We start from the raw sequence: 72,089 nt of genomic DNA on the forward strand, positions 1-72,089 counted from the left end.
GTGTGCTGCATGCTTCAGAACATGGCAGTTGAGAAGGCCGTGCCACTCATCCTGGATCCTGATGAGCTGGAACATCCACCCATCGAGGATGAAGGGCTTGGGCACGATGCAAGTGATGATGAGGAGGAGGAGGAGGATATCCGGAGTCAGCTCATACGCAACTTCTTCTCTTAATGGTGAGTCACTGGGTAGTCGTGTGCAAGCTTGTGGCATGGAGTGGCATGTTTTGTATACTGTGTGTCCAGCTGACTGTATGTGAATACACATTGATGTTTGTTGTGATGTGTCACACAAGTGTTGATGTACATTGATCTTTACAGAGAAGGCAAAAGCGCTGGAAGAAGAGCTCACAAATGCGGCGACCAACCTCACTATACATTCTTTGCCCCCGAACGATGACATCCAGTCATTAGAATGTACCAAGACAAAAAACGAGGCAAACTGGGACACATTCAAACTATACGACCAGTATAAGATCGCCAAAACGCTGTCGGAAATTAAACCTAACAACCACTACCAAGACCCTCTACCCGAAAAATGTTTAAGAGATATCAGCCACATTCTGGTTCCAATATGGACCAAAATAATAAATGCATCACTATCACAAGGGATCCTCCCTGACTGCCTGAAAACAGGTCAAGTGGTTCCCATAATCAAAAAACCTACAGCGGATGCAACAGATCCGAATAACTTTCGCCCAGTGACTAACATCCCTCCACTGGCCAAACTAATCGAGAAATGTGTGCAGGGTTAACTAAGCCAATACATCACCAAGTTCTCCTTACTAGATGACTGCCAATCAGGATTCAGAGCAGGACATAGCACGGAAACGGCTATACTACATATTGTGGACGACGCGCTACAAGCCCTAGACCAAAATCGAGCTTGCCTACTGATTCTCCTGGACCTGTCATCTGCATTTGACACGGTAAATCACAAAGCCTTACTGGCCAGACTTCGAGATAGGATGGCATTAACTGGAAATGTGCTGAAATGGTTTGACTCTTTCCTACGGAACAGGACACAAAGATTCCTGGTCAATCATTCTACCTCAACTCCATGTCCCAACTCAATAGTAGTCCCGCAAGGATCGACACTTTCTCCAGACCTGTTTAACTTGTATGTTGAACCACTTACAGAAATTCTCAGAGAATCACAGATATCCTACCACATGTATGCGGATAATACGCAAATTTACATAAAGGTCGCCTCCGTTGAAGACATTGATCAGATGAACGAGTCCTTAGGTAGGGCACTGCAATGGTTATCCACCAATCACTTGAAGCTAAATGCTCGCAAAACAGAGTTCCTACTAATTTCACCACCAAGGTGCCATTCAGAAATAAGGGAATGGACCAAACTAGTGACTGCACTAAACTGCACCCCAACACTAGTCGAATCAGCTAAATCGCTTTGAATCACCCTAGACGAGAACCTCAACATGAAAGCTCACATTAATGGAATGGCTAAAAGTGCCCGCTTCCACCTTAACTACTTAAGGAAAATGAAACCTTACATCTTTGAAGCTGATCTAAAATTAGCAATCCAATCTCTTGTTATCTCTAGGATCGAATACGGCTGCTCCACCTTAGCAGGTTTACCAAAAATGTCAACAGCTTCGCTAAAAGCCTGCCTCAACGCAGCGGCAAGACTTATCACAGGATCAAGGAAATTTGATCATATATCCCCTCACTTGAAAGCATTAAACTGGCTACCTTATGAAGCCAGAATCCAAATGAAGTTAGCATGTATCACCCATAAAGCGCTACACTTCAACACTCCTAGATATCTAGCCAAGAAAATTAAGATATCTGGAGGTGACAGACCAGCTCGGAGTGCCGTTGAACTGCTATTGCGGCCAGCCAGATTCCGAAAGAAAAAGACTTACGACAGAGCGTTCTCTGGAGCTGCCCCTAGAATCTGGGATTCTCTTCCTCCAAGCATTAGGAAGATTCGCAATATTGCATCATTTAAGCGGGAAGTGAAGAGCCACATGATGAGCAAATACCTTGCATAGATACGCTGTCCTGATCTAGGGCTGCTCTCAGAAGGAGAAGCTAAACTTGAATAATATGAGAGCTAATTGTTGACCCAAGACTGGTGCTTTATATAAGACGCAGATGTACCCTTACCAAATGCCCTGAAGGGCAATGTGATAATATATCTGTATCTCACAGCCTAAACCTTACCCTCTCCTACCTCACTCTTGTCGGGGTATATGGCATATGATATAAGCATAGCCTTACCCCACCTCTTAATGCGAATTGCATGGTGTCTGTGTTTCTCATATATACTGTCTCACACAATCATAGCCACACTATTATCTACCTCATAACAGTTTTGTTCTTAGAAAGGTTAACATTTTGTTAAGCCAAAACCTTACCATTGCCTACCTCACTTTGGCGGTGATATATGGCATATGATATAAGCTTAGCCTTACTCCACCTCTTAATGCGAATAGCACATGTGTTTTTGTTTGCATATATATTGTTCACACAATCATATTCATTCTATTATCTACCTCATATCTGTTTGTTTCTTGTAATGTCAACACTTGTGTTAGTTAACCTATTCCGATGATAAGCGCTCTGATACCCACGGGTCTTGTTCGCGCTATATAAAACTCTGCAATAAATAAATAAATAAATAAATGACACACGCATATGTGCAATGAGTGATTTTTTAATGTACATATGTACTACATTGTGAGGTATTTTCACATGACCATGTCTGTATGCAATTATTATTAATGTGTCCCCTTGTGTGCCTGTCTTTCCCAGGTCGCTCTGCCTGTTTCTGTTTGTGTCATCTTGGTACTCCTGCTAATGATCATGACGATTGCAATGTGTGTCGAATCACCTTTCCATGCACAGACCTGTAGAATGTTAGTTTTGGTAAGATATCTTAACTTTTTTGGGGGGGTTGGTATGCTGTAGGAATGTATGGGAGCAGTAACTGTGCTTGTTGTTGAAGCATCCATACATGTGTCATTAACATGGATCAATATGCCTGTTGCAACACTCCCATTACTGGACACCCACCCTTCTTCTCAGTCATCTGTTGTTGATTGATGACTCTGGGGAATGCTTCTATATTTTTAAACTATGGTCCTGAGACATTGCGGATGTGACCAGTTTATATTGTGTGTGACATCACAACCACAGGCTCTGTGTGGATTTGCAAACTCACTGTGTGCAGCAGGATGTGTTTGGCTCATCACATTGATGTTGTTGGCCAGTACAGTTAGGTTTACCTATTGGCATGTTGTAAAGGTGTGGACCACTGTAGGTCCCACATGCTCTGACAATTGTCCAGTGAGTGTGTTCGTATGGATACATTGCCCCCTGTGCCAGTATGTAATGTCACTGTCAGGTCGCAACATCTGTGTCGGTGGACACCACTGCTTTGCAAGCCTTTTGGTAACTTTATGTCAACTTTCTATTCCCATTATTCCAGGAATGTTGCACTGATGACGTAGGAACGTAGAGGTGTTGGTAATGTAAAAACCTCAGTTACACCAGTCGGTTGCCGTTAATTTCAGACAAGTCTAATGCCGTGCTACATATCACGGTCACTGTAGGGCTGGTTTACTGGGTTTGTTCCTCATTACTCTTTGTAGAGTTTGCTCACACCTGCTTGTCTTGTTTGGCATTGTAAGGCACAGTTTGATGAGCCAATGCTTGGCCCCTGCTAGGCTTCCTTGTAGTTAGATAATCCCCTTCCTCGTTGCGTCAGCTAAGTACGGCTCTAGCAGGTGATGTGCACACACGTACGCACTCTCGGGGTACGATGCGTTATACACAGTGCGTTTCACCCACTGGAGTCAAAGCAGGGGAAGTGTACATTGCACACGGTCAAGTATGGCTAGTGATACGAGGCGCACACATGGCAGGGATGTTGCATTACGGTCAACACAAGGATGTCTATCAAGTTCTTGTGATTGCATACTGACATGAGCTAGGCCCTAGGTGTGGCAGGCACTAATATAGCACAGCAAATCATTTCATGTTGCACAATTGATGTGCGATAACCTGGTGACACATGTGATGTGTGATGGGGCACTATGTGGGACACATCAACTTTCCACTTGTCCCCTGTGTATCATCATGCGCATGTTGTCATGCACATAAGCACTGGGATTGCACAGTCATCACTTCCGGAACGTGTCACATGATGGCCGGTACTGCGACAATTTCTCAGTTTTCATTTTGACTCTAATCACGTCCCTATGTAACAATGTACTGTGTGTGTAATTCTTAATGCAGATTTTTCAGTTTGGGGTCAGTATAATGCATCTGCTGCGGGTGCATCTGTAATGGGTCTGTGTTTTGACTGAAATAGTTTTGCATGTACGCACACCATGGCACATGTGCCTTTTCAAGGTCTTTTTGTGTGTGATGGCATCATACATCAATGATCCACATGCTTACATGTCTGCATCTTGACAATTGCTGTGGTCTTGCATTGTCAAATACACACCTCATTAGCAAGTTGTATGATATGTCCAATAGATATTCCATGTGACTTGCTTCTGTGCCTTGCTGTCAGCGGTCTGTATGGGATGACAAGCTCTAATGCAGGTCTAGTGATGTATGTCAATCCAGTGATATCTTGCTCTGATCACTCAGAGCAGCCCTGCACTTGTTTGTGTGCATGTAAAGTAAATTACTATTACTACAGATGTATCTTGGTAATTTCTAAAGTACAATGAAGCTGCCACATGTGTCCAGGATGTATTGCTTACACCAGACCCCATAGTACCTTGATGTGTAGTAGCAAGATTGCATGTGCTATGGACATTGGAATATTATTTGGATGACAGTTGTTCTGCATTCTTCTAAAATTTGTTTTGCAGGGCACAGCCTCTATCAAGGCCTTTTCCTGACTTGGAGAGCATGAGGAAACGTGATTGCATCAGATGATACAGTTTCACTTGAAATTTGATTCAGGACTTGACGGACAGGCTGGAACCACATCTCCAACCGGGCGACACAGGTATCCAACTGCGCTGACACCAAAGCTAAAGGTGATAGCAGCCCTACATTTTTTTGCCACAGGTACGTTTCAATTTACCATTGCAGATGTGGGGGGTATGCCCCAGACCATGTTCAGCCGTGTCCCACGTGATATCCTAGCTGCCATATTAGAGTACATTGATGAATTCATCAAATTTCCAAGCCCTGAAGAGTTGAGAGATGTCAAGGGTGAATTCTATGCCCTGGGAGGGATGCCACATGTAATTGGGTCCATTGATGGTACACATGTGGCTTTGGTGCCACCACAGGCTCAGGAGCAGGCTTACCACAATAGGAAGCATTAGCACTCAATAAATGCCCTTGTGGTGTGTCTTGCTAACATGCTGATTTCCCATGTTTGTGCACGTTTTCCAGGATTGTGCCATGATGCATTCATCATGAGGCGTTGCAGGTTACCACAGATAAAGCTGCAGCTGCGCAGCGATCGGGCATGTCTTGTTGGTGGGTATACTCTGTTTGTCCTGTATGTTTAACATTTTAAATTGCTCTGACAAAATTGCTTTACCCTACATTTCAACACGCTGTATATTTTTAGGAGATGCAGGATATCCCAACATGCCGTGGCTCATGACACCGCTCCGCAACCCAAGGACAGCTGCAGACCATCGGTACAACAATGCACACGGGCAGACCAGGCGTGTGATTGAGGGAACGTTTGGACTCCTGAAGAGCAGATTCCGGTGCCTTGATAAGACCGGCGGATCCCTCCCATACGCCCCGGTCAAGGTGTGTAACATCTTCATTGTGTGCTGCATGCTGCACAACATGGCAGTTGAGAAGGCTGTGCCACTCATCCTGGATCCTGATGAGCTGGAACATCCACCCGTTGAGGATGAAGGGCTTGGGCACGATGCAAGTGATGATGAGGAGGAGGAGGAGGATATCCGGAGTCAGCTCATACACAACTTCTACTCTTAATGGTGAGTCACTGGGTAGTCGTGTGCAAGCTTGTGGCATGGAGTGGCATGTTTTGCATACTGTGTGTCCAGCTGACTGTATGTGAATACACACTGATGTTTGTTGTGATGTGTCACACAAGTGATGATGTAATGACACACGCATATGTGCAATGAGTGATTTTGTAATGTACATATGTACTACATTGTGAGGTATTTTCACATGATTATGTCTGTATGCAATTATTATTAATGTGTCCCCTTGTGTGCCTGTCTTTCCCAGTTCGCTCTGCCTGTTGTCTGTTTGTGTCATCTTGGTACTCCTGCTAATGATCATGATGATTGCAGCGTGTGTCGAATCACCTTTCCATGCACAGACCTGTAGAAATGTCAGTTTTGGTAAGATATCTTAACATTTTTTGGGGGGTTGGTATGCTGTGGGAATGTATGGGAGCTGTTACTGTGCTTGTTGTTGAAGCATCCATACATGTGTCATTAACATGGATCAAGATGCCTGTTGCAACACTCCCATTACTGGACACTCACCCTTCTTCTCAGTCATCTGTTGTTGATTGATGACTCTGGGGAATGCATCTATTTTTTTAAACCATGGTCCTGAGACATTGCGGATGTGACCGGTTTATATTGTGTGTGACATCACAACCACAGGCTCTGTGTGGATTTGCAAACTCACTGTGTGCAGCAGGATGTGTTTGGCTCATCACATTGATATTGTTGGCCAGTACAGTTAGGTTTACCTATTGACATTTTGTAAAGGTGTGGACCACTGTAGGTGCCAGATGCTCTGACAATTGTCCAGTGAGTGTGTTCGTATGGATACATTGTCCCCTGTGTCAGTATGTAATGTCACTGTCAGGTCACAACATCTGTGTCGGTGGAGACCACTGCTTTGCAAGCCTTTTGGTAACTTTATGTCAACTTTCTATTCCCATTATTCCAGGAATGTTGCACTGATGACGTAGGAACGTAGAGGTGTTGGTAATGTAAACACTTCTGCTCCACCAGTCGGTTGCCGTTAATTGCAGACAAGTCTAATGCCGTGCTACATATCACGGTCACTGTAAGGCTGGTTTACTGGGTTTGTTCCTCATTACTCTCTGTAGAGTTTGCTCACACCTGCTTGTATTGTTTGGCATTGTAAGGCACAGTATGATGAGCCAATGCTTGGCCCCTGCTAGGCTTCCTTGTGTTTAGATAATCCCCTTCCTCGTTGTGTCTGCTAAGTACGGCTCTAGCAGGTGATGTGTATCTTACAATCATGAGCCTCACTGATTCCTAAGGCTGACTACAGTAATTTGATTTTTGTGAGTAGCACTGCTACACATTCAATTCACTCTATTACTGTGAGTAAGTTTGGAAGCTCCTGGTTCTAATTGCATTGAAGCAGCCTGGTGACCGTTAGACCCCCTTCATTTTGGAGACAAACTCTGCTACCTTTTATGTGTCCGTGTTAAAAACTGTGATGTACTATCATTTCTAAACATGCATAAACATTGGATACAGTGGCTGTGGTTAATGTACACAGGTGTAACAGTTACAGAATACATCATTAGTATAATGTGAATCAGTGCCAATAACAGTTGATTTGTAATGCTTGTTTACCTTTGGTTCATATCTCCCTCCCTGCTGTTCCCATCCTCTCCTTCCCTCGCCTGATCTCCTTTTTGAGTCTGTCCTTCATACTCAGACCAAGGGGCTATCTGAATATGGACCCCTTTGAGCATCAAACAAATCCGAGGATCAAAGGTACCGACAGTCCCTGGCAGTCGTGTGGAGATTGTTTCACCAGCATTACAGGTACCCTCATTGCATGACAGTTATCTTCCTCTGAGCAATGCCACGGGTCATGTACATTGCCTGAAGCAGCATGGCCTCACAACAAAATAGCACCATTTATGTATGAAATCTTTTCCAAAGTGTACATTGTGCCCCATTACTGTCACTGCAGATCTCTTGCCAGTCTGCATGCGTCATCTATGGTATACTTTACAATGATTATTCATAAGTGGTTATGTGTACGGGTTCAATATGTATGGTGTTTGTAATAGGTCATGGTCCATATTGTCATTGACATACATGGTTGTGTATGTATTGTTTGAGCTTAATACCCACAACGGACATGCAACACTTGCTGACGCTGTTTGTCCTGTGCCCCGCTCGGCCTTTTGGTGCCTGGTCCTGTGGCCGTCATATTTGGTGATTGTTTTCACAATTTCTAGCAGTGACCCATTACTAACCAGACACTCCTTCCTTTCCATACACATGTAACATGCTGCTATGCAAATATCCTTGTCTTTGTGTGCCACTTTTGCATGGTGTCTCACACCTTCAGCCATCATGTGTTCAGACATTCCTGATGCTGCATCCCCAGTGACACCGCAAAAGCCAGTTTCCAGATTTTGCGACACACATGCCTCCAATATGCTCCACCATCCATCAATCCATAATTAAGGCAGACAGCAGATTGTATGTGCCACAGTTGCACCACATGCATGACAAAGGGAGGCCCGTCGGCACCTGCAACGTGCACAGTGCAAGGCCCAATGGTCATTGATTGACACAGGTTACACTACCGACTCATGCTCCTGCCACCCTCCACATAGTGAACACCAGACAGTCATGCACCTGTATCAGGCAACCCCTAAGAGCACACATTACAGCTTCACAGGCTGTGTGTGCAACTCATACTGCCAACCCAGCACTGCCACACATAACAGTGCATGTCCGTACAAGCAGCTCATGTGCGTTGTTCTGCACACATGCTACTTACAGCAGCACAACATTGGACTCTGTCACCTCATCAACACAACAGCAGAACACAAAACCATCATTACTGTGACCTGGCTGTAAGTAAGACCCAAACACTACTTCTATATTGCCATCACAGATGGAAAGTAGACCACCCGCAAGGACGACACCAACTTTCCAGGAGTATGATTGATAAAATTTTGTGAGGTACACCCCCAGAGTGACATACTACACCAAGTACCAATTGTGGTGACGCTCAAAATGTGCAGCTCTGACTGAATTTTAGTTGATTAGATTCAGAAAATCCTCTGCATATGACATAATTTAGACTCTAGACACGTCAATCGATTCAGCCTGCGTGGTAATGGAAATATTGCCAAAGTATGCGTACTCTGTGCAGAGCCCTGCAGCATACCCCACTTGTGTGTTTTGACTAAGGAGTCGATGATGTAGGTGTGGACCTGATGTGTGCAGTCAGATAGTTATGACAATATGCAGTTCAGCACTGAGGAACACACACCTATGGTCTTCATGTGGGTCTGAAGATTGTGATGGTCTACGGTGTCAAATGCTGTAGACATGTCGGACAGCACCAACGCCGCCTTGGAAGCTCCATCTACCTCCCAGCGTATAGAGTCTGCCATTTGTATGAGGGCCACATGTGTAGTATAGGTGGGATGGAGGCTGGATAGTGAGTAATGAAGGAGGTTATTAGCTTCAAAAAAGGCTATCAAGAACATTTTACATAAATCTTTGCCAAGACTGATAGATAGATCTTGGTGTATGATTGGAAGTTTAAACAGGATCTGTGTTACCTTAAGTAAAGATATGCAGGATGAACGTGTGTCTCCACACATCTGGGTTGCAGACCAATCTGACCTAAGGATTCCACATGACGTTTCAGTGTTCATAGTGTATCTTAGCAAGGATGTTGTAGTGGTTAGTGGTCAGGGGGTCAGTAGGGGAATTGATTAACATATGCTAATTGAGCTGAGAGGCTTCAACATAAATTGAGTTCTAATCGTAAAACAACTGGGCAAGTCCCTACACATGCTGGAAATGATCTTCAGATAGATCCACTCCTAGTCAAGACAGACAGCAACCCAGGTCCACAACAGCATCCACCTAAGCTACATCAGCAACCTCTACACAGGAAGAAGAGCCAAACTCCAGGAGGACATTTGCAAACCACATGCACATGTGCACACCTCATCATCAACATCGCCTGCCACAGCTGCATGACCATCAAATGAGATACCTACTAGAGTCAAGAGTGACCCTTGACCCTGCTTGCAGGCCAGCTCATACCCCTGCCACCAAACAGCTTCACCTGTTCCCTGCCTGCTACAGCATGAAGCGTGACTTTGCAACTTCCGTGCCCAGGCTTCCACTGTGCACTTGCAGTTGCCTACTTCACTTTCAATAGTGATTTTTAACTTGTATTATCTTCCACCTCCGTGTACACTGTGCCCTGTGTTTCCATTGTAGCCGCTAAGGCGTGCTCATGCAATTTAAAATAGACACCGCACCCTTGCTTCTACGCACCCCTTCCCGCTGCTGCCCCTGCGGCAACGTCCCCTTGCCACCACGCTCTAGCCTCCCAGATGCACCTCTCTCCATGCTTTAAAATGTCAGACGCTGTGCGTCCACACAGTGGACGTACACAGTGGGTGCACCACTGGCGCGCTAAAGGTGCATCAATGGCCTTCTGTGCCCGTCCGCGCCTGGACCATGCCCAGTGCCAGAACCCCGGTACCCAAAGCCAAAACCAAACTGCTCTACTACTCCATCACCCTCCACGCATGCAACCCCGGACGCAATGACTCCTGCCACAGGGCTACCCCAAAAAACACCCAAGGGACCTTCACCTGCTGGAACTGCAGCATCTACTGCATCTGGCCCCCCCAAACCATTTAATAGACTACCCACCACCTGCAATGCATCCTCCTCAACATCCACTCTGCTCACAAGGATGCCATCGTACTCTTGGACCTCCTACACTCAACCACCCCTGACGTTGCCTGAAAGTCACCTCGGCACAAGACATCGCCATTGCCATCCAAGAGGGCTACCAAATCTCCCGCAGAGAGCCCACCAACAGAGTGGGAGGGGGAATCGTCATCATCCACAAGGACTCCCTCAGAGCCACAAACAACACCAACAACACCCTCAGCACCGCAAAGCATATGCACTTCCAGATCCACGCCGTCCCCAAAACCAGCCTCAGAATGACTCTCATATACAGACCACACAGATCCCCACCACACTTCAGCAACACCATCACCAACCTCATCAGCACACACACCCTCGCATCCACGGACTTCATCCTCCTCAGGGACCTGAACTTCCAACTCAAATACAACAACAACGCCAAATCCACCAGCCAGATCGACAACCTTAGCAACCTCAGACTGAAACAGCTTGTGACAACACCCACACACGCCACTGGACACACAGTGGACCCCATGTTGTCCGTAAGTCCACACGTCTCGGTCAACCACACTACCAAACATTAGTGGGTTGACCAAAAATGCATCCACTTCACCTTCAGGAAGCACACTAAATACCACACCACCCAACAGTATCCACGCCACTGCTGGGGCAAAGTCACCAAGGACCAAGGGACCACCACCCTTGCCCTGGGACCACCCACCGCCACCACCAACCCCAACACAACCACCATCAACATCATACAGTGGATCGACAACTGCGAACACACCCTTGTCCCACACAGGACCTCCACCACCAATCACAACAACAAGAAAGCCACTTGGTTCAACAAAGACCTCCAGCCCTCAAAACACACCTGTTGGAAACTGGAGGAAAATTGGCTCTGCAACTGAGCACCAGACAGCTACACAGCCCACAAGAATGCCACTGGCAAACAAAACCAACTGATCAGGACTACCAAGAGGCCCGCCTTAAAGGACCGCCTACACAACAACACACACAACACCAAAGAGGTCTTAAATATCAGAAAAGACCTCTACAACCCCAGCTCCGACACCAATGACATTCCACCATCACAAGACCAGTGAAAATCAGTGGCCACCTTCTTTCGCTGCAAGATAACCAACATACACAGCAGCTTCAACAACGATACCCCCTCATCCACCACAAAGCCCTCCACCCCTGCCACCCCCACACGCACCAGTCGCCTGACCGCCTGGTCCAACACCAGTTACAAACACACCATCAAGCCCATGAACTCCATCCACTCTGGATCCCCATCTGACCCATGCCCCCACCTTGTTTTAAACAAAGCAAGCACAGCCATCGCACACCATCTCCAAAAAACTATCAACATCTCCTTTACGGAGAGCTGTCAGCACACCGAGATCAACACCCTACTGAAGTAACACAAGGCAGACCTAAATGACTTAAATAACTTTCGGACCATCTCCTTGCTCACTTTCCCTGCAAAAGTCACGGCGAAGATTGTCAACAGACAGCTGACCCGTTAACTAGTAGACAACGACATCCTGGACCCATCACAGTCCGGCTTTTGCAGCAACCACAGCACGGAGACGGCCCTCATCACCACCACCAACGACATCTGGATCCTGATGGACAAAGGAGGACCAGCCGCACTCATCCTTCTGGACCTATCAGCAGCCTTCAACACGGTCTGCCTCTGCACCCTAACAGCCCGCCTCCGTGACGCTAGAATACAAGAGATGTACCTGGCCTGGACCACATCCTTCCTCTCCGGCAGTACCCTGAATGTGCGCCTCACACACTTCTGCTCCAAGACCACCAAGATATTCTGTGGCATCCCACAGGGATCATCCCTCAGCCCAGTACAGTTCTATATCTACATGGCACCACTCAGCCACGTTGCCCAACAACACAGCCTCAACATCATCTCCGCCAACAACACCCAAATGATCATATCACTCACCTGAGACACCCACACCACCAAAGCCAACCTCCAAAGGGAAATGAATGCCTTAGCAGAATGGATTATGGACAGCAGGCTGGAGCAGAATTCCGACAAGATGGAGCTCCTCATCAACACCCCATCAGCCTGGGACGACTTATGTTGGGCAACATCGCTAGGAACAGGCCCAGCACCCACCAACCACGCACACAACCTGGGGTTCATCCTCTCCATGGCCAAGCATGTCAATGCTGTCTCCACATCATGCTTCTACACCCTGCGATAGCTCCGCCAGATCTTCAAAAGTATCCCCTCCAACACAAGTAATACCGTCACCCAGACCCTCGTCACCAGCACACTGGACTGCGGGAACACCCTCTATGCAGGAACAACAACCAAGCTCTGCAGACAGCTGCAACACATCCTGAATGCCTCGGCACGACTGATCCTCAATGCCCCCCAACACAGTGACATCACACACCACCTGAGAGGCTCCCCGTCAGGAAGAGAATCACCTTCAAACTCCACATCCACGCCCAAAAAGCCCTACACAAAGCCGTACCAACATACCTCAATGACGGACTCAGCTTCTACACCCCTTCCCACAGCCTCTGGTCTGCTAACCTCGCCCTCGCCATTGTTGAACGCATCCTGAAATCCACCGCCAGAGGCTGATCTTCTCCCACCTCGCCACCAAGACCTAGAACACTCTCCCAAACAACCTACATCAGACCGAGGAGCTGTTGCCTTTCACGTGACTACTCAATACCTGGCTCTTCGATCAGTAGCAGCCCCCTCCCATCCACCCAGCGCCTTCAAACCATAACGGGTATGTAGCGCACTTTAGAAATATCCTGTTTGATTGATTGTTTGTTTCACAGTGCCACTGTCAACTACGGGCAGACCTTCATACTCCTCAGCCACACTCAGTAGGCACTTCACAACCACAACCAAAAATATACTAATATGGACGTCTCCCATCCAACACCACGTTGCTTGTAGTCCGTCCAGCCACCCTTGCCCTGGACAACATTCATCACTTCCACAGTACAACTTCATGAGGCTGATAGATTTCCTACATCAAGAAAAAGACCTGGTAGTCCCTCCCTGGACACCAACACGTTACCCATGACCTGTACACCTTCATGAGACTCTTATGTAACTGTCTGTCAGAGCAGTATGGAAACCTCCCCTCAGCAGATAGTAACCATCAGGTTGAGTATTTACTACAATGGATGTAGTTAATCATACATTGTGACCTATGTGTGTCCCCAACCAGACTCAGATCCCAGTGTTGTATGGCTTGTGTTTGTTCAACACTTTGGCATACTTTGACATATCCCAACACGTATGTTGTTGACTCTGGGGGGGAAATACTTCAACATCAATACCTATTGTGTTATAATTATTTTATTCTACATCTTGTGAGTGAAATGTGAGTAGGTGTTAGGTGTTGTACAAAAATGTGGGGAATCCAAAGTTCACAGAAGGAGATGTGATGCCTTGCAGTTTCAGTCAACAGAGTCCAGAACACAGTGTATGCCATTATTGGTGAGACTGCGACCAGCAGGTCCATGTTGGAGAGTGTGACAGTCAATATGGTGTTGCTGTTGCACAGAAAGGCAAGATGCCGGACCAGGTGACCTGGGAGATGTGCATGGCCCTCTGCCTCTCAACCTCGTTTCCATGGATGACCTGCCTTCTTTGGGGGACCCTGATATGCAGGCCTTGACGATGCGTGGGACTCTCCATCAGATGTATCCACCTCCTCCTCCCTCCCTGTGCCTGTTGCCAGTGTTTGCCTAGATGTTTGTGGCCTAGTGACAAAGGGAGGATGCTGCATGTTGTTTGCAATCCGACGGAGTGAATGGCTGATGTGCCTCTGCACCTCCAAGAGCTCATCCAGTCTTGCCTCCATCCGTCCTTGGTGTAGTAGTTGACTGGCGTGTTGCTCGGCCCGCTGGTTTTTCAAAGCAATGAGGGCCCCCACTCCCTGGCTGAACACCCTGGTATCCCACCGGTATCCCTGCATGATGTTTCTGAGTTCAGACATACCAGGCCCGTCAGCTTGCTGGTCAGGTTCTCGTCTCCGCCTTGAGCTACTCCCACCACCCCTGCCCACACAAGCCTGGCCTGCTGTTGTGAGCACATCAGGTCGATGGGACTCCTGAGGGTTGACAGTGGTGGTGTTGTCTGCCTGCTTCTGGGTGTCCGCCGAACCTTGACCCTCATTGTCAGACTGGCTCAGTTGTGGATTATTTGCAGGGGTCCGAGCTGTCTGCTGGGATGTGGCAGGAGTTGATGTGGTGGTTGGCGCAGATGCCCCTGATCCAGCTGCTGCATGGGTTTGGGATGCAGAGGTGCCAGGTTGGTCTGTGTCATCCATGGAGTGATGAGAGGCATCGCTGTTGGTGGGATCAGGGTCCTGTGGAGCCTGGGACTGTGATCCTTCTCCCCCCTGTTTGGGGGTAGATTGTGCACATTGCCCTGTGTGTGAGAGACAGAAGATGTTAATGGCATTCAATGCAAAAAAATATGTTTCATATACATTTTCGTTGTCACTGTTACGCCTGTTTTAGATTTTTCACACTGTTCAGTGGTGGTGTCAGATTGATCTGTGTTCAGGACATATTTTAATGTGAGGGTCTATTTAAATTGAATGGCACTGGCAGGCATTTCAGCAGTGATTTGAGAGCCATTGTGCACCACACCTATGCCAAAATGGATGCAACACTTTCACACTGTGAATTCCCATAGTGTGATAACAGTACATGTTTTTCCGGCATATGTGCCATGGAAGTGGCACATTGCTTGAGTTGTGTCGCTGGTGCAACGCTGATCCAGCAATGCTCTGTGCAGGCCTGTCTGCACAATGCTGTGTCAATCCTTACATCTGTTTCAGGCATGCACATGTTTTTGAGGCAGCATATGCATGAAAGTGGCTGAGTGAAATTGTTAATATTTAATTCAGTCACTTTTGTGAGGTGTTGCTGTGATGTGACAGGCAGACAATGCACACCATACCACATCACAACCACACCATATCCAGTCCAAATACTTCTGCCGCAGGGCTTTGGAACGTGACACATCTCCCATGTGCATAACCTCACCTTGTCAATACCCAACACCATTGCAGTAATATTTGTGCGTCCACTGCGTGAGTAACGTGTAGATATGGCATCGTGGTATAAGTGCAAGTGACTTGGGAATCAGGCCTGTGCATGTTTTGACTTAGATGCTTCATCAAATCTCTATTTGTGATGTTACATGAGGGTGGTCATAGTGGAACACTACATTGCCTGTCCCAGCTGGCTATGTTTATGTAAGGGCTGTGTGTGACAGGCTGTGCTGGTAGTTTGAGTGTGTGTTGGAACTGTGCCTCACTCATGGTGTGGCTGTCCCCCCTTGGACCATGGTGCCATGACTAAGTGTGAGCGCAAAATCCGTTCCGCTCGCGGATTTCGCGGATTTTCGGTAAATCCGCAATCCACCAACTCCCGCGAATTTACCGAAAATCCGCGAATCCACGAGCGGCGGATCCGGGCAAAAGTTCAAGCCTTCAAGCTTGAAGGTGATGTAACTATTTTAGGATGGCGCCGGCAAGCTGCCTGCGCCATCCTAAAATAGTTACTAAGTTAGCTTCAACAGGAAGCACTAATAGATAAAATAAAGCAGGTGCTCGAGCACCTGCTTTATTTTATCTATTAGTGCTTCCTGATGAAGCTAATTTGGTAACTATTTTAGGATGGCGCTGGCAGCTTGCCAGCGCCATCCTAAAATAGTTACAGGATGATGGATGGACAGCTCACTCAAGGGACCCCTGCGCACATCGGTGCGATTGCATAGTAACACACACATGGCCGCTGGAACTAGTTGATGCTCAAATTCAGTGACTCATTCATCAGCCCAAAAACAATCGTGAGCGTCGTCGAGGCTGGGCAGGTGTGCCTTCTTCCCAAATCTACTGTCGAAAATCAGCTGTGATGCTGGATAGAGGCCTTTGTATCCTTGACTTTCACGAGCGCAATCCTCGTGCTGTTCCTGTGACCAGGAGCTTCTTTCTCTTCATCTGCTGCTCTGATCGGTCTCTGACCATTTATACACACAAGAGGCACTTGAACTCGTACAGAAGACCCCTCCCCATTTTAAAAAAATCCGCAAAATCCGCGAATCCGCGGATTTTGCAGATCCGCGAATCTGCAAATCCGCAAATTCGCGGATCATGAATCCGCAAAATCCGCCCATGCTTAGCCATGACCATGTTTGTGAGTTCAGGTTTAAGATATCTGACCTTGTTGTCCTGATGTTACTGTTTGCACTGGTCACAGGATGACCTTTTGCAGCAAACACCATGGCCCAGTGTCAGATAGGTTGTCAGTACTTTCTCACTCCCTGTACATTGAGCATGGTCCATGGGTGTGTACCTGTTTTTTTCATCTCTGTATTCGATGACGCCAGACCCCGATCGCGGCAGTTTGTATTAAGGTGTCTACACTTCTATCAGAGTGTACACAGTGTCGTGTATCTGAGACACCGTAAAATATGTTAAGGGCTTAACGTAAGGACAAGACACGACGAGTCTCCGACAGTTACAATAAATAGAGCAATGGGTATCAAAGACACAATACAGTACGGCATCGGCTATATCCGACACGTTTCCGCAAAATTATCGCTAATTGTGACACCCACAGTATTAATAGTCCATTTCTGACTGACACCGAAATCCGTAACAAGACACCATATCAGTGTGCCATAATAATCACTGCTATCTACGAGGGATTTAGATTTCCTAAGCAGACAATAAGGAGGTCATTTGAGAAAAACGTAACCAGTATGAAATACATAGATTAGATCTTCAACCCTATATTATCAGAAAGGGATTTTTAGAAAATGTTGTTTTAATCGAATACAGAAACTCTGAAATAGGATTCAAGAACTGTTTTATACTCTCTGAGTATTAAAGTAGGGTGGTAACTTCCTGAGGAAGGCGGTTGATACGCCAAAACGCGCGTTGAAGAATAAATGATTCAATTACTACTTGATTGACAACCTTTGTAAAATTTTATAATTTCTAATTGTGTATTAAAATAGATTTGTATGTATGTAACCCTCTTTTGTTTGTGTAATGAGAAAAGTAATGTTTTGGAAAAACAAGGGGAACCCAGTAGGTAGCTATGGACCAAGGGTATCAACTAAGTTTAAGGAAAACAAAGGTCCTAAGCTTAAGTAAAATCCTGCAATAGTATTATATAGACCACAATAGGCTACTATATACTTCTCTCCCTTGTCCAGCCGGACAGGGAATTTATTAATCAAGTGAATTATTAAAGGTTTAGATACATTTGGCAACAAAACATTTCATTGCAGTAAGTATTTTTCACCCTTCAAGAGATGTCAGCCCATGCTCAGCTTTATACCGCAGATTACATTAAGCATTTATGCTCTGGGCCCTCTCTACTGTCTGATACTCCAGATGTCCCAACAGTGACTATCTCCTCTCTGCCGAACAACTTGAAAAACTTAAAAAGAAACAGGTTCGCCTACAGCTCATGGTGCTAATGCTAACCGATTATTTAAAAGCTGAGGTTATACCAGTTGGTCTCCAAGTCCGAAATATCCCTGGTATTTTTACGGACAACCCAAAGTACGTCTCTAATTTTAGTTACATTGGAACCACATGCTCAAGGCACTGGCTTGTGCTACGCATAGACATAGCCACAGAAACACTAAAATCCCTAGAAGCAGAAATTAATGACTTATTGGAGCAGATTAACGATTCAGATCCCACTGCAGAGTGTAAGAAGTTACTTGACCAAGTAGAAAAACACAGTGGCAGATTTCCATCGAATTGAACAAAATAAGAAATCAAACAAAGTCAAGAAAGATATCAAGACCTATAACATAGAGAACACCTACCCCTACCTACACAAAGACTTTTATACCAACAGGCCACACTTTAACCCTAACAGTAGACCCTGGGGTAGATACAACAAACGTCAAAATAAAGTAGGTTTCTCTGACACCTCAGAGGATTCCTCTGATAGCTCAGACCCAGGTGAAGGAGGCAGTAATCCAAGACGAGGAGGAGGGGCCCAGCCTAATTTTTTATCCAGAGTCCAACCCAGCACACCTCAAAGGGGACGGGTAAAAAAACCTCAACAATGGGTCAATGCCCCAGGCGAGCGCAATACCAAGAACAACTTTTACCAGTGGTAGACAATACTGCAGGTACTGACTCCCCATTTCCCGCCAAACAAACATCCCCTTTTGAAATAATACCCATTTTCAACTTATCCAAGCACATACTGCAGTACTCAGAAGTAGAACTTCTGAAAAAAGGCTTATCCTTTGTACCCACTGTCCGCCAGAACTACATGGAGTTGCAGACTGAACTACTGAGATTCTTCAGGCTAATCCGCCTCAAGGCTTTCTTTCAACTGCATCCGCCAACCTCGATTAATGCAAACACACCATTTCGCCCCCCGTCCACATTCCTCCCAACTGCCAGCATGATTCCATCAGAAATCACAACATTTGAAAAACTAGTCCAAAAAGATCTATGCGACCTAGAGAAGAAGAAACTATACATTCCATATAACATCTCACGTGATGAGAAAGATGCCATAAGCACGTTGAAAACAAACCCATCACTTGTAATAAAGAGTGCAGACAAGGGTGGTGGGATTGTTCTCCAGGATATTGATTCCTATAAAAAGTGTAATACAACACCAACTTGGGAACACAGACCATTACCAAAGATTACCCAGAAATCCAACTAAGGATATCAAAGATATCATACTTAAACTAACAACGGATGCTCGTGCCGAAGGCTACCTGAGCAAAAAGGAACACTGCTTCCTTAATGTAAAAAGCCCCCACCTACCAGTCATCTACACTCTCCCGAAGTTTCACAAGAATATTGACAAACCCCCGGGGAAACCCATAGTCTCTGCCTGCGGCTCAATTCTGGAACCACTAGGAGCTTATGTGGATTTCTTCATAAAAGACTTCGTACCATCTACAGCCTGCTACATAAGGGATAGTATGACGATGATTAACTTGGTAGAACACTATCCCCATGACCCAGCAGTTAATACACTCTGCACTATGGATGTAGAGTCGCACTACACAAACATCCCTCAGACAGCGGCTCTTCTGGTTATCCAGAAAACTCTTGACTCAGGTCCCCGCCCTCATAGGGTCCCCACACTTTTCATCCTTCAGCTGTTTGAGTTATGCCTATCTATAAACTTCTTCATTTTTGATAATGTATATTAAGAACAAATAAAGGGCACTTTCATGGGGGAAATTTTTGTCCCCAACCTGGCTATCCTGTTCATGGATGCACTTGAAACTGGCTCCATCCTGACGGATGGGAACCCATTCCGTTCAGGAATAGCACTCTGGCGTTGTTATATAGACGACATTTTCTTGATCTGGAACCTCGATATTGCTACACTGCATTTGTTTCTCCACTGGTTAAATAATAACTGTGCAGACCTCAACTTCACCCTTGCCCATGACAAAATACAAATAGCCTTCCTGGACTTGACAATCTATCATAATGAAGGCGAACTGTTAACACACTTGTATAGAAAGCCCACAGAACGAAACACTCTTCTAAGCTATGACAGCAACCACCCGAGGGCTTTGAAAGACTCACTGCCATATTCTCAATTTTTGAGGATAAGGCGTAATTGTTCATCCAAGGCAGACTACTTCAGGGAAGCTAACACTCTGGCCAATAAATTAAAAACACGTGGCTATCCTAGAAGACTAGTAAAAAATGCATCCAAAAGGGTGTGGTACTGCCCACGTGAGGTTCTCCTCACACCGAAGACACGTGACAAAACAGAGAGGATAGCCTGTGTAAATACCTTCTCCCCTGTTTCGAATAAAATTTTAAAATCTATCCTCAAGCATTGGCCAATGATAAATGCAGGCCCAATAAACTTAGAAAGACCGTTATTTGCTTTCCGGAAAAGCATGAACCTGAAGGACCACTGGCTCAGAGCAGCCCTACCGGCCCCCATCCCGAAGGTAACTATTGAATCCAACTGGGGACTACCACCACTCTTGGGTCACGTGAAGTGTGGATGCTGTAATGTATGTGATTTCACGATTGAGGCTCGCAATTTTTGTCACAATGGTATCACTGTTGAAATTAAAAGCTTTACTAACTGTAACAGCAGTAATATCATTTACGCAATACTTTGCCCTTGTCCTAAAATGTATGTGGGCCAAACCACTCAAAAAGTAAAGACCCGCATATGCCAACACAGGAGCCGCATCAGATGTGGGACTCCAAATGCTCCACTTGTTGAATATTTCTCAGAACGGAACCATACCGCTGATGACATCAAATGGACAATCCTAAAAGCGGTCACAAAGAGGAGGCAACTTGGGTCAACTCCTGAATCAAGAGGAATTGACAACCATAATCCAGTTCAACACCATCCACACAGGACTGAACAGAAGTGAGGACTGGACAACACTTCTATAGCAGGATACCTCTGAAAGACATTGGTTAATCTGAACTAACTCACAAAGGGTTATCCAGCCCCAGGAAAAGCACTACGATCAAATGTACTCAGAGTCATTATAACAACTGTAATGCTTCTAATTTAATCTCACATCTTCTCACCATGTCACCTGAGACGCCATCAGCACCCCCTTACAAGTCATGAGACCTGGTTTACCGCTCACACCATCAGGGAACCACATTGTCTCAACCCGATGCATAAGGTTTTAATTATCACAATGCACCTGTACCTAAATATCATCATTAGGTATTTTAATATCACAAACACTTGCGCTGTATGTTTATAATCACTATTATGTCACTTGGCCTCTCCACTCATGTACCTGCACGATAAGCGGCTTTCTCTTAATTGCCTCCACAATCTGCGCACCTCTTCAAGATGGCGGCCATATTTAACTGAAGTCACACTGGGCCCTATCGAGGCCCCTGTCACGTGACCTTTTGGTTCATTACCAAGATGTCTGCCATCCCCACTCAAGCGCGCAAGCGGACCAGCACAGCGGTCCGTTCGTATCTAGACATTGCTCTAATCCCCGGTAAGTCCCTAGCTCACTGGTTTGCCGTAGGGACGCCCCTCTATGCTCAATCTTAACCACCGTTCACCCTTTCTTTAGCGGATCCTTGAATTAATCGACCGCGGTTCAATGATGGTCATCTAGCCCACGTTGCTCCCATAACCGGCTCACTACGGATACCCCGATAGGCCTCAACTCTAACGAGCCAACGGTATGTCCCGCTCCTTTTAGCCATTCACTCCAACAAAGCTTCCCCGCACAGTAATTAACCCTTATTCCCTCCCTCACAGCATCTGCGAGTCCAACCCTGCGCCCAAAAGACTCGAGCCAGTAACCAGTATACAACGTACACACCAACAGGCACACAGCTTCTGCGTGTCCAACCCTGGGCCCCAGACACTCGAGCCTATAATCACTACACCACGGATACGCCGACAGGCTTCCACCTCACTGAGTCCACGGTATGTTCCGCGTCTCTAAGCTAACGATTACAATAGCTTCCCCGCACAAGAATTTTAACCCTTATTCCCTCCACAGCATCCGCGTGTCCAACCCTGTGCCCTAAAGAACCAAGCGAAGCTTACCATCTCAGCACCTAGCGCGTATCTATCAGTTACGCCCTACTACCCACGCCCTCAACCTCGGCGGAGGTAAGCTACCAAGCAGGCACACTGGCAATCCCACACCAGTCCCAAACTTGTGACCCAACGCCACCCCATGCACCCTAAACCCGTATTTTGAGCTGAATTGTTTTACACGCTATACTCCTTAGTCAAAATCCTAGTCCATTCCCAGTACAGGTGCACACTGGTCTCCTCGCCACAATCACGGAGGAGCCAGTTAGTCACTCAATTACCCTCAGTGCACCGAACACTAAATGTTTGTTTAATTGTTTTTATCTAATGACCATGCCCGTTGGCATTACCTTACCACTGCGGTTCCAAAGATTGTTTACATAATGTTGGAAAAACGGCTAAGCTGACGTCTCTTAAAATTATTTCTGGAATTGACGCAAATTCTGTTATTTCTTGTTTCTTTCTCCTGTTTCCTTCCCAACAGGCATATATATTATTCAAACCAGGCAAAATAATTCTCAAAGTCCTGAAGATGATCCCTTTATAACTTGAGCACAGGATCGAAACGTTGACTCCTTTGAGTAGACATACGTTTAACCAATGTACATTAATGTGTGTATGTGTTACTCCAGGAAACACTGATAATACCTATTCTGTAACGCCCTGAACGTCTCAGGATCGTTTAACAGACACGATAATGAGGACGCAACCACTTGTGAAGGGTTAGTTATTTTAATGAAGGCAAAAATAATACAAAGAGTAAACAAAAGTTATAGTCACTGGAATCCTCCAGGCTAAGTATGTTACCAGCCCACAGCACGGATGGTCCTAACCGTCCTCTGCATATACGCCGATCCCGGCGTATGCCAACAGAGGGCAGAAATGAAATGGCCGACAATGCCAATCGGCAGGCTGTGAGGGGCACGAAGAGTGTTGGGGAGAATCGAGGAGTCAGGGAAACACCCAGCCGGGGTCTCTACCTGACGGGAGCAGCCGCTCAACCTCCTCCTCAGACTGCACCGGGACGCGGAGTCACCTCCTGGTGATGCGTCACCGATACCCCAATCAAAAGCAAGAAGACTGAACCGAGAGCAGCCGCTCGATCGATCCTGTGGACTTCCGAGTCTGTAACGCGGCAAACACCTCCTGGTGTGCGTTACAGCTGGCAGTCCCTGTATCTCTGGTCGGGCTGGGAGTTACGACTCCAACCAGCATAAGCGCCACTGCGCTTTGACTCAGCCGAGTCAAAAAGCGAAGCTCAATGGTTGACCGGTAGAGCTTCCGGGTCCTTCACAGGTGACGATGGGGCAAGACACGGCCCAGGGAGTAACGACTCGACCTACCTCCGTTCTTGCCTTACTGGAGCACCACTCCGGAACGCTGCTCTTCACGAAGCAGGTACGTCGGTGTAAACACAATATCCGACAGCGTTGTACCTCCCGGTTCCTCCCTTTATAGGGGGTGTTTTCCTTGAGTTATGTAACAGCTCTCCTGTTTACATAAGGGCGTGTTTTCCTTGAGTTATGTAACAGCTCTCCTGTTTACATAAGGGCGTGTTTTCCTTGAGTTATGTAACAGCTCTCCAGTTTACATAAGGGCGTGTTTTCCTTGAGTTATGTAACAGCTCTCCTGTTTACATAACCTCTCAACCGCTAGGCATCCTGGGAGATGTAGTCCGTTTTCGCTGGTTATCGTTTTCCTCCCCTCGCATGACAGGAATTCTTGACAGTACATCCTCCCTCTCAGCGGCTCCCCACGGGGCCAGCGCTGGCAGGAAAACGCCGATGGAACAAGGAGACCAAGCGTGGAGCATGAACCCCTTCAGCCGGTTCCCATGATTGCTCCTCCGGGCCATAGCCTTTCCACGCAACCAGGTACCACAGCTTCCCCCTGCGCCATTTGGACGCCAGTATGCCCGACACTTCATACTCCACCTCCGACTCCACGCATACCGGCCTAGGTGTCCCAGACGGCTTGGAGGGTGCTGGTTTGAGCAATGATACATGAAAGACAGGGTGTATCCGCAATGACTGGGGCAAGCACACCTTCACGTTCACGGGACCCATACACTTGGTAATTCGATAGGGGCCCATGTACTTGGGATGGAACACACTGTTCTTTCGAAACCTCATGTTTCTTGTGGATATCCAGACGTAGTCTCCAGTGCGGTACAGTGGCCCGGGCCTTCTCTTCCTGTCTGCCGCAGCCTTGTATCTTCTCTTGGCCTCTATTAGGACAGCCCTTGAGCGCATCAACGTGTCTTTTATGTGTGCCACCCTGTCCGCTGTGGCGGGAATCCTGTCCTCTCTGAACGGATGTAGAAATGGCAAGAACCTGGGATGTTGGCCATAGTTGCTATAGAACGGAGATGACTGTGTGGAGCTGTGAGTGGCGTTGTTGTAGGCTATCTCTGCAACCCATAGCAAGTCGACCCATTCCTCCCTGCCCTGGTCCACAAAACATCGCAGATACTGTTTGAGCGTTTGGTTCAGGCGCTCGGTTTGGCCGTCCGTTTGAGGGTGGTAGCTGGTGGACAGGACGGTCTTAACATGCAGCGCAGTGCACCAAGTCTTCCAGAATTGCGCAGTAAACTGCGACCCCCGGTCCGACACGATCACCCCAGGTAATCCATGCAGTAGTACCACATTCTTTAGGAGTAGTGACGCCAATTCCCCGGCCGTAGGGACTCTCTTGCAGGGGATGAAGTGCCCTGAAAGGCTGCCGGGGCGTTGCACAGACCGAACGGCATGACGAGGTACTCAAAAAGGCCGAACCTGGTCTTAAAGGCGGTCTTCCACTCGTCTCCGTCCCTCATGCGTACCAGATGGTATGCCCCTTTCAAATCCAACTTGGTGTAGATACGAGCTTTCTTGACCTGTTCCAGAAGTACACTGATGAGAGGCAAGGGGTACCGATTTTTTATGGTTATCGCATTCAATGCCCTAAAGTCCACACAGGCTCTCAGCTCCCCATTAGCCTTCGGGATGAAGAAGAGTGGCGAGGCGGCCGGAGACTTGGACGGGCGGATGAATCCTAGCTTGAGGAGTTTATCAAGGTACCCCCGGAGATGCACGTTTTCAGGCTCCGTCAGGGCATACAGCCTGCCGCTGGGAACGCTGACCCCTGCCACTAGGTCGATCTGGCAGTCAAACGGTCTATGTGGTGGTAGCACTTCCGCCTTCACCTCATCAAATACATCCTCAAAACTGTGATAAGCCTGGGGGAGAGCCACATCTTTTTCTGCCGCTGTAGCCACCGTCTGACTCCCGCTCTCATCTGCGTCAAGGGATTCCGTTCGTATTCCACAATGCAGGGTGCAATGCGGTGACGTCATTCCGATGCGATGTGTTGGCCAATCCACAGAGGGGTTGTGTTTCTGTAGCCACGGCAATCCTAATATGACGTCATATTGGGGCGCTCGGATGATGTTAAAATCGATTTGTTCCAAATGGTTCCTCCCATATCTCATCGGAAGGACCCCCGTGTGCTGCCCGATGGGCCCCGTCACCAATCGCCTTCCGTCTACAGCATAGACGTCTTCGGGTACAGCTTTGGGAAGAAGCACTAGCCCTAGCCTGCATGCCTCGTTGTGGTCCATAAAATGCCAGTGGCCCCTGAATCCACCATGGCCACAACGGGTATCCACTGGTCATGCACTCCCACGTGCACCGTGAGAAACAGGTGTCGTTGTCCCTTAGTGACCGAGTTGGAAAGTGAAGGGATGGATGAGTGACTCCGAGATGCCCCTTCTTTGGTCTGGGAGTCCTCTAGTTTTCCGCGGTATGTCCACCACGGCTGTTACCGACCGGTTGGCCCAATAACGTCACGTCTTCGGTTTGGCAGGGCATTCACGTACGTAGTGGCCTTTTTTGCCACAATATAGGCACAATCCTTGTTTACGGCGTGACTCTTTCTCCGTGGCTGTGAGGCTCGCTCGTATTGCGCCGATGTCCATGGGTTCTCCCTTGGATGCGGTGGAAGTTTCAGGACTTCCCACTGTCACATAGGATGGAAGGGATTTTCCTTTTCTCCCATGATCCCCCTTTCTTTCACTTAGCCTATGTTCCAGCCGTAATACCAGGTTGATGAGGCCCTCACATGTCTTGGGTTGAGGGTCAATATGAGCCACGGCGTCCTTGAGCTCATCGCACAGCCCTTGATGGAAGAGCGCCGTCTGTTTAGCAACAGGCCACTTGGTTTCTGCAACCAGCCTTCGGAACGCGTTGAGATACTGCACCAGGTCGTTGGATCCCTGTCTCAACTCAAGCATTTCACGGTCCGCCGTGTACGAGTCAGCCCTTCTGTCGAATACCTTCAGGAATTCCTCACGAAAAGCACCCCAATCACATAAGATCGGGTCGTCCCTGCTCACCAGAGGTACGGCCCATTGTGCCGCGTTTCCAGCCAAATAGGAAATAAGGAAAGCCACACGAGCCTGACTCATGGGGAACGCCTTTGGTTTGCATGATAAATGTAGCGCCACTTGTGTGAGGAATACCTGCACTGTGTTAGGATCCCCACTGTACCTCTCTGGTGTTGCCAAGGGGATGGCTACCGGCATTTCCACTACGACCGCAGGGGTCTGGTTCGTGAGGGAGGTGCTGGGCGTGAGCGGGTCCAATTGGATAGCATCCAGTCTGGCTTTTACATCGGCTGTTTCTTGCCTAGAGGCAGCCAAATCAACTTGCACGGTCGCTAAAGCAGCCAACACATCATCAAGTGTTGCCATGTCTGTTATCGACCGGGAGACAGTTAGTGTTATCAGGGTCGGATATTTTGTAACGCCCTGAACGTCTCAGGATTGTTTAACAGACACGATAATGAGGACGCAACCACTTGTGAAGGGTTAGTTATTTTAATGAAGGCAAAAATAATACAAAGAGTAAACAAAAGTTATAGTCACTGGAATCCTCCAGGCTAAGTACGTTACCAGCCCACAGCACGGATGGTCCTAACCGTCCTCTGCATATACGCCGATCCCGGCGTATGCCAACAGAGGGCAGAAATGAAATGGCCGACAATGCCAATCGGTAGGCTGTGAGGGGCACGAAGAGTGTTGGGGAGAATCGAGGAGTCAGGGAAACACCCAGCCGGGGTCTCTACCTGAAGGGAGCAGCCGCTCAACCTCTTCCTCAGACTGCACCGGGACGCGGAGTCACCTCCTGGTGATGCGTCACCGATACCCCAATCAAAAGCAAGAAGACTGAACCGAGAGCAGCCGCTCGATCGATCCTGTGGACTTCCGAGTCTGTAACGCGGCAAACACCTCCTGGTGTGCGTTACAGCTGGCAGTCCCTGTATCTCTGGTCGGGCTGGGAGTTACGACTCCAACCAGCATAAGCGCCACTGCGCTTTGACTCAGCCGAGTCAAAAAGCGAAGCTCAATGGTTGACCGGTAGAGCTTCCGGGTCCTTCACAGGTGACGATGGGGCAAGACACGGCCCAGGGAGTAACGACTCGACCTACCTCCGTTCTTGCCTTACTGGAGCACCACTCCGGAACGCTGCTCTTCACGAAGCAGGTACGTCGGTGTAAACACAATATCCGACAGTGTTGTACCTCCCGGTTCCTCCCTTTATAGGGCGTGTTTTCCTTGAGTTATGTAACAGCTCTCCTGTTTACATAAGGGCGTGTTTTCCTTGAGTTATGTAACAGCTCTCCTGTTTACATAAGGGCTTGTTTTCCTTGAGTTATGTAACAGCTCTCCAGTTTACATAAGGGCGTGTTTTCTTTGAGTTATGTAACAGCTCTCCTGTTTACATAACCTCTCAACCGCTAAGCATCCTGGGAGATGTAGTCCGTTTTCGCTGGTTACCGTTTTCCTCCCCTCGCATGACAGGAATTCTTGACATATTCAAAACAGTGCCCTGATTGCTCACTCTCCTTGCCTGAAACACTTTTCTCTCTACTACCTTTTCTCCTATCGTTTTTCAGTACGGTACAGGACTGTGCCTTACTGCAATAAAATGTTTTGTTGCCAAATGTATCTAAACCTTTAATAATTCACTAGATTAATAAATTCCCTGTCCGGCTGGACAAGGGAGAGAAATATATAGTAGCCTATTGTGGTCTATATAATACTATTGCAGGATTTTACTTAAGCTTAGGACCTTTGTTTTCCTTAAACTTATGAGAAAAGTAATGACCACATATATTTGTTTTTAATTAGTCATGTATTTATGTATTGAATAAAAACCAAAACGTATATTTTAGCCTAATTTTTCTTTTGTAGTGTGTTTGTCATACCCTCCGCATATTAATATTTGTATGTACCTATGATTGCCTAGGAATAGTTTCTTCACATATGCTGTCCCCCCATGGACCATGGTGCCATGACCATGTTTGTGAGTTCAGGTTTAAGATAACTGACCATGTTGACGTGATGTTACTGTTTGCACTGGTCACAGGATGTCCTTTTGCAGCAAACACCATGGCCCAGTGTCAGCTATGTTGTCAGTACTTTCTCACTCCCTGTACATTGAGCATGGTCCATGGGTATGTACCTGGTCCATATGGGATGCTTGAAATTGGGCTTGTTCGTACACAGTAGTGGTGATAGGGTTGTCCTTAGTTTAAGCTTCTACACCATCCCCCTTGCAGCCTTCTGGCCCTGAGCCTTGCACCCACCCCCATGCTGTTGACCAAGTTCAAGTTCAAGTTCAAGTTTGGCATTTATATAGCGCACTACTCACCCATAGGGTCTCAAGGCGCTTGAGGGAGGGGGGAATTACTTATCAAATATCCAGGTTTTGAGTTGTTTTCTGAAGGAGAGGTGGTTTTGAGTAAGGCGAAGGTGGGTGGGGAGGGAGTTCCAGGTTTTGGCCGCTAGGTAGGAGAAGGATCTTCCCCCCATGGTGGACCTGTGGATGCGTGGTATTGCGGCGAGGGCTTGATTTGCCGATCGAAGTCCAGGACTCTTGGAACGCCTTCAGTAGCGGACCCGATCTCCAACTAACATTTATATCCTGCGGCAGATTAATTCCCGCCCCACCCGCTAAAGAATCTGTGAAGCCGTTCGCGCTTTCAGACGGCGTTCAGCACACTAAAAGGATGTGAGTGTTGCTACACTTTACAACAGCGTACCGCTGGGCGGACGCTCTCAACCTCTGACACTGACCAATTTGGCTCAGAGCCATTGTCCTGCTCTACAGTTTTTGCTGCCACCCGTGCAACCACCTGTGCTCACGGTGCAGTGAATACTCTACCCAGTCCCTGTCCTGAGGAGAACCTAGAACTTTGTTGGTTTGAAATGCGTAGACCCCCAGCCTATGACAAGAAAGAAGTGTGCGACTTGGGATCAATTTACCCCACTGATGTGGGCCTTAGTGTGTAACTAGACAGAACACGTAGTCACAGGTCTTGTGGATAGGCAGGCAGTTGTTTTCCACCTCGCTTTCCGCCTGTCCACCGGTATTGCAGTTAAAGGACTGGTCTTGTATTGATTCTTCATGTTATATGTTCTCGATTTTTCAATTGATTTGGATAGTATGTATGGAATTTGAAGCTGTTTCTTGGTGTCTATTTAATGTATAAAGATTTATTATTCATGTCTGTATATTTTGTATTCATGGTGTATACAATTGCTTGGTTTTGTTTTGTGACTAAACTGTTTTGATGGTGGGTTTTCCTTTGATGTCACGTTCTCATTAACTTTGAAGATTTGTTTTATAATTAAAAAGAAATGTTTTGCTAAAAAAAAGGGTTGATCATGCAGCACTCATTGGCTGTGTGGGTTCTGATTGTAATTCTAAGCAGTCTGGCCAGCCAAATGCTTTTCTGTTTTTGCAATTGTTGAGGTCCTGGCTGGTCAGGGTTTTGGACCCAAAACCTTCTAGTACGCACGGGAGTACTATCCAGCCACCCCTCCTATGTCTGGACACTGCTGGGAGTCCTACGCAACCCCCTTTCTATGTCTGGGCACTGCTGCGAGTCCTGTGCACACCCCCTCCTATGTCTGGGCAATGCTGGGAGTCCTGTGCACACCCCCTCCTATGTCTGGGCACTGCTGGGAGTCCTACACACACACCCTCCTTATTCTGGGCACTGCTGGGAGTCCTATGAACACCCCCTCCTATGTCTGGGCACTGCTGGGAGTCCGATCCAGCCACCCCTCCTATGTGTGGGCACTGCTGGGAGTCTTACGCACACCCCCTACAATGTCTGGGCACTGCTGGGAGTCCTACGCACCCCCCCTCCTATGGCTGGGAACTCCTGGGAGTCCTATGCACACCCCCTCCTATGTCTGGGCACTGCTAGGAGTCATATCTTCACCCCCCCTCCTATGTCTGGGCACTGCTGGGAGTCATATCCAGCCACCCCTGTCATGTCTGGGCACTGCTGGGAGTCCTACGCACACCTTCTTATGTCTGGGCACTGCTGGGAGTCCTATCTACACCCCCTCCTATGTCTGGGCACTGCTGTGAGTCCTACGCACACCCCCCTCATATGTCTGGGCACTGCTGGCAGTCCTGGGCAACCGCCTCCCTATGTCTGGGCACTGCTGGGAGTCCTGTGCACAATCCCCTCCTATGTCTGGGCACTGCTGGGAGTCCTACGCACACCCCCTCTTTTGTCTGGGCACTGCTGGGAGTCCTACACACAACCTCCTCCTATATCTGGGTACTGCTGGGAGCCCTATTCAGCCACCCCTCCTATGTCTGGGTACTGCTGGGAGTCCTACACACACCCCCCTCCTATGTCTTGGCACTGCTGGAAGTCCTATCCATCCACCCCTCCTATGTATGGGCACTGCTGGGAGTGCTACGCACACCCCCCTCCTATGTCTGGGCACTGCTGGGAGTTATATCCAGCCACACCTCTTGAGTCTGGCCTATGCTGGGTGTCCACCCATGTTACATGAGTTGTTTGTATACTCACCAGGCTCCACGACTCCTAGAATTCCATGTACTCCCACCGGTGGAAGCAGGGCCATGACCTTCCCCTCCCAGGGCTGGAACTGTACTGGTCTGCAGGGACCACCACCTCCTGTGTGAGGAGCGTTGGCGTAGTCCTCATCCATCTTGCGCTTGACCATCCTCCGCAGATTGTGCCACCTGGCCTGGCAACCCTTCCTGGTGTGCCTGATGAGTGCAACAGCATTCACCCTATCGATAATCCTCTCCCACATGCGTGTTTTCTACGCTATGCTGGTCTGTCTGACCAATGTACCAAACAGCTGTGGCTGAACTCTGATGACTTCATCTGCAAGGATCTCCAGCTCCTGGTTAGTGAACTTTGGATTCTTTGGTGTAGTCATGTTGTGGGGCAAATGTGGTGGGGGGGGTGACTGTGTGTATGGATGGGGGTGTGGGTCAGAATGTGAAGGGAGTGTGTGGGTCTGAATATGATTGTGGGTATGTGTGAAGGTGGATGTGTGCATTTGTTGGTGTTTTGTCCGTCTCTGTCAGAAAATGGTTATGTTGCAAAGGCAGATGGTTTGTGGGTGTGGGCACTTTTTATTGGTCCATTTGTGGGTGTGGCTTATTTTGAGATTGTTGTAAGGGGTGGGTCTGAGTTAGGCCCTCTGTTTGCCATTTTTGATCTGGCCAGGACATTGCTTTGTACACAGGAGGTATGTTTAGTGGTGTTGTGTGACTCTTTTGAACACTCCTTGTGCTTTTTTTGGGGTACTTGTCTGTTTTTTTTTGAGGGGGGGTTTGATTTGTGCTTTATTGTGTAGTTCTCTCATACTCGACGTATTGATGGGGTACGCGTGCGCTTCTTTGAGGTGGGTTTAGAATCGTACTTTATTGTGTAACTCTCATACGCAATGTATTTATGGGGTATGCGTGCGCTTCGTTGAGGGGGGGTTCGATTCGCACTGTATTGTGTGTCTCTCTCTTATACATGACGTATTGGAGAGTACGCGCTCGCTTCGTTGAGGGGGGTTCAATTCTTACTTTATTGTGTGGCTCTCTCATACGCGACGTATTGGCGGGGTACGCGTGTGCTTCGTTGGGGGGTTTGATTCTTACTTTATTGTGTGGCTCTCTCATACGCGACGTATTGGGGGGTTACGCGTGTGCTTCGTTGATGGGGGTTAACTTTCTATTTGATTGTGCGGCTCGCTCATACACAATGTTTTCCGTACAAATCGCAGCTCATATGTGACGACGTTTTCCCGTACGGATTGCAGTTAAGGTCTCCAGTCAGGATCGAACTTGGCGGGTCGTACGCCTGATTACAAATCGTACGGTTCACTAGCCGAGTCCGTATCATACGGTTCTTTGCTACTTTTTCATATGGTTCGTAAACATTCAGACGGAATCTTTGTAAACGGATCGTACTACGCAATTCGGACGGCATTGTACGAACCCTACGGAAACGGCTACAAATACGTATTGTAGGACGGTTTCCTTTCCCGAATCGGAATCGACCCCTATATGTTCGTAGTGTTTTTTTATTGTGAATTGTAAATATATTTATTTTATGTTATGAGTGATGTTTATTTTTTGTATTAATGTAATTTATTGTGGTTTTAAATAGCGGTGGGTGTACTATGCGTAGTGGGGCTACGCGAAGCTACGCAAAGTGGGCGAGAAACTACGCCCACCTACGCACTTCGCCTAGCCCCACTATGCGCTGCCTGCCCCCCTTCCCTACATACCTAATTTAAAAAGCGCTTACCTTGTCCGCTGCGTCCCGGGGCTCCCGCTTCTCGTTCACGCCGCCGTCTTGGATACCAATGCGCATGCGCGGTCGCCCGCGCATGCGCATTTCTCCCACTAATGATGGAAATATGGAAAATATTCATTGAGAACTTAACGTGGTATCGATAAGTAATGATACCTTATAAGTAATCCAAATATACTGTACAGTAGTACAATAACAAACAGACCATAAACTGCAGGTCATAATCTTCACCGGATGAAATTAAATGGAACCCCCCCATTATTGTAACCCCTGATTTTCTCAGTCAAAAAGTATATATTTGATTTAATATGCTTGGTCCATTCTTTTCAGAATACAGGCCTTAATACCAACTGACAAACTATAATCTAATTATCTATAAACATGTGTTTCTCGATGGATTGAGGATTTAATAAAAGCTAATTGGAGTTTGTACAGCCACATGGGACATGTCGAAGATGTGGGGATATGTCCTCTGTGTCACTTTCAGGGGAGAGAAATATCTTGATTGGACAGGACAGGAAAAAAAGGCAGTGGTGAGGTTTTTAGGTCAGCTGCGCATGTGTTATATTACAATGTTGGAGGGTGCCGGAAGAAGATCCAATATACTCCGTGTGTTTTAGCAGCCAAACAAAGTAGACAATAATGCTCAAAAGCATTGTATTGTGTCCAAGTGGTAGCTAAAAAGAGGTGTTTTATGAAGGCATTTTAATGCTCTTCTTTAAAGCCAGGCATTTGACTACTGTGAGCAAAGGGGAACTAGGTGTGCAGTGGTACATTCATGTAAAAGACATAGGGATATCTGCCACAGAAGCTGAATTAAAATCCTGTGCAAACTTTATTGCTAAATTTCAAGCAAGCGATATGGCAACTTATAAACACATAATATTTTCTGTACATACGTCTGCAGCCGCGACCCGCGCAGGTAAGAGCAGTCGGGCGATGGGGCTGGGTTGCATGTTGGAGGGGAATTTGACAGTCGACCAGAAGGGAAAATTAAATACATAATTAATTTCCCCTCATCAGTCAAAATCCCCCTCACCCAGCCCCACTGCTCTTACCTGCAAGGGCATTGGCTGTAAGTGGGGCAATACATTTCTTTTAAGCTTACTGTTGTCGATTGTTATCTGAAAGCAATTCCCTTGCCTATATTATGATGTAGGCCTTGAAGTCTTGTATACATTATGTAGAATGCAGTATGAGTAAGTTGGAGAACATTTGGTAGAGGAGAGCTGGTGTTTTGAGACGTGCTGTACCATGTTGGATGCAATGAAGGAAACTGAGCATTTCTACTGCTTAAGTGTTCTTTTAACATTGGCAACGAGTTGAGGCGTCCACTTAAGAAGAACTCAGCATGTGAAGTTGTTCTTCCTTGGATTTTAAAAGAACTTTGGGGCATATTATCAAGGACAGGCGATACATTATCGCCGCTTTTATCGGCAGGAAACTGCTGATAAAGCAGCGAAAATGGCCTTGATAATATTCTCTATGAATTCCAATCGAAGCCCATGTTAGATGTGAACACATCTAACATGGGCTTCGATTGGAATTCATAGAGCATATTATCAAGGCCATTTTCTCTATGAATTCCAATCGAAGCCCATGTTAGATGTGAACACATCTAACATGGGCTTCGATTGGAATTCATAGAGCATATTATCAAGGCCATTTTCGCTGCTTTATCAGCAGTTTCCTGCCGATAAAAGCGGCGATAATGTATCGCCTGTCCTTGATAATATGCCCCAAAGTTCTTTTAAAATCCAAGGAAGAACAACTTCACATGCTGAGTTCTTCTTAAGTGGACGCCTCAACTCGTTGCCAATGTTAAAAGAACACTTAAGCAGTAGAAATGCTCAGTTTCCTTCATTGCATCCAACATGGTACAGCACGTCTCAAAACACCAGCTCTCCTCTACCAAATGTTCTCCAACTTACTCATACTGCATTCTACATAATGTATACAAGACTTCAAGGCCTACATCATAATATAGGCAAGGGAATTGCTTTCAGATAACAATCGACAACAGTAAGCTTAAAAGAAATGTATTGCCCCACTTACAGCCAATGCCCTTGCAGGTAAGAGCAGTGGGGCTGGGTGAGGGGGATTTTGACTGATGAGGGGAAATTAATTATGTATTTAATTTTCCCTTCTGGTCGACTGTCAAATTCCCCTCCAACATGCAACCCAGCCCCATCGCCCGACTGCTCTTACCTGCGCGGGTCGCGGCTGCAGACGTATGTACAGAAAATATTATGTGTTTATAAGTTGCCATATCGCTTGCTTGAAATTTAGCAATAAAGTTTGCACAGGATTTTAATTCAGCTTCTGTGGCAGATATCCCTATGTCTTTTACATGAATGTACCACTGCACACCTAGTTCCCCTTTGCTCACAGTAGTCAAATGCCTGGCTTTAAAGAAGAGCATTAAAATGCCTTCATAAAACACCTCTTTTTAGCTACCACTTGGACACAATACAATGCTTTTGAGCATTATTGTCTACTTTGTTTGGCTGCTAAAACACACGGAGTATATTGGATCTTCTTCCGGCACCCTCCAACATTGTAATATATGTGAACACATCTAACATGGGCTTCGATTGGAATTCATAGAGCATATTATCAAGGCCATTATCGACACTTTAGCGGCAGTTTCCTGCCGATAAGAGCGGCGATAATGTATCGCCTGTCCTTGACAATATGCCCAAAAATTTTAATATTGGCTGTGAGCTGGTTCCAGTGACTTTGATTTAGTCATGGCTGTTGGACAATCAGCAGCCAACGGTGCCTTTGTGTTGTGTGCTAGGAAAATTTGGAACATTTTATTTTATTTATAAACGGGTGCCTTTAGCCTTTTTCATTATCCGATGAGGAGACCCAGTATTTGAAACTAAGAGTGTGTGAGCCCCTGAGGTTGCTAAGGAACTTTTACTGTAGCCGGTGTTAGCAGTAGCTATGAGTGTGTAGAGCGTGCTGAGATTGACACGTGTTCCCTGCACAAGTGATTGCCAGAGTCGTCATTGGTGCTGTGTGAGCCCAGGTTGAAAAATGCGTTCAGTGTGACCAGCTGCGCAAAGCTGGTTTCGGCGTGTCTCCCGCGTTCTCGTCAGAAAGAAAGTCAGCTCATTTGTCAGCTAATGAATATGACCAGGAAGTATTTGACTGGCACATAAAAGTTATAAAACAATGGTTTGCTAACCAGTGTTGTCATTAATTTTGGACAGGTGCACATGAGAACAGTGTTTCCCCTTTTTACCAAGCAACAGAGAGGAGATGATAATATCTCTTTCACCTCCCATAGAAAAACTGATACACCTACATCAGTAAGGTTTTAGTGTTTTTATTTCTTTCATTGTGCTTTTTACTTCCTTCTCTCATTCTTTTCATTTACTGTTGATGCACAACAACATTTGAAGACTTTCTGTTCACCTTTCTCTTTCATGCAGGCAATTGCAACAGAAAGTATGGCTCTGCCTCTGCAATTTCCCTCAAAAGCAGGTGATCCAATCCTACTGTGGCAAAAATGGAAAAACTAGTTGACCATTATTTAATTGCAATAGTAGGAGACAATTCTCAGCAGCAAGAAAACAAGGAGTTTTATTGAGTAATCTAGGTATTGAGGGGTGTAACGTTTATAAACGTTTGGGAGAGATCACCATAGGAAATGCTGAAGGGAAACCTGGTGATATTTGTATGATGTCTATGATGATGTTGGAGAAACACTTTGGTCCCAGGATCAATGTAGTTATGGAGAGACACAAATTATTTACGAGAGTGTAGAACAAGACAGAGAAAGTGGGCAATTATATAGCGTCACTCAAGAGTTTAGCACACACTTGTGAGTTTGATGATTTAATAGAGTCATTAATTAGAGATCAATTGGTACGCTGTACTAATAGCCTCAGGGTGCAGGACAAATTGCTCATGAAAAAACCTTTTCTAAGAGATGCAGTGGGTATAGTAAAAAAGTCAGGATCTCACGACGTGGTGGATCATGGAGATGCAGAATAGATCTACCTCTTCTGATGAGAGTGTAGTTCTCCTCACATTAAGTACTGATGAAGATGACGAATGTCATGTTATGGTACATAAAGTGAGAACTACCAGTATCAGGGGTAATAGTTCTGACGCTAAAGGCAAAGTTAATGCCATTAAGGATGTGAAAACAAATTAAATGAAAATAATTAAATGTTTTAGGTTTGGTCTCAAACATTTATCTAACAGCCCCAATTGCTACGCCAGAAATGTATCTCACAGGACGTGTTGCAAAAGAGGACACCTGGCAGTACTGTATCAAAATACTAAAGTGGAAAGTAGGAGTCCGTGCATGCTTATTATAAAAGGTTGCTCTTGGCTTGTAAACAGTATAGTGGATACAAGAATTTGAGTGAAAAGGATATGAGTCATTTTGTGTATCGATTTGTGTGGTTTGAAACCGGAGATAAGTGAAATGATTAAGCAGCATATGTTATGTTGGCACACTTGTTCAATAGATGAGGTACTACGGTTTGCAAAATATTGCAACAATGATGTTGAGGCCAGACAGCGTAAACTCAAGGAAAAGGCAATGTGGGCACAGGTAAAAGTTGCAGAACAACAAGAAGCCCAGATGACAAATCAATCTAGTGGTGCAGGACAGACCAAGTTCAAACCTAATATTGGTAAGGGAAAAGGTCAGATGAATATGGAAGAAGCTAAAAGGAAATGGCCATGTCATAATTGCGGAAAATTAGGGCACTGGAGGAATGAGTGTAAATTACCTCTGAAAGTTAACGCAGAAAATCAACTATTGAATCCACAGGTGCAGAATGAGGTGAGTTATCAACAGCCGCGACAGTAGCAGGTAGTTACTCAGCAGTGTCAGGTGCCGAAACCACCTCTCCCAAAGAGTGTAAATCCTCAAAGATACAGTACAGTGGCAGTATTCTACGGAGAAGAGCATTTAACGAAGTTGCAGTGCACAGCTGCTGTTTCACAATATTGGTAGAGTAGGGGATATATGTCTCAGTCCTTGCTGGAGGGGAGGTGATGCCTAGATTCTCGTGATGCATTCCGGTTGCGAAGTGACAAGGTGGCACCTCGATGTGACGCGACGATCCGGTGCAATGAGATAAGATGGCACCCTTGATGCAATGACGTGAAGACTATACGTGCATGCCCGGTGGCCGTGCAGCGACCTCTGTAGCTTTGGAGCTGCGACAGGCCCTGCGACATGCTACTCCGGTGATGGGACGCAACCTTGAGACAGCGACACGTTTCTCTGGTGATGCGTTGGGTAACAGCTTTGAAGAAGGCACGCTTCTCTGGTGATGCGGCGGCAACCTCTGCATCAGGGTGGCGGGCATAGAGGGCTCTGCCCTCTCCTGTCTCAAATCCTTCCTGTGTGATAGGGCACAGGCTGTCCATCTCGCTGGTTTTGCTGCCTCTTCACGAAAGGTGGAGTGCGGCGTCCCTCAGGGCTCTTTTTTATCCCCTCTTTTGTTCAATTTATACATCTATCCCCTCATTTTTATGTTGCAGCAGCTCGAGGTCACGGTGTTTAATTACGCCGATGACCCCCAGCTTATTTTTAATCTCTCTCACTCCCCCTCTTCTGTTCAGAACTTCCAAACTGTTATGTTATTCATCCAAGATTGGATGAACTGCAACCACCTCAAACTCAACCCTGACAAGACAGAGTTGGTCTTGACAGGAGGTGGTTGCAGTCCCTGGTCCCCCTCGTTTTGGCCCCTTTCACTTGGTGTCCCCCCCCTCCCGGTCCCTAAAGTTAAAACCCTCGGGATTTTCCTTAACTCCCAACTCTCTGTAAACCCCCAGGTCAGTTCGGTGGTTTCTTCTTGTTTTTTCTCCCTCCGGACAATTAGGAAGATATCCCGCTTCTTCTCCCTTCCGGCACTGAAATTAATTGTGATGGCAATGGTGCTCTCGCGTCTCGATTATGGGAACATAATCTATAACGGCGCACCGGCCTATGCCATACACCGCTTGCAGCTAGTGCAAAATCAGGCTGCCCACTTGATCCATGGGTTGCCCAAATTCTATCGAGTCACCCCATTGCTGAAATCATTGCACTGGCTGCCTGTGAGGGAGCGGGCCTTATTTAAATTAGGCTACCCCACCTTCCAGGCCCGGATGGGCACTGCCCCTGAGTTCATATGCTCAGCCATCAAACCTTACCTGCCGGGCAGAGAACTCCGCTCTACCCACATGGCACTCCTGGCCACACCCCGCTTTAAGAAAAAGAAAGCAGGCGGGGTGAAATTTGCGGCCCTTGCACCTGTCTTCTGGAACTCCCTCACTATGACACTTAGATCCTCAACCTCCTATTTGGAGTTCCGGAAGAACCTAAAAACCTTCCTTTTTTCCAGAGCTTTTGCCGCCTAGCCTGTCTTTTTTGTTGCTGCTGCTGGTCCCAGTCCTCAAAGCGCCATGAAACCACTGGGTATAAGCGCGCACAATAAATGTTTTTAAATTTAAATTCTCCGGCGATGCGACGACAACAGCTGCAACTGCGACACGCTTCTTCTGATGTGTCACGCTTCCAGCTCCCAGCGACACGCAGGCTTCTGCCGACAGAATTCCCAGCAAGGAAATTCAGAGGGGAGCTGGTGGTGAAGTCTTTTGTCCCTGAGACTTCAGCAGGAGGCAAGCATAAGTTCAAGCCCTTGGAGTAATATTATGCAAGATGATGAAAGTTCTTTGAAAGGTCCTCCTCCTTTCCTTGGGAATAAAGAAACCACTGCAGGCCAACCCAGCAGCACAGCACACTGGCAGGGAGGCAGTCCAAACTACTGCAGCTTCCTTGGTTCTTCTCCTTGGCAAAGGTTTGTCTTGTTGTTCCACAAGTGATCTAAAGTCTTGGGGTCTGGGTCCCCATATTTATACTCATATTCTCTTTGTTCTCTGAAGGTAGAGAGGCCTTTGCCTAGTCCAAACCAATTCTGGTCAGTCCTGGAGCACATGACTCCTTCTTTCCTTTCCCAGTGTATGCCAGGGACATCAGACACACCACAGGAGCTGGAACCAGCATTGTGGAGGGAAGGCACAGCCCTATTCAGGTCCCAGGTGTAACTCCTCACACCCATCTACATGCAGTTATCTCTATCCAGCCCTGACTCACCCTGTCTCCTGGAATCCCCCAGGCCCTGTCACTCAAACTCCAGACAAGGAATACACAACCTAGCAGAGGCAGGCTTTAATAGTTAGGGAAGAAAATACCTACTTCTAAAAGTGGATTTTTCAAACACAGAATGTTCAAACCAACTACACTAAAAGATGTATTAAATCATTCTGAGTTCAGACATACTAAACTCGAATTTCTTCCTAGTTCCCTGAGTCAGTTAGGATTATAAGATGTTATAATCAAACTGCCCATTCTGGCCTATGGAGAACAGGTAGCCTTGCAATAGTGAAAAACAAAAATGGCTGTAATTTACTATTAGGACATGCTACACACATCAGGGCATGTCCTACTTTATACTTACAATGCACACTGCCCTTGGGCCTACATTAGGGGTGTCTGATATGAAAAAAGGGAAGATTTAGGGACTGGCAAAGGGGTGCACTTACCAAGTCGATATGGCAGGCCTGAGACACTTTACAATTTTCTTCTGTGGGTGGCACAACCAGTGCTGCAAGCCCTCTAGCAGCATTTGATCTACAAGCCCTGGGCACACATGGTGCACTGTACTAGGGTCTGACAAGTACATCAATTAACTCAATCATGGAGTCATTAATCAATACATCAATTTAACATAGGGAGCACTTGAACTGTGGCACATAATAGCAGTGGCACAGTGCCCAGGGCATCTAACCAGCAAAAAAGATCAAAAACAGTGGAGGCAATCAGTAAAAAAAGGAAGGGAGACTCACCTCAATGATCCCAGTCTATCAGGTAGGTGTTGAACCTATTGATCTCGTTCACTTGTCTGAAGTCAATGCAAAAGTGTAGGCTGCCGTCTGGTTTGGGTACAATCACCACAGGGTAACACAAATTACCCTGGGAGGGTTCTATTATTTGGGAGTGTAGCTTGGCAGTCACTTCTCTCTCTAATCCTTCTATTCGTGTGGCCGAAATACGGTAAGGTTTTAATTTCACTATCTTGTTGTCTAAGGACACTATATCATGCTGTACTAGGGAGGTCAACCCTGGGGTGGTGGAAACTGTATATGCAGGTCTCCGCTCATCTTCCTTTCTTCTGGGGTGTTCAGCTCTCTCTCTCTTCTTCAAACGATCTCTCTCACTCTCTGACACATTCTCTTCTCCAGACGCCCTCGTCTCCTTGTCCGCTTCTTCTGGGCTGGTCTCCGACAGAGACATCATAGCGTCCTCCCTGGCTTTCCACGCCAATACTAGACCACTGGGCATTTCCGGTTCGCACAGTGTGTCAGCATCGCCTGCAATAAGCTTCCGGTGCACCTCATCCTCTTCACATGGTTTTGAAAGCCAAGCCGGTGTGGATGTAAACTGCACACACTGGTCTTGCAATGGAAGCCTTGAGACAGGTTTGAAAGACTACTTGCGGGGGTGGCACAATAAGTGCTGCAGGCCCACTAGTAGCATTTAGGTTACAGGCCCTGGGTATATGGTATACCATTCTACAATGGTCTTACAAGTAAACTAAAGATGTCAATTGTGTGTACACCAATGTCACCGTGTTTAGGGTAGAAGCACATGCACTTTAGCACTGGTCAGAGGTGGAAAAGTGCTTAGAGTCCCAAGGCAAACAAAAAGATGCACACAAAGTAAAGAGGTAAGAAGGCAAAACGTTTGGGGTAAGACTAAGGATTACAGGTCTAACAGAGCTATACCTTCTCTTCAATCATAAGTCGCTTCTCCAAAGATAGGTCACGTTATGTTATTTCTGGTGTCCTCATCCTCTTTTACTCCCTGCCCATTGGATCATACTATTTGCATCCCTCCTAACACATGCACATGTGGATCTGATCTGATTACCTGGATTACAGCTCCGCTTTCTCTCAGTAATAACATCAAGTGGTAAACATCAGTCATATGAGTGAGTGAGTGAGTGAGTGAGTACAGCAAACATGTTGGAGCAAATATAATGCTTCACTAGTGTTAACTGTCCCTAGTTTGTTAAATTCAGACACATTACAACATTTACAGGAATATATATTTGTACGGAGATGCAATCGGAAAAAAGTGGGCGCATCCTTTTTAAGTAGGCATCAAAATCATTTGGCAGGTAGGTGCACAAGCCATATTACTTTTAATCTGACCTTTCACCTAACAGAGGCAGAGGTTGCCATATTCACACCTTATTATCAGTAATTAATAGCACAGCCAACCAGATAAAATATGTATAACTTAATTTTAATTTTTAAAGCATTGAAATTGTAGTTAAACTGTTTATCAAAACATATGAAATCAAATTTGAAACAATCTTGATGGTTTTGTTTTTCTATCTCAAATATCTTCAGTTCTGGTGCAGAGCTGCAGTCTGTGACTCACATGAACAAAGGTCTCTACCTTTCAAAGATTTTGCTTTGAAAAGGTTACAAAGACATGACACATTTTGGAAGCTACTATATTGTTTTCAGTACAACATTTCAGTCTGAGAGAAAAGAACAAACTTCTAACACGTCTCTAATGTCAAAAACATGGCAACTGTCTAGCAATATCCACCAGATTTCCACTGGAACAATAATAGTTTTTTTTTCAAATTAAGAAGAGCTAAAGTTATGAACTTGGATGACAGAAGGCTTTGATGAGGGACGCCTAATTCACAAATGTTTTGTGCAGGTGTCACTCATATGCACACTTTTTCAGTTTTTTATCAGAATACAGAAATAATTCATCCCAAAATCAGGACTTCCAGAGTCTTCCGGTAGAAAAAATCCTATATAAGTATTTCTGAAGATACACATATATAACATATTTTATAAGTCATATGTATCAGGTAAAGTGTGTGGCATGGGTGACCATGGGGTCAATTAGGGTTAGACAATGTTAGCAGCTACCACACCTATTCACAGCCTTTATGAATATTATGGGAATTACAGAAAGTAAACAGGCCCGAATACACTGCTTAATTTTTGTGATATTTACAACAAGGGGTGGTGAGGGACAGAGTCTCTGAATTAAGCAGAAAGCTCTCACCCAGTCAAGAGATCAGGGCTAGATCCAACACCGTTTTTTAGCTCACTGCACCATCCCAGTTTCAGAACCTGGCTGTATGCAAATTAGTATGTTCCTGTCCCAGTGCATGATGGGAACAGGGCAAACCAAACTACAAAAGCCAATTCTTACACTGGGAAGGAAACAAGCTCCCGGGGACCGGTTTCTGGCATTACAGCCGTCTTCGGCCCGGTTTGCTTGAATCCTGATGGTGCAATGAGCAAGGGTCTCACATCTGAGAATACCCTTCCACGCTTAGGGTGGACAAAAATATTTACAACAAGGGGTGGTGAGGGACAGAGTCTCTGAATTAAGCAGAAAGCTCTCACCCAGTCAAGAGATCAGGGCTAGATCCAACACCGTTTTTTAGCTCACTGCACCATCCCAGTTTCAGAACCTGGCTGTATGCAAATTAGTCTGTTCCTGTCCCAGTGCATGATGGGAACAGGGCAAACCAAACTACAAAAGCCAATTCTTACACTGGGAAGGAAACAAGCTCCCGGGGACCGGTTTCTGGCATTACAGCCGTCTTCGGCCCGGTTTGCTTGAATCCTGATGGTGCAATGAGCAAGGGTCTCACATCTGAGAATACCCTTCCACGCTTAGGGTGGACAAAAATATTTACAACAAGGGGTGGTGAGGGACAGAGTCTCTGAATTAAGCAGAAAGCTCTCACCCAGTCAAGAGATCAGGGCTAGATCCAACACCGTTTTTTAGCTCACTGCACCATCCCAGTTTCAGAACCTGGCTGTATGCAAATTAGTCTGTTCCTGTCCCAGTGCATGATGGGAACAGGGCAAACCAAACTACAAAAGCCAATTCTTACACTGGGAAGGAAACAAGCTCCCGGGGACCGGTTTCTGGCATTACAGCCGTCTTCGGCCCGGTTTGCTTGAATCCTGATGGTGCAATGAGCAAGGGTCTCACATCTGAGAATACCCTTCCACGCTTAGGGTGGACAAAAATATTTACAACAAGGGGTGGTGAGGGACAGAGTCTCTGAATTAAGCAGAAAGCTCTCACCCAGTCAAGAGATCAGGGCTAGATCCAACACCGTTTTTTAGCTCACTGCACCATCCCAGTTTCAGAACCTGGCTGTATGCAAATTAGTCTGTTCCTGTCCCAGTGCATGATGGGAACAGGGCAAACCAAACTACAAAAGCCAATTCTTACACTGGGAAGGAAACAAGCTCCCGGGGACCGGTTTCTGGCATTACAGCCGTCTTCGGACCGGTTTGCTTGAATCCTGATGGTGCAATGAGCAAGGGTCTCACATCTGAGAATACCCTTCCACGCTTAGGGTGGAAAAAAATATTTACAACAAGGGGTGGTGAGGGACAGAGTCTCTGAAATAAGCAGAAAGCTCTCACCCAGTCAAGAGATCAGGGCTAGATCCAACACCGTTTTTTAGCTCACTGCACCATCCCAGTTTCAGAACCTGGCTGTATGCAAATTAGTCTGTTCCTGTCCCAGTGCATGATGGGAACAGGGCAAACCAAACTACAAAAGCCAATTCTTACACTGGGAAGGAAACAAGCTCCCGGGGACCGGTTTCTGGCATTACAGCCGTCTTCGGCCCGGTTTGCTTGAATCCTGATGGTGCAATGAGCAAGGGTCTCACATCTGAGAATACCCTTCCACGCTTAGGGTGGACAAAAATATTTACAACAAGGGGTGGTGAGGGACAGAGTCTCTGAATTAAGCAGAAAGCTCTCACCCAGTCAAGAGATCAGGGCTAGATCCAACACCGTTTTTTAGCTCACTGCACCATCCCAGTTTCAGAACCTGGCTGTATGCAAATTAGTCTGTTCCTGTCCCAGTGCATGATGGGAACAGGGCAAACCAAACTACAAAAGCCAATTCTTACACTGGGAAGGAAACAAGCTCCCGGGGACCGGTTTCTGGCATTACAGCCGTCTTCGGCCCGGTTTGCTTGAATCCTGATGGTGCAATGAGCAAGGGTCTCACATCTGAGAATACCCTTCCACGCTTAGGGTGGACAAAAATATTTACAACAAGGGGTGGTGAGGGACAGAGTCTCTGAATTAAGCAGAAAGCTCTCACCCAGTCAAGAGATCAGGGCTAGATCCAACACCGTTTTTTAGCTCACTGCACCATCCCAGTTTCAGAACCTGGCTGTATGCAAATTAGTCTGTTCCTGTCCCAGTGCATGATGGGAACAGGGCAAACCAAACTACAAAAGCCAATTCTTACACTGGGAAGGAAACAAGCTCCCGGGGACCGGTTTCTGGCATTACAGCCGTCTTCGGCCCGGTTTGCTTGAATCCTGATGGTGCAATGAGCTAGGGTCTCACATCTGAGAATACCCTTCCACGCTTAGGGTGGACAAAAATATTTACAACAAGGGGTGGTGAGGGACAGAGTCTCTGAATTAAGCAGAAAGCTCTCACCCAGTCAAGAGATCAGGGCTAGATCCAACACCGTTTTTTAGCTCACTGCACCATCCCAGTTTCAGAACCTGGCTGTATGCAAATTAGTCTGTTCCTGTCCCAGTGCATGATGGGAACAGGGCAAACCAAACTACAAAAGCCAATTCTTACACTGGGAAGGAAACAAGCTCCCGGGGACCGGTTTCTGGCATTACAGCCGTCTTCGGCCCGGTTTGCTTGAATCCTGATGGTGCAATGAGCAAGGGTCTCACATCTGAGAATACCCTTCCACGCTTAGGGTGGACAAAAATATTTACAACAAGGGGTGGTGAGGGACAGAGTCTCTGAATTAAGCAGAAAGCTCTCACCCAGTAAAGAGATCAGGGCTAGATCCAACACCGTTTTTTAGCTCACTCCACCATCCCAGTTTCAGAACCTGGCTGTATGCAAATTAGTCTGTTCCTGTCCCAGTGCATGATGGGAACAGGGCAAACCAAACTACAAAAGCCAATTCTTACACTGGGAAGGAAACAAGCTCCCGGGGACCGGTTTCTGGCATTACAGCCGTCTTCGGCCCGGTTTGCTTGAATCCTGATGGTGCAATGAGCAAGGGTCTCACATCTGAGAATACCCTTCCACGCTTAGGGTGGACAAAAATATTTACAACAAGGGGTGGTGAGGGACAGAGTCTCTGAATTAAGCAGAAAGCTCTCACCCAGTCAAGAGATCAGGGCTAGATCCAACACCGTTTTTTAGCTCACTGCACCATCCCAGTTTCAGAACCTGGCTGTATGCAAATTAGTCTGTTCCTGTCCCAGTGCATGATGGGAACAGGGCAAACCAAACTACAAAAGCCAATTCTTACACTGGGAAGGAAACAAGCTCCCGGGGACCGGTTTCTGGCATTACAGCCGTCTTCGGCCCGGTTTGCTTGAATCCTGATGGTGCAATGAGCAAGGGTCTCACATCTGAGAATACCCTTCCACGCGTAGGGTGGACAAAAATATTTACAACAAGGGGTGGTGAGGGACAGAGTCTCTGAATTAAGCAGAAAGCTCTCACCCAGTCAAGAGATCAGGGCTAGATCCAACACCGTTTTTTAGCTCACTGCACCATCCCAGTTTCAGAACCTGGCTGTATGCAAATTAGTCTGTTCCTGTCCCAGTGCATGATGGGAACAGGGCAAACCAAACTACAAAAGCCAATTCTTACACTGGGAAGGAAACAAGCTCCCGGGGACCGGTTTCTGGCATTACAGCCGTCTTCGGCCCGGTTTGCTTGAATCCTGATGGTGCAATGAGCAAGGGTCTCACATCTGAGAATACCCTTCCACGCTTAGGGTGGACAAAAATATTTACAACAAGGGGTGGTGAGGGACAGAGTCTCTGAATTAAGCAGAAAGCTCTCACCCAGTCAAGAGATCAGGGCTAGATCCAACACCGTTTTTTAGCTCACTGCACCATCCCAGTTTCAGAACCTGGCTGTATGCAAATTAGTCTGTTCCTGTCCCAGTGCATGATGGGAACAGGGCAAACCAAACTACAAAAGCCAATTCTTACACTGGGAAGGAAACAAGCTCCCGGGGACCGGTTTCTGGCATTACAGCCGTCTTCGGCCCGGTTTGCTTGAATCCTGATGGTGCAATGAGCAAGGGTCTCACATCTGAGAATACCCTTCCACGCTTAGGGTGGACAAAAATATTTACAACAAGGGGTGGTGAGGGACAGAGTCTCTGAATTAAGCAGAAAGCTCTCACCCAGTCAAGAGATCAGGGCTAGATCCAACACCGTTTTTTAGCTCACTGCACCATCCCAGTTTCAGAACCTGGCTGTATGCAAATTAGTCTGTTCCTGTTCCAGTGCATGATGGGAACAGGGCAAACCAAACTACAAAAGCCAATTCTTACACTGGGAAGGAAACAAGCTCCCGGGGACCGGTTTCTGGCATTACAGCCATCTTCGGCCCGGTTTGCTTGAATCCTGATGGTGCAATGAGCAAGGGTCTCACATCTGAGAATACCCTTCCACGCTTAGGGTGGACAAAAATATTTACAACAAGGGGTGGTGAGGGACAGAGTCTCTGAATTAAGCAGAAAGCTCTCACCCAGTCAAGAGATCAGGGCTAGATCCAACACCGTTTTTTAGCTCACTGCACCATCCCAGTTTCAGAACCTGGCTGTATGCAAATTAGTCTGTTCCTGTCCCAGTGCATGATGGGAACAGGGCAAACCAAACTACAAAAGCCAATTCTTACACTGGGAAGGAAACAAGCTCCCGGGGACCGGTTTCTGGCATTACAGCCATCTTCGGCCCGGTTTGCTTGAATCCTGATGGTGCAATGAGCAAGGGTCTCACATCTGAGAATACCCTTCCACGCTTAGGGTGGACAAAAATATTTACAACAAGGGGTGGTGAGGGACAGAGTCTCTGAATTAAGCAGAAAGCTCTCACCCAGTCAAGAGATCAGGGCTAGATCCAACACCGTTTTTTAGCTCACTGCACCATCCCAGTTTCAGAACCTGGCTGTATGCAAATTAGTCTGTTCCTGTCCCAGTGCATGATGGGAACAGGGCAAACCAAACTACAAAAGCCAATTCTTACACTGGGAAGGAAACAAGCTCCCGGGGACCGGTTTCTGGCATTACAGCCGTCTTCGGCCCGGTGGCAGGGTATACTCAGACATGAGTCCCTTTCTCACTGCTCCATCAGGATTCAAGCAAGCCGGGCCGAAGAAGGCTGAAATGCCAGAAACCGGTCCCCGGTAGCTTGTCTCCTTTCTGGTGAAGAATTGGCTTGGTAGTTTAGTCTGCCCTGTTCCCATGATGCACTGGGCCAGGGACAGACTGATTTGCATATAGCCAGGTTCTGAGCTGGGATGGGGCAGTGAGATAAATAACGGTGATGGATCGAGCCCTGATCTTTGGACTGGGTAAGAGTGGTCTGTTTAACTCAGACACTCTGTTCATCACCACCCCCTTTTTGTAAATCGTTTTTGGCCACTATAGGTGTGGCAGGGTATACTCAGACATGAGTCCCTTTCTCACTGCTCCATCAGGATTCAAGCAAGCCGGGCCGAAGAAGGCTGAAATGCCAGAAACCGGTCCCCGGTAGCTTGTCTCCTTTCTGGTGAAGAATTGGCTTGGTAGTTTAGTCTGCCCTGTTCCCATGATGCACTGGGCCAGGGACAGACTGATTTGCATATAGCCAGGTTCTGAGCTGGGATGGGGCAGTGAGATAAATAACGGTGATGGATCGAGCCCTGATCTTTGGACTGGGTAAGAGTGGTCTGTTTAACTCAGACACTCTGTTCATCACCACCCCCTTTTTGTAAATCGTTTTTGGCCACTATAGGTGTGGCAGGGTATACTCAGACATGAGTCCCTTTCTCACTGCTCCATCAGGATTCAAGCAAGCCGGGCCGAAGAAGGCTGAAATGCCAGAAACCGGTCCCCGGTAGCTTGTCTCCTTTCTGGTGAAGAATTGGCTTGGTAGTTTAGTCTGCCCTGTTCCCATGATGCACTGGGCCAGGGACAGACTGATTTGCATATAGCCAGGTTCTGAGCTGGGATGGGGCAGTGAGATAAATAACGGTGATGGATCGAGCCCTGATCTTTGGACTGGGTAAGAGTGGTCTGTTTAACTCAGACACTCTGTTCATCACCTCCCCCTTTTTGTAAATCGTTTTTGGCCACTATAGGTGTGGCAGGGTATACTCAGACATGAGTCCCTTTCTCACTGCTCCATCAGGATTCAAGCAAGCCGGGCCGAAGAAGGCTGAAATGCCAGAAACCGGTCCCCGGTAGCTTGTCTCCTTTCTGGTGAAGAATTGGCTTGGTAGTTTAGTCTGCCCTGTTCCCATGATGCACTGGGCCAGGGACAGACTGATTTGCATATAGCCAGGTTCTGAGCTGGGATGGGGCAGTGAGATAAATAACGGTGATGGATCGAGCCCTGATCTTTGGACTGGGTAAGAGTGGTCTGTTTAACTCAGACACTCTGTTCATCACCACCCCCTTTTTGTAAATCGTTTTTGGCCACTATAGGTGTGGCAGGGTATACTCAGACATGAGTCCCTTTCTCACTGCTCCATCAGGATTCAAGCAAGCCGGGCCGAAGAAGGCTGAAATGCCAGAAACCGGTCCCCGGTAGCTTGTCTCCTTTCTGGTGAAGAATTGGCTTGGTAGTTTAGTCTGCCCTGTTCCCATGATGCACTGGGCCAGGGACAGACTGATTTGCATATAGCCAGGTTCTGAGCTGGGATGGGGCAGTGAGATAAATAACGGTGATGGATCGAGCCCTGATCTTTGGACTGGGTAAGAGTGGTCTGTTTAACTCAGACACTCTGTTCATCACCACCCCCCACCCCCTTTTTGTAAATCATAATTTTTGTGATATGCACTGTCTGACCATCCCATATTCCTTCAAAACAAATAAAAGGCTGTTGAAAGGCTAAGAACTCTGCCATTTCCAATCGCAAGCCCAGCTGTGAAAGGAGGAAGGTTATGCGTGGGGTTAGCTACCCCGCCATTTAAATAAATCCTTGCTATAGAAGTATCAACCAAAAGACATCCAGGCTTTGGTGGGAAAATAATCTTCTTAACAGAGAGCTATGATTGCTTGTGGTGAAAGCCAGAGGTCCCTAGAAGCATATCCACCTGACACCTTCATTTGACTAAGATCATCACCACTGGGAGAGGGAATGTGAGGACCATATAAGAGACAGTCAAGACAGCCCAAGGGATATGTTGTGGAATCATGCATGTCTTTACCACGCTTGCCTCTACCACATGTTCTTTAACAAGCTTATGCCTTTACCACGCATCCCTCTGAACAAAAATGTAAGTATATAGTGGGTAAAAAAAACTAAAACTTAAAGCCCTTAGATATATATGCATTTGAGCAAGACCGCAAGTTGGTAGAAATGCATCATAGAGATGTTGAAGTAAATCCTTTCTTGAACTATACTGTGTCCTGAGTGAGCATCTGTATCTGTGGTTTATATTGACTGGTTGGTATGCTACACTGGTATCACGCTCCACTGCTCATGGGTCTGGGGATCCAGGAGGAGCTTTCTCTCCTTTGGAGATAAATAAATATATATATAACACATACATACATACATACATACATACATACATACATATATATATATATATATATATATATATATTACCTACTGGCGGTCGCCAGTAGGTAGTAATAGTTAAGACCTATTTTCCATAGGAAATCCGCAACATTCTATTTGGAATAACTTTAGCACTGGTTAACGAATCTTTGCGAAATTTTCAAAACTGTTGGGACTCTCCGTTCCGCTCCTATCCTTGAAGTATCGGGGTGATTCGTCACGCGGGGGCCGAGAAAAGAGGGGTTCCCAAAACGTATTTTCCCCATGCAATTTCCCATAGGAACCTTTAGTCGCAGCTACAGCCCGAGCTGCTGAATGGAAGTACACCAAAGTTGGCAAAGAGTTAGACCTTGGTTCAGAGTCATGTCTTTTGGTTAAATGGTGTAAATCGGTTCTGTAGTTGCTGAGAAAATCAAAAGTAAATTCACAAATATATCTATGGCCGCAGTGGATCTACGCATCCTGAGCACACCCTGAGCGCACCCCTACGATCACAAGCTGCATGCTAATTGGCTGTCAAATGTCTGTCAACACTCCATACCAGGAAATGTTGGCAGCCATTTTGTGCCTCGGTAGAAGCGAGGCTGTAGAAATGAGTGGAACAAGTGTGCAAAACGTATAAAGGGGGCAGGGTAGAAATACCCTGACAACTAGACCTGCTTAGGGAGTCCCACAAGGACCATCAGGGCCGAAAAATGTATTATTATTTTTTTTAACTGCAAAATATGTGCAGGGTGCGTGGATCCTGCCGTAAAAAATAAATAAAACGAAGCACGGTCCCCCGCGCTTCTTTAATAATTAGCCCACAGGGGGGCTAAATCCCGGGGGCAAAAATATTTAATTTAATGGGGGGCCCAGAGTGGGACCCCAGCCCCAAGGATATAAAAATAAATGGTTGGGGAGGCTCAATCACCACCTCCCCAGCAAAATACATAGGTGGGGGGATCAAAGGCCCCAGCGACCGCTACCCCCGGGGCTTTGTAAAAAATGGTTGGGGGGCTCAGAGGCCCTCCAAGCCCCAGTATTTTGTGGAGGGGGGGCGTATGGCCCCCCTCCTGTAGCCGTCAATGGCCCTGGGGACTGCCACCCCCCAGGGCTGACACCTGCAGTGTCCCAGGATGCCCACCCTGAGACACTGCTGTTGGGTATAGCACGGCGGGAGCCGAGGCTCTCATCCTGTTATAGCACACTTGATTTAAATTTTGAAAGAGAGAGCAGGGAAACCTGCTCTCTCTTTCAAAATGCAAACCATATTGCTTTTCCACACGGGGACCTGCATGTTAGCAGCTCCCCATGTGGAAAAGCAATGCCAGCTCCTGAAGGATACGGGGAGCTGGCTGGGAACGTGGGGGCATTGGGGTTCCCACCACGGTCTCTAACATTGCATATAGGCCCCGGGGGATGGGGTCCCCGGGGAGAATAGAAAATATTCATAGGTGCTATTTTTTTTTACAGTAAAATTAAGAGTGGCGCACCCAACGCGGCGCTCTGCGCGACCCCCTGGTGTGCATGCGTTGGGTGCACGACTCCTAACGTGTAGGGTACCCGAATCCAGCGCGTTGGGTGCACGACTTCTATGCGTTGGGTGCACAACTATAACTCGTTGGGTGCGAATTATGAGGTCAGGGTGTTGGAGATGCAAAAAGGATTTAACCAAAGGCATCAATTTGTGCCACTTTAACCCTCTCTGTCCAATCCATTTAATGTCTACATTTGGCAAAGCTAGCTCTTTGTCAATGTAATGTAATGTAATTTGATTTTTGTAAAGCGCGACTTACACTCCACAGAGCATCTTGGCGCTGACCACTCATGTCTAGAGGTGTTTGACCAGGGAGCTAGTGGGGCAGTGGTAGGACGATATCTGGTGTCTCTGGGGATTAGTTTTAGACTAAGGCTAAACAGGCTGTGTCAGTGAGTTTAAAAATCCATATCTTTAGAGCCTTTCAGAAAAGGGTCTCTGACGGGATCTGGCGCAGTTGGAATGGTAGTTTATTCTAGGCCCTAGCTCCCAGTACTCCAAGGAATTTTCCTCCTTTCGTAGCCAGTCTAAATTTGGGAGTCACCAGCAAGTTCAGGTTGGCGGGAGGGCACATATCTTCCAAACCTTTTTGACAGGTAGGTAGGACCCAGCTGGTGGTAGGACCTAAAGGTGATTACTAGGATTTTGAATAGCACCCTTTTGTGGATGGGCAGCCAGTGCAGGATCTTAAGTGCTGCTGATGCTGACGACTTCCTGGGCCATCTCAGCACGAGGCCTCAATTTTCTGCATATCTTTGGCTCCAGAAAATATAGCTGTGTCCCACAATCCACACTCTTAGCATCTTGAAGGGAGGTCTGGATGCACTCGGAAGGTGTCTTTATGTGAAATGGCAGTTTGAGAAGTAAGATTGTTCTAAAATGGTGGATAAGACACAGTTTTTAAAAAAGAAAAGAAATGATTGGCTGTTTAACAACATTATAGACTGAAGAGTAGGCTGCATGTTTCTGTTTTTTAAAAGCATGTTTTTTATTGGTTAACAAAAAGTGTTGAAAGGAACATTAAATAGGATAAGGTGATATTCTGAAAAGTCAAACACACTTGCTGATTGGATAAGCAAAATTGTGTGCTGAATTTGTGACCTGTATGCTCAGTTGAGTGTTCCGTGAACTGTTCCTATGGTAACAGGCAGTGAGCAGATTGGGGGTAGGGTTCAAACCTATGTCAATTAGAAAGGGTTGAAATGTGTAACCAATAGAAATGTGTATTAGCTTTTGAATAATGTGGGAAGCAATGTGATTTGATATTTACATGTATATGTGTGCCGAATGAGAGGGAAACTTTGCCATTTTTTTGTTTTGATAAGAGCAGTGCAGTACAGAGATTCTGAATAAAAAAATCTGGTGTGTTACTGACATACATCTTAATCTACAAATCAATTTGAAAGGTGAGTTATTAATTTGTGTGGGGTTGTATGCGGTGTTTGATTTTAATAAGAATAATGTGTATCTCCTGGTAAAGTCCAGAGAGTAGTCTTGCTTGTCTAGAATCACACTGTGAGAGTGTGTTAATTTGGGAACCATTGTGAGAGAAGCTTTTGGTAACTTCATGTGTTTGTTGACAGATAACTGTTTTAAACTGTGTAATGATGTACAGTTTTAGTACATTAGAAGTCAGTCATTGTTTATGTATTTGAAAAATGAGTAAGGCTTCCACACTAAACTGCAGTTCCAAAATATGAGGAATGTGTTCATGCACTTTACCTCTTCCAGATTAGTAAACGTGTTTTGATCAATTCCAAGGGATAGTTTGGCTTGTCCTGAATCACACAGTGAGTCTGTGTGCATTTGGGAATCATTGTGAGATAAGCATTTGGGTAGCTCATGTGTTTGCAGACACATAACTGCTTAAATATCTATCCTGTTGACAAGTTTTGGTAGAATTAGAAACCAGTCACTGCTTATGTATTTGCAAAATGAGTCAGGTTTCCACAGTAAAGTGCAGTTATAAAACGTGTGGAATGTGTTTAGTTATCTTACCTCTTTTAAGCTGGTAAATGTTTTTCGGGAAAGTCCAAGGGATACTGTTGATTGTCTAGAATCACACTGGGAGGCTGTGTACATTGTGAAATCATTGTGACAAAAAATATCTGGGATTTTGAAGACATATAACTGCTTAAAAAGCTATCTTGTTTTCAAGTTTTGGTAGAAATAGAAAACAGTCATTGCTTATGCATTTGCAAAATGAGTCAGGCTTCCACAGTAAGTGCAGTTCTAAAATATGTGGAATGTGTGCAGTCATCTTATCTCTTCCAGACCAGTAAATGTTTTTTGGTAAATTCCAAGGGATACTGTTGATTGCCTAGAATCACACTGTGAGTATGTGTGCATTTGGGAACCATTGTGAGAGAAGCATGTGGGTACTTCATGTGTTTGCAGACACATAACTGTTTCAAAACCTATCCTGTTTTCAAGTTTTGGTAGAATTAGAAAGTAATCATTGCTTATGTATTTGCGAAATGAGTCAGGCTTCCACACTAAAATGCAGTACTGAAATATGTGGAATGTGTGCAGTCACCTTACGTCTTCCACACTAGTAAATGTGTTTTGATAAACTCCAAGGGACAGTTTTGCTTGTCTAGAATCACACTGTGAGCCTGTGTGCATTTGGGAACCATTGTGAAAGAAGCACTTGGGTACTTCATGTGGTTGCAGATACTTAACTGCTTAAAAACATGTGCCTGTTCTCAAGTTTTGCTAGAATTAGAAACCAGTCATTGCTTTTGTATTTGAAAATGTGACAGGATTCTACTCTAAAATGCGGTAATGAAATATGTGGAATGTGTGCAGTCAACTTACCTCTTCTAGACTAGTGAATAGTGTTACTTGTGTAGAATCACATTGTGCATTTGTTTGCATTTGGGAACCGTTGTGAGAGAAGTTTTTGGTAACTTCATGAGTCTTTGTAATACTCTAATAATTTAGTCAGTATCCAAGTACTCATGCAGTAATTCAGAGCCTAAGAACATGGACTGCTTCAAACACCTATGCACTATGCATGTAATCTACTAACCACCTACACACTTGTGTTTCAGACCTACAATTCACCAGTCATTATCCATACACTCCTACTAACACAGTGTTTCAGCTCTTGCACTCCTTTAGGGATCAATTCAGCACCATGTACTAACCCATTTACTGAAGCAAAACTCAACCAATTATAAATTTACTCAGTGTCTCTTCTTTTACTAATGTAATCATTCAGTCAGTATCCATGTACTCATGCAGTGAGCCAGGCTTTAGGACATGGACTGCCTCAAACTCCTATGCACCATGCATGTAGTGATCTAACCACCTTTACACATGTGTTTCAGGCCTACAATTCCCCAGTCAGTATCCATCCAGTCCAGCAAACACCCTGTCACAGCTCCTGCAATCCTATAGTGACCCTTCCAGAATCATGTACTAATCAATTCACTGAAGTAAAACTCAACCAATTATAAATTCACCCAGTGTCTCTCCTTATACCACTGTAATCATTCTGTCAGTATCCATGTACTCATGCAGTGAGCCAGGATTTAGGACATGGAATGTTTAAAATTCCTATGCACTAGGCATGTAGTGCTCTAACCACCTTTACACATGTAGTTTAGGCCTATAATTTCCAGTCTGTATCCATACAGTCCAGCAAACACCCTGTTGCTGCTCTTGCACTTATATAGTGACCATTTCAGCTCCATGTACTAATCCATTCACTGAAGTAAAACTCAACCAATTATGAAATAACCCATTGTCTCTCCTTATACTACTGTAATCATTCAGTCAGTATCCACGTACTCATGCAGTGAGCCAGGCCTTAGGACATGGACTGCTTCAAACTCCTATGCACTATGCATGTAGTGCTCTAACCACTTTACACTTGTGTTTCAGTTCTACAATTCCCCAGTCAGTATCCATACAGTCCAGCAAACACCCTGTCGCTGCTCTTGCACTTATATAGTGACCCTTTCAGCTCAATGTACTAATCCATTCACTGAAGTAAAACTCAACCAATTATAAATTCACCCAGTGTCTCTCCTTATAATACTGTAATCATTCAGTCTGTATCCATGTACTCATGCAGCGAGTCAGGCTTTAGGGCATGGACTGCTTCAAACTCCTATGCACTATGCATGTAGTGCTCTAACCACCTTTACACATGTGTTTTAGGCCTACAATTCCCCAGTCAGTATCCATACAGTCCAGCAAACACCCTGTCACAGCTCCTGCAATCCTTTTGTGACCCTTTCAGAATAATGTACTTATCCATTCACTGAAGTAAAACTCAACCAATTATACATTTACTCAGTGTCTCTCCGTATACCACTGTAATCCTTCAGTCAGTATCCATGTACTCATGCAGTGAGTCAGGCTTTAGGACATGGACTGCTTCAAACTCCTATGCACTATGCATATAGTGCTCTCACGACTTTTACACTTGTGTTTCAGGCCTACAATTTCCAGTCAGTATGAATACAGTCCAGGCAAAAACCTTGATTTTGATAATTGTTCTCCCCTGAGACGGATGCCGGGGGATTCTCCTGCTATTCTTTTTTAAAAACGCTACTTGTGGCGTAATTGTCCGTGCAATGGACAAATACCTTTTTATCTGTGCTTTTAATTGTAGGAGTAAAAACAATTGCTCAATTGCTCACCTTACAGCGAGACTGCTTCGCTGAGGCGCGATTTCTGATTTCTCTTGGTCATAGCGCTGCCCTTCCCAGGCGCGATCACGTGACCTGACCCACCTCACCCGCCATCTTGAGGAGGTAAGGGTTGCGCTCTAGTCCTTCAACCCCCCCGCCCTCTTAGACTACTTAAGGGGCGGATATCCTTCGTTTAGGCAAAAACCTTGATTTTGATAATTTTTCTCCCCTGAGGCGGAAGCCGGGGGATTCTCCTGCTATTCTTTTTAAAAAACGCTACTTGTGACGTAATTGTCCGTGCAGAGGACAAATACCTTTTTATCTGTGCTTTTAATTGTAGGAGTAAAAACAATTGCTCAATTGCTCACCTTACAGCGAGACTGCTTTGCTGAGGCGAGGTTTCTGATTTCTCTTGGTCATAGCGCTGCCCTTCCCAGGCGCGATCACGTGACCTGACCCACCTCACCCGCCATCTTGAGGAGGTAAGGGTTGCGCTCTAGTCCTTCAACCCCCCCGCCCTCTTAGACTACTTAAGGGGCGGATATCTTTCGTTTAGGCAAAAACCTTGATTTTGATAATTGTTCTCCCCTGAGGCGGAAGCCGGGGGATTCTCCTGCTATTCTTTTTAAAAAACGCTACTTGTGACGTAATTGTCCATGCAGAGGACAAATACCTTTTTATCTGTGCTTTTAATTGTAGGAGTAAAAACAATTGCTCAATTGCTCACCTTACAGCGAGACTGCTTCGCTGAGGCGCGATTTCTGATTTCTCTTGGTCATAGCGCTGCCCTTCCCAGGCACGATCACGTGACCTGACCCACCTCACCCGCCATCTTGAGGAGGTAAGGGTTGCGCTCTAGTCCTTCAACCCACCCGCTCTCCTCTCCCCCCTTTCTATGCATAAAATCGAAGGATCATCCAGTCCGCGCAGCGGGCGCGCCGGAGGCGCGCCAGAGGCAAGCCCGTCTGTGCCTGTCCGCGCCGGGACCGGGCCCAGGGCCACAATCCCTGCCCAAACCGCGTCAGACATCAACATGATGTACACTAGCTAAGATCTACTGGCACGCCGGCCAGCGCCCAATATCCGCTGCATAAACGTAACGCCATCAGAGATGCACAGTCACCGTGTCACCTATTGCCCCCACTGTAATTACTCAATACCGTCACAACCATCTGACGTCAACTTTTTGCCATCAAAAAACGGTAGAAATACTGCCATCACCTTTGCCCTTATCAATGCGCGATCACTCGGAAAGCACAGGCAGGAGATCTTTGATCCCATAACCGATTTTAAACTAGATGTGCTGTTTGTCACTGAGACATGGACCGATGATACATCACAACCAGACCTAGCTATAGCAGTACCAGAGGGATACAAAGCCTACTGCCAGGACAGGCCCAGACAAAGAGGAGGTGGGCTGGCTATAATAGCGAGAAATTCTTATCCTGTTAGAACGACCCCCATCCCATCAACATCTTGCAAAGCTATGCAATTTGCCATTAAGCTATCTCCTTTGTTTAATTTCAAAGGTATACTAATATACCGCCCCCCGGGATCCAGAACAGCATTTCTAACCAGCATAAATACTATGATGGAATCAGTAGTCACGGAAAGTGCTTTCACGGTCCTAGGAGATCTGAATTTTCATTTGGATCAATGTCAACAAACTGACACGGTCACCCTTACTTCTGATCTGGAATGACTAGGGCTAAAACAACGGGTTACGTCCCCCACCCACCTAGCCGGCCACATTTTGGATCCTATTTTTTCCAATCTATAAGGCCTACAAATAACTTACATATTACCCATGCCCTGGACTGACCATCATGCAATTTTCGCTACTATATCTATCAATACCAATTGCGATATCAAACCCACTCCCACCCCTAAACAGCCTTTCAAAGATTAGAAAAATATCAACCAGGACGACTTAAGACTAATACTGGATGACACCCGTCCTAGGCTGTCTACAGAGCCCAACTTAGCACTACAGCAATTTCACATCTGGCTTAGTCAAGCCACGAATCAGTCAGCCCCTACTAAAGAACTATCAAGAAACAGATCCAAACCTACTGCCCCCTGGTATAATGAAAAACTAAGGGCACAAAAGCAAATCAACCGTAATAAAGAAAGATTACGGAGGAAAACCTATGACACAGCTAGCAAAGAAATTTACAAGGAATCTCTGACACTCTATAAAGCTATGATCACCAAAGTTAAAAAAGATTATTATACCGACCAGATTCAAAAAGCCAAAAACTCCAGTAGACAATTGTACCAAATCACTAAATCTCTATCAGGCAATGCCCCGGATCTCACTCCCCCTCCATCGCAACTCTTATGTGACTCCTTAGCGTCCTTTTTCTTTACCAAAGTTGATGACATTTATCAAGCTTTCTCAGCAAATTCACTTCCCAGGACAGATAACCCTCCCATTCCACCTCCAGATAACATGTTTTCCAGCTTCCAACCGGTTACAACAGACCAAATAAAAACCATACTGTCCTCTATCAAATCAGGATCAGCATTGGACCCTTGCCCACTCTCAGTATTCCTGCCGGTAATGGATTCTATTATACCACTACTCACTCAGGTCTGCAATACCACTCTACTCTCAGGCACTTACCCAGACCCCCTAAAAAATACCCTACTTAAACCCCTGTTAAAAAAACCTTCCCTGGATAAAAATGAGTTAAAAAACTACCGACCCATTGCAAGTCTCCCATTCGTGGCAAAGGTGATCGAAAAAGCCATGAACATTCAGATCTCTGAATTCATTGAAAAATACCATCTCCTGGATGACACGCAATTTGGATTCCGGAAATATCATGGGACAGAGACAGCCTTGATTAAAGCTGCCGATGACATCAGGGTGATTAGGGACCAGGGGGGAACAGCCATTCTGGTAATGCTGGATCTATCAGCAGCCTTCGACACGGTCGACCACACCATCTTGGTCGACCGTGTCGAGGGATTTGGCATTTGCCACACTGCCAAAGACCTAATTGCCTCCTTCCTAGCCAAAAGAACGCAGGCTGTTATCCTGGGACCCTTTCAATCGGCCCAACTCTCATCTCCTTGTGGAGTACCTCAAGGCTCATCCCTAAATCCGACACTTTTCAACATTTACGTGTCGGACCTTGCTAAAACCGCCAAAGCACACGGGATGAGCCTAACCTCCTACGCCGATGATACCCAACTTGTTCTGGATATCAAAGGGGACAGAGATCTAGTAGCAGAAAAATTTAAGAAAGGACTTGTAGACATAGGAGAATGGATGACCACCAACTGCCTTAAATTAAACTCAGAAAAACCGAGGGGCTCATTTTTGGACCCCTTCACCCAACCTGGCCTTCAAGCTGGTGGCCAGAAGCCTTTGGCACCCCTCCCACCCCCACTGCCAAAGTCAGGAACCTCGGAATCATCTTCGATGAAGGTCTAAACTTCATGCACCATGCCAATAAAACAGTCTCCGCAGCACACCTAAAATTGAAGATGATAAGGAAAATACGTCCTTTCCTTCCGGAATCAGCCATCAAAACATTAATCACTTCTCTTGTCCTTTCCGCTCTGGATTATTGTAACGGTCTTTTCCACTATGCCCAATCCAGAGTAGTATCCAAACTACAGACAATCCAGAATGCAGCAGCCTGCCTACTCTCGGGTAAAACAAAATACGAATCTATATCCAAAAGTATAAAGGAGTACCACTGGCTCACCATCCGAAACAGAATTCATTTCAAGTCCCTTTGTATCGTATTCAAGGCGCTTAACAACCAAGGTCCCCACTTTCTGAAAGATCAGCTACAACGATACAGACCCAGCAGAGTTCTACGCTCAACTACCCTCAGTCAACTGGTTGTTCCTCGTACAAAAACAGTATCCTGGGGCGATCGTCGCTTTCTGGTGGCTGCCCCTAAGCTATGGAACACGCTACCCCTAAACATCAGGGAGAGTCCCTCCCTCCTTCAGTCCAGCAAGCTTCTAAAAACGTGGCTCTTTAACCAATAACTGTTCCTTCCTCTTGCTAATTATCATAATTAACCGGTTTTATCAGCGCCAAGACGCCTGAGGGTATAAGTCGCGCTTTACAAATACCAAAAATAAATAAATAAATACATAAATCAACTGTCTCTCCTTATACTACTGTGATCACAAGTCAGTATCCATGTACTCATGCAGTGAGCCAGGCTGTAGGACATGGACTGCTTCAAACTCCTGTGCACTGTGCATGTAGTGCTCTAACCACCTTTAAACTCATGGTTCAGTCCTACAATTCCCCAGTCAGTATCCATACAGTCCAGCAAACACCCTGTCAATGCTCTTTATGTTGTATAGTGACCCTTTAGGCTCCATGTACTAATCCATTCACTGAAGAAAAACTCAACCAATTATGAATTCACCCAGTGTCTCTCCTTATACTACTGTAATCATTCAGTCAGTATCCATGTACTCATGCAGTGAGCCAGGCGTTAGGACATGGACTGCTTCAAAGTCCTATGCACTATGCATGTAGTGCTCTAACCACCTTTACACATGGGTTTTAGGCCTACAATTCCCCAGTCAGTATCCATGCAGTCCGGCAAAAACCCTGTCACAGCTCCTGCAATCCTTTAGTGACCCTTTCAGAATAATGTACTAATCCATTCACTGAAGTAAAACTTGATCAATTATAAGTTTACTCAGTGTCTCTCCTTATACCACTGTAATCCTTCAGTCAGTATCCATGTACTCATGCAGTAAGTCATGCTTTAGGACACGGACTGCTTCAAACTCCTATGCACTATCCCACAGGGATGGTATCTTCCCCTGCAGCCTTCCTGGCAGGTAAAGAAGCAATAGCCTGGCTAAGCTCTAGCCCAGTAATATCTTCCAAAAGTTGATCCATTTCTGAGATATTACAGATGTTTATTGCATTCTCATCCAGATAGTCCCGTATTGAGACTACACATGGAGAATACTCCGGGGTATACAAAGAACTATAAAAGTCCACAAATTGTTCTAATACGTCATTCGGCTGATCATGTAGCATATTATCAAATTCTCAGATATTAGCAATCAGAGTGCTAGCTCTGTCCTCCACAACCTTGTAGACCAGGATTTTTCTGCCGATTTTGTCCCCTCCCTCATATTGCGTTATTCTAAATTTATGTAGATTGGCACTGTTTTTTTGGAAGAGTTTTGCCTTAGTGTCAGCTTTTAATTGACCTAATTTTAGACTTATTTCAGCTACAGCAGGTAGATTTAGCCCTAGAGCTGCAGCGAGCAGTATTTCTTGTGCGCCAATACTAGAGGTTAGAGCTTCATTCAATTTTCGGCACTCCAGGTTTTGTCTGAGCACGTATCCTTGCGTAAAGCCCCGAATACTTGATTAACAGGCGTCCCAGACCATGGTGCATGTAGTAGAGTTCTGATTAAATTCAATAAAATGAGTAAGATGTCTGATACTAAATATCTAGGGAAAGAGAATGGTCTGGGACAAGGAGGAGTATATGGAGTGGAAAATAAAGGCATTATAGAGTTATGATCCGAAGAGATTCGAGGACACACCTCCATAGAGCTGGTATTGAATAATTTATCATTAACTAGAGCCATATCCATACGGGAGCCTGATTTGTGAGGCGCAGAGTAATATGTGTACCCAAGAGTGTTTTGATGTATGTAGCGCCAAGCATCTTTGATGTTATGAATACGGCAGATATCCAGAATAGAAACCCTGGTTTTACGCATCCGCTGAAAACGACCGGGCCTAGTGGTATATTGTTGATAATCCATAATGCAGTTGAAATCACCCATTATAATGAGCTCTCCCTCTCAATTCAGAAGTTCTACGTTCAAGTGGTCAAAAACCCTAGGTTCGCCCTATTTGAAACATAAAAAAACACATAAAACATATTTATGATTTTCAATACTTAGCTAAGCAATAGCCCATCTGCCGTCCTTATCAAGAGCAGTTTTCAGAGTTTCTGCCCTAGGTCGTTTGTCCTTAAGGATGGGAACCCCTCTAATAGAAGCCCCAAAAGCAGAGCAGATTATAGTATCATATCCAATTAGCAGCAGTTTTTTTTCATGAGCAATATGCGTTTCAGATAATAAAACAAAGTGCGGGTTATGCAATCTCAACTCTTCCGACACTAAGCGTCTCTTACTCTTACTATTTCACCCCGCAACATTCAAAGCTAAGCATCTTAATATATGCATTCAAGAAAAGAGACAAAAAAGACATGATTAACCAAGTGGAATACTTCCGCTCCAGAGCAACAAAGAAATAAATATATTCTCATACTTTTAATCCCCTTTATCGCATGTCTCCCCATCAGATTAAAAATACATTTTTTATTGTTGCCGCTGGTGGTTCTGTCGTCTTCTCTTCTGGATTTTGAGATGCCTGCCTCTGTTCTTCCCAGGTATCTGGGTCCCCCCCCCCGGGGGAAGAGTGAGCTGGGTGGGGGTCGGGGTAGGAAAGGGGTGTAGGAATGGGTGTAGAGAAAAGTATGGAAAAGAAATAAAAAGTAGTTATGCGTTGCGCAAATGTCCGTTATCTCGCTCGCCTTCATGCCCGCCTGTCGGGTGTGTGACAGCAAGGGTCCTCACACTTCCCTCCCCCCCGAGTATGACAAATGTCTCTGCGGGATATGGCAAAGGATATGGTCATCGTTGGTCTTCATTGTCTCTCTTATCATTGGCGACGATGAGGTAGAAACGTTGGTCAGTGTGTGCATTATCGAGGTAGATTTGTTGATTAAAGTTCAAGGTCTCTGCAGGATATGGCAAAGGATATGGTCGTCGTTGGTCTTCATTGTCTCTCTTATCATTGGCGACGATGAGGTAGAAACGTTGGTCAGTGTGTGCATTATCGAGGTAGATTTGTTGATCAAAGTTCAAGGTCAGTGGTTGTTGGGAGTATGCTTGAGCTCTTGTCTTGTGCATTTAGAGCTGATAAGCTGGTTTCGGACCTTGTCTCTTCCTTTGGGCGTGTCCTTGGCAGTGTTTTTTTTTGCATTTTAACACGCGCTTCACCCTTGTCATATGCCCTCTTCTTCGGCCTCGTCTGTCGAGGCTCTCCTCTTCGCTCCTGGGCTTTGGTGTTCCATCTCTTCTGGGGCTGGTCCTTGTAGGTACCTGTGTAGGTCGTTGGGGTCATCGAAGGTTTTGCTCCCGAGTCTGTCTGTGATTCTCAGTCTTGACGGGCCTGCGAAGGAGAAGGTGATATTTTTTTCCGCAGGGTGTCCCGCTGGGCTAGGAAACCCTTCCTCACTTCCACCGTTAGCTTAGATAGGTCCTGCGTGATTGTTACTTTCTTTCCGTTGATTGCCATTGGTTTGCCTTTCCTGGCTATTGCGAATATTGCCTCTGTGTGGTTCTCACGTAGTGGTTTACATATGATTGGTCTTGGGGTGTTGCTGTTCGATTGTTTCTTTGCTGGGATGCGGTACGCTTTGACGAGCTCGAGCGGTCTTTCGAAAGTGAGGCCTGTTAGTTGGGGGATCATGTCCTCCAGCATCCTGGCGCACGCCCCCGGGGCGTCATTTTCCTCCTCCGGTATGCCCAGCAGTCTTATGTTCCCCTTGCGGCTCCTGTCGTCCTGCTCGGCCATCGATCTCTGTAGGGCTGTTGTTCTTTTTATGACCAGACCTAGGTCCTTGTGTGTTATATTTGCGCGGTCTTCTAGGTTGCCAATTCTTTTTTCCGCTTCGTCTATTCTGCCATTGGCTTTACTTTGCTCAGCTCTTATTGCGATTAGTTCCATTTGTATACTGTCCACTATTTTTTTTTGTTGCCTTCGCCTGGTCGTTGCCTTCCGTTATTTTCCTTAGTAATGTATCTAGAGTGGTTGTTTCGCTGCCCGGGTCTGCGCGCTCTTTCGCGGGTGACGCTGTTGGATCGTTTTTGTTCTTCTTTTGGGCATTTGTGATTAGGTTGCCCTCCTTCCCTGCCATTACGTCAAAACCTCTCCTGACTTGGTGTGTTTGAGGTCTTGCTTCCGTTGGTTGTCGCTTTGTAGGTGTCTTTTTTTGTCTTTCGTCCTCTTTCTTTCTTTGGATCGGCCCAGTTGTTAAGTTGCAGTCCCTGAAGCGGGGTGGCCACTTGACCACTCTAGTCTTTGTCCTGGCCTCCGCCAGTCTCCTGCGGTTATGCCCTATTTATTCCTTGCTGTGTCGAGCTCCTGGGGTTGTTCTGCGTTTGGGCCTGTGTGCCACCTTCTGGCTGTAGTGGTGCTATCCCGTGGTTCGTTAGTGCTGCTTCGCGCCTCGATCTTCCGCCAATCCGGCTGTTTCCTTCTTAGACCCACTGAAACGCTGGCCTCCTTGGTCTTAGACACTGGCATATACTGGTGGGGGTTATATATACATGTATCTGCGAAACAACTAAAAATGAAACTATGGAAAAGAGTTTTTGCTACCCCCTTTCTGTCCAGGCTGTCAGATCCTGCATACTTAGGTACTTAGACCCACTGAACCGCTGGCCTCCTTGGTTTAAACACTGGCATATACTGGTGGGGGTTGAGTTTCCCTTGGCTTCGCTTCCTGTTGCCTTGTAGTTGGGTTGCGCTAGCTCCTTTGGTCGCTTGGCGCTGCTCGATGTCTAACCACTTCCTGTTAGACCTCCAATATGTCCGCCTCGGTTGCTGGCAGCTTCTTTCCCTTGCCTCGCAGCTCCGGCACTGATGTCGCCTTAGGGGTAAGCCCGGTGGACAGATGGGTAGGTAACAGCTTCTGTGCGCCTTCGTCTATGTTGAATATAGACTGTGTGGCGTGGTCGGCGTTCCGCTTTGCAGCCCCCACTAAGATGGCCGTTGCCGCCTCAGTCGCCTCCGTTACCGGCACTGAGTCACTTCTTGCACCTGCGCTTGGGTCGGGGGTAGGCGTTCAGTCAGCACCCCGGGGCTTGCTGTTTGTGGTTTAGAGTCGCGCTGCCCGGCGATGATCGGGTCGGAGGTTCGGCTCCGCCGACCTTACCAATATGGTCGCCTCAGCGTTTCTGTGCGGCCCCCTTCCTCTCTTCTTCTCTGCGCCCGGTTGTGCTGTGCCTTCTGCGCTCGTAGGGCTTGTCGGGTTAGGCGCTGCGCCTGATGTCGGGGGTTGATATATTTCCTCGCGCTGCTTCTATCTGGCTGCTTGACGCTGTTGTTGTTGATCGTCTCCCCCTCCTTCTACTGCACCAAGATGGCCACCCTCCGCGCCTCCGTCCAGGCGCCCCCCTCCTACTGTGTTGATCCTCGCTAGTTGGGGGTTAGGGTCGAGGGGGTAGTTTGCATGAGGGTGGGGAGTCGCGCGTTGCTTATTTGCCGGCTTGCACGGGTGCTCTTACTTGGGGGCTTGCGGTGGTGCACGGTTCTTCTTAGGAGCTTGCCGCCATCTTGTGCTCCAAAGTTCTCGTCTCATCGGCAGCTTGTTCGGCTTCGTGCATCCGTCCAGCGTGTTCTGCAGGTTCGAAAAAGGATGCCACTGGTGCCCCTTCAGTTCATGCACATCTACATGTGTTTCTTCTTGTTTCTTCCTGCGTTTTTGTCCTTTTGCTCGCCGTTATTTAACTCGGGGGGTCGGGAGCTCCGGACTCAGGTCTGCTGCCTCCTCGCCATCCAAGCCACGCCCACACCAGCGGCAACAATAAACCCCCATGACAGGCCAAACACCGGTAAACCTATCCACGAACCTGAAGGTCGTCTCCATGAACGTCAAGGGCCTCAACCATCCAATCAAACGCAGGAAAATACTAGAACACCTGGCAAAACTCAAGGGGGACATATACACGCTACAGGAGACCAAACTCTCAGAGGAAGAGGCTAAACTACTTAAGGCAAGATGGATAGGCGACATCCTATGCTCACCTGCTAAGGGAAAGAAGAGAGGCGTGATAACTATCCTAAGCAAGAAAGCTAACCTCACCATCCAAAAGACAAAGACGGACGAAGACGGTCGCCTGCTGATAACAAGTGTCCAAAGAGGAACTGACCGACTACACGTGGCGAACATCTATGGACCAAACTCTGAAGACAAAGGGTTCTGGCAAATGGTAGACGGCGAACTCGGCGATCTACTACAGGATGACCTGCTGATTGTAGCTGGCGACCTGAACAAGACAATGGACCAAGCAACGGACAGACACCCAAGCAGGCGAAGCCACAACTCTCCAGGCAGCAACACCCTCAAAGACCTATGCATCAAGCATCATCTAGCAGACCCATGGAGGCTACAACATCCCACAGCGCGTGAATACACCTTTTATTCACACCCGCACAACTCCTATAGCAGGATCGACTATACATTGATGTCCAACAACCACACGCACCTAATTGAGAACACGGAGATAGCCCCAATAACCGTCTCCGATCATGCGCACATATCCCTCACCCTGAACGGCAAACATAATGAGAGCGCGACGAGAAGGTGGAGACTCAATGACGACATCCTACAGAACAAAGACAATGTAAAAGAAATAGAGGAGTCACTAAAGAACTACCTGGAAGACAATGACAACGGCGAAGTGGGGAAAGACACCATCTGGGAAGCACTCAAAGCAACACTAAGAGGCAAACTGATAAACATCAAATCAAGGATGAACAGAAGCAGGAACAAAAAGATCTCAGAGATAGAAGAGGAAATAGCAGCACTGGAGGGAGGCCACTGCGCAAACATAACAGACAAGAACACACTCACCACGCTCACAAAAAAAAAGTACGAACTGAACAAAATCCTAAGCGAACGAGCAGGTTCGTGGCTAATAAAATTCAAGTCGGTGAATCTATGCAGGGAAAACAAAGCAGGGAAACAGCTTGCGTCCTACCTCAAAGGGAAGCAAAGACAACACACGATAGCAGCAATAACAGACAAAAACAACAAATCGCAAACAACAAACAAAGGCATACTGGAGGCCTTCAGGGAGTTCTATCAAGATCTATACTCTGAGGATAAAAACCTGAGCAAAGACGGAGGCAGCTCCCTCCTCAAAGATGTCAACCTGCCGAAACTCAAGGAGGAAGAGAAAGCACCCTTAGAGGCGGACATAACGGAAGAAGAAATCGAAGCTGCAATCAATCAGCTAAAAAGGAACAAAGCCCCAGGACCAGATGGATACTCCACCGGGTTCTACAAGACCTTCTGCCCCAAAATCAAGAAAATACTATCGGAAACCTATACCGCCTGCATACAAAAGGTGAGATGACAAACACCATGCGGGAGGCCAACATCACGATAATACCCAAGGAAGGTAAAGACCCCCAATTCCCGAAAAACTACAGACCTATTTCGCTCATAAACGTGGACTGCAAAATCTATGCAAAGGTGCTTGCGAACAGACTGAATAGAATCCTACCGGACATCATACACAACTCACAAGTGGGATACATCAAACACAGGCTGTCGCAAGACAACACAAGGCTGCTATGTCACCTAATCAACCACACAACACAGAGCAATGAACAGGCGGTCATGATAGCACTGGATGCGGAAAAGGCCTTTGACAGAGTCTCGTGGCCCTTCCTAAGGAACTGCATGACAAAGTTCGGGTTAGGAGAAAAATACATAGCAATGACAATGGCCCTATACAACAAACCAAGAGCTAAAATAGTGGTGAACGGAAGCACATCTGAATCACTCCTACTAGGAAGAGGAACTAGGCAAGGATGCCCACTGTCACCAGGCCTCTTCCTACTGGCACTTGAACCACTACTTGCAAAAATAAGAGACAATGAGGGGATAACGGGTGTTAAGATCGGAGATAAAACAGTGAAACTCGCAGCATACGCAGACGACATCCTCATCACGACCACCAACCCATCAACGTCAATCACAGCGCTAATGGAGACAATAGGTGAATACGCAGAGGCATCCGGATACAAACTCAACAAGGACAAATCGGAATGCAAACCAATGAACATCCACACCACAAAATCAGTACTCGGAGACTCCGGCCTAGCCTGGCAAACCAAGCCACTCAAGTACCTAGGCCTACAGTTTGGAAGAGACCTAACGGCCACAATACAGCACAACGAGGACTCACTGCTAAAAAAAAGTTAAAGATAGACTAGAGCTGTGGTCGCCAAAATACATCAGCTGGTGGGGAAGGATTGAGACGATTAGAATGATGATAACACCCGCAATAAACTACACGCTAAACATGCTACCGCTCCCAATGACAGAAAGCTTCCACAAAAAACTGGACAGCATGATAAACATCTTCCTATGGAGAAACAAAAAACCACGAATTGGCCTACCCAAACTGAGGCTAGCGAAAGAACTAGGAGGCCTCAACCTGGCAAACTTCAAAACCTACCAGACAGCCTGCCTGGCCAAACAAGGTTTCGCATGGATCGATGAAACGCAACAGTACAAGCCAGTCTGGCTAGAACTGGAGGGAGAGCTCCTGACTGCTAACAAACACCCCCTATGGTCAAACACGATCCTGAAGCATACCAGAGAAGCACTGATGAGAGTAGACAGGCGAATGACACAGAAGCTGAGAGGTACAACATGGGAATCCATCTGGCTCAACACAAAAATATCATATCAAGGGGCAATAATGAACTATGACACATGGATCAAAAAGGGAATCAGCCTCCCCAGACAAATGGAAACTAAGGGGAAGCAGCTGACCTTCTCAAACCTACAACAACTATACAATCTCCCCAACAAAGAGCTATACACATTTCTGAAGATAAGAACTGCCATAACCAGAGCAAACCTAACCCGAGAGGAACCGAGCATCGTCAAGTACGTGCAAATGCTAAATTCGGCAGGCCACCAGACAGCGAAGATCTACAAACTACTCGCCCCAACCACCATGTCTCTAAACAAGAAGACAACAAACTCATGGGCAACACTCCTAGGCAGACAGCTAAACGAAAAGGAACAGGCGCAAATGTGGTGCTCAGCTACAAAAAACAAAATCACCCCACAACTGGCACAAACAAAATACTGGCTACTCCACAGGGCCTACTAGACCCCATCCAGGCTCCACAAAAGTGGCATAGCAGAATCAGGCGACTGCTGGAACTGCCAGAAGGAGGAGGGCACACTGGAACACCTCATCTTTGGATGCATCAAAGTCAAGAAGTTCTGGGCCCAGATAAACGCATTCATAAACGACATGCTCAAAACAGACTTAACTATCAACTATGTGACATTGGCGACAGGGCATGTAACGACTAACCTGAACAGTAGGGAAGAAAGAGATCTACTAGACCTGCTTCTCACAGCGGCCCTAAAGATAATCTTAACGAACTGGAAGAACACGGCGAAAGCAAACTTCAAGACATGGATCAACTGGGTCACCTTCCTAAGAGGAGCAGACAACATCACAGGCAACTTCTCGAAAGAACACACTCCCAAAGAGCTCATGTGGGAACCTCTCGATGAACACTTAAAGAAGCCGCACTAACTGACCCCCCATACCCCCCCCCTTTTTTTCTTTTTCTTCCTTCTTTCCTCTTTTTTCTTTTCTCTTCTGCAACAGGCCAAGGAAAAGAGACATCAAAATGCACTGTGAAACAAATGCCAATGTATATGCCACTTTTATTTTTCAATAAAAATCTTTAAATCAAAAAAAAAAAAACATTTTTTATATATTTTTATCCCACAAACCACACCACCCTGCGGACCCCTTCTGCTCCATGTTCTAATCCATTCACTGAAGTAAAACCCAACAAATTATGTATTCACCCAGTATTTCTCCTTATACTACTGTAAACATTCAGTCAATATCCATGTACTCATGCACTGAGCCAGTTTTTGGACACGGTCTGCTTCCAACTCCTGTGCACTATGCATGTAGTGCTTAACCACATTTACACTTGTATTTTAGGCCTACAATTTCCAGTTAGTATGTATACAGTCGAGAAAACATCCTGTCACTGCTCTTGCAATCTTATAGTGACCCTTTCAGCTCCATCTACTAATCAATTCACTAAAGTAAAACTCAACCAATTATGAAGTCCCCCAGTGTCTCTCCTTATACTACTGTAATCATTCTGTCAGTATCCACGTAATGATGGAGTGAGCCAGGCTTTAGGACATGGTCTGCTTCAAACTCCTACGCACTATGCATGTAGTGCTCTAACCACCTTGATACTTGTGTTTCTGCCTTCAATGCTCCAGTCAGTATCCATACACTTCAGCAGACACCCTGTCACTGCTGTTGCAATCCAATAGTGATCCTTTCAGCACCATTTACTAATCCATTCACTGAAGTAAAACTCTACCAATAATAAATTCCCCCAGTGTCTCTACTTATGCTACTCTAATCATTCAGTCAGAATCCATGTACTCATGCAGTGAGCCAGGCTTTAGGACATGGACTTCTTCCTCTGCATGTAGTGCTCTAACTACCTGTACACGTGTATTTCTGTCCTACAATTCCCCGGTCAGAATCCATACAGTCCAGCAAACACCCTGTCACTGCTCTTACACTTCTATAGTGACCCTTTCAATTCAATGTACTAATCCATTCACTGAAGTAAAACTCAACCAATTATAAATTCATCTAGTGTCTCTCCTTATACTACTGTAATCATTCAGTCAGTATCCATGTACTCATGCAGTGAGCCAGGCTTTAGGACACGGTCTGCTTCACACTCCTATGCACTATGCATGTAGTGCTCTAACCACATTTACACTTGTTGTTTAGGCCTACAATTTCCAGTCAGTATGTACACATTCCAGAAAACATCCTTTCACTGCTCTTGCAATCTTATAGTGACCCTTTTAGCTCCATGTACTAATCCATTCACTGAAGTAAAACTCAACCAATTATGAAGTCCCCCAGTGTCTCTCCTTATACCACTGTAATCATTCTGTAAGTATCCACGTATTGATGCAGTGAGCCAGTATTTAGGACATGGACTGCTTCAAACTCCTATTCACTATGCATGTAGTCCTCTAACCACCTTGGGACTTGTGTTTCAGGCCTTCAATGCTCCAGTCAGTATCCATACACTTCAGCAGACACCCTGCCACTGCTGTTGCAATCCAATAGTGATCCTTATGCTACTCTAATGATTCAGTCAGAATCCATGTACTCATGCAGCGAGCCAGGCTTTTGGAAATGGAATTCTTCAAACTCCTATACACTATGCATGTAGTGCTCTAACTACCTTTGCACGTGTATTTCTGTCTACAATTCCCCAGTCAGTATCCATACAGTCCAGCAAACACCCTCTCACTGCTCTTGCAGTTGTATAGTGACTCTTTCAGCTCCATGTACTAATCCACTCACTGAAGTAAAATTCAACCAATTATGTATTCACCCAGTGTCTCTCCTTATACTACTGTAATCATTCAGTTAGTATCCATGTACTCATGCAGTGAGCTAGGCTTTAGGACATGGACTGCTTCAAACTCCTATGCCCTATGCATGTAGGGCATTAACCACATTTACACTTGTTGTTTAGGCCTACAATTTCCAGTCAGTATGTATACAGTCCAGAAAACATCCTGTC

This window comes from Lissotriton vulgaris, chromosome 9, assembly GCF_964263255.1.
Source record: "Lissotriton vulgaris chromosome 9, aLisVul1.2, whole genome shotgun sequence".
NCBI classification, from domain to species: domain Eukaryota; kingdom Metazoa; phylum Chordata; class Amphibia; order Caudata; family Salamandridae; genus Lissotriton; species Lissotriton vulgaris.